Here is a 72089-nt window from a genome sequence, read left to right as displayed (position 1 = left end):
TTGCTGTTTGAAAGGATTCATTTTTGTCGATTGGTCTTGGTAGTGACAATGAACTATTGGTCTTGGACGTTGTCCCTTTTTATATGCTGACCAATATCGATGTGACCGTACGGCAACGTAAAGTGATTGGGAAGTCTCACTCGCTTCTGGTACACGATTTGATAGATTTTTTCCAGGGGTCGACTGACGATGTGGTGAGTGGGCAAACGTACAATCTTGTTCGGTTGGTGAGTGGTCACTTTAAAGTTTCCATCCTCTCCCGATTGCAAGGCTTCTTTTAATACCCCAAAGTTGACCACTCGACTGGTACGATAATTCAGAGTCAGTCCTTTCACTTTGCACTCCGTGTGCACTTCTCCTTGTTTGTCCCGGTATTGGTAGCCGTAATTTTTAGGACCGCCACTCGCGAAACTTAGAATCTTGTCGTCGGGTTGTTCGTCTGTGCAGGCTCCTAAACGGTTTTCTTCGATGTTAGGGTGTTGCTGACCCGGTCGATCGATGTAGATGCAACTGTCCGTCTCAAAGTACAGGACACGTTCCCCTAACAGTTCTAAAGCTTCGTACAATTTTAAGCGAGCATGAGCTGTCACGTAAGCCGCAATGATGACATTTCCAAAAGGGTCGTCTTGTACAAAGTCCAGATCTTCTTCGTAATTGACCAAGATCAAATTCTCTCGAACGACGTCCACGTGTTTCATGTATTTGGTTTTGTCGTGAATCATCTGGAAGTAGCGGGAAGGTTCTGTCAAATATTCCGTCTTGGGTAAACACGGTCGTTGTGCCATTTTACCCCACAAACAATTTAACATCACTGTGGCAAACGATCGCCTGCCTTCGTTTTTCTCGATGTGGTCTAAAGAGATGCCTTCTTATTCGTAGTATTTCTCTTTGAATTGTATTTGGTCTTCGGGAGTGTGACACCAGGAAGGATAGCCGCTGGCTTCTTGTTTCAGTTTCAAAAAGGCATCCACGTAGTCGGCGAAAATGCCTTTCTGACTGGGGTCACCCTTGTGGTATTGTTGTGTCTTGGGAAAGTGGCAAATTTCGTACACTTCTAACAGTTGGTATCCCATGTCCAGAGCTTTGAACAATTCTACGCTGACCCAGGTTCCCATCAAGGCACGTTCTTCCTGGGTGTGCTGACAAGGTTGGTCTTGGTTGCACGTTTCGGCACAAGTATGGTACAATGGAAACATCAGTTTGCCTCGACAATGGTGAGGTAAGACGGGATGGTATAGGTTCGTGGGAGGCAAAACTTTACACTTGATCAAGCCTTCGTATTGTCGAATGTTTTTCAGGTCGATGTATTCCGTTAACAATTGCGGGTGCAATACAGGAAAGCGACAATATTTGCACCCGTAGGGATACAGCGAACACACGTCCAAGTATTTGATTTCTTCTCCTTTCTCTTCGTCGGCTTGGTACAGCAAACAGGTGGCATTGGTCCTTCCTCCGTACAAACTATCCCTTGGGTTCAACGGGTCCATGAACTGGTAACTTTCCACGAGGCGTTTAAACTCGGGATCGGTTTTCATACGGTGATCGTACTCGTGTTCCCACATTTCCACCACTTGGTATCCTTCCTGTTCCAACTTTAGGCGCCGCTGACAAGTGTCCTGGTACAAGTCTTCCATGGTTCGTTGTAAAAACTGATTTTTAGTGCTACGATCAGGGTAACAGACGGGACATCCGTGAAATAAGCAACCGTTAAACTCGTACATGATCTTTGGGTTTTCTAAGTCCCAGCCATCTACCGAATACGTTGCGTTGGTCTTTTCACCCCCTCCGTTGCGGGCATGCTGAATCCATTTGTTTTCCTTGTCGCACAAGTAATGTAACCAACGTAGGGCTTTGACCGAGTATTGACGTTTGACAAAGTTGGTCGTTTGAGGGCTGATGACAGCCACGGTGTTTTCTGGCATGAATCGTTGTCGATACACTAAGGAACACGCTTTGGCAATGGTGCAAGCTTCTTTCAAAGGATCGACCCCTCCGTGTTCCATGAACAGTTCTCGAAAATATCCACGTCTGAACGACAATACTTTAGCATTTCTTCCTGAAAGTCGAAACGGTCCGAGGCGTGAGCCTGGTACCAAGCGTAGAAAGCTTCTCGTTGTTCGGTACGCATGTTGTCGGGGTCGTAATAGTGAGCCTCAGGTAAATGGGGTAGAATTAACAACCCTCAAGACCAGATGTGTTCAGCCCGTGTCATCGTGGTGGGACGAACCTATGCCAACAAGAACGACACGGTAGAATGGAAAGGAACCTGGAAAACTATTCAACGATCCGATCGAGCCAAACAACGAAATGAAGCAGAACTCCTGTTACAACAAGCCGGACTGTCCAAAGACACACCGTGTGGCATTCCTGAGATGCAAAAATTGCAAGATGCCCTAGCTCCACGATACACCTTGAAAGTGCACCCTCAAGAAGTGCGCGGACCTCTGTTGTTTCGAGGCCAAGACTTTAAGGACGGAAAATACATTCATGTCTATTATCACGATGAACATTTCGATACCATTACCGCCATCCCCGGATTCCTGGGATACAGATATTACTGTGAGAAATGTGACCGTGGTTATAATAATCGAGAGCAACACAAACATTGTGGATCGAAATGCCCAGGATGTTTGGCCTCTCCACCCTGTCTGAGCGAAGGGCAAAAACCATTGTACTGTCCTGCTTGTCTGCGCACGTTTGTCAGCCCTGCCTGTTACCAACAACATCTGCAGACGCAATGTTCACAGCAGAAATGTACTTGTCAACACCTGAGATTGTGCCCTACGTGTAGACAAGGCGTACGTACCTATAGTACCAAGGCACACGTATGTTTAGGAAAGAAAAAATGTCACATTTGTCACCACATCGTGGATTTGGAACACCAATGCTACGTGCAAAAATACCAACCCCAACCAGAGAAAGAGGATGGTCACAAGAAGAAAAGCAATTTCATCTTTTTCAATTTCGAATGCATGCAAGAAACTGGCATTCACATTCCTAATTTCTGCGTGGCTCATCGAGCGTGCGAGAAGTGCATTCAAGAGCCTATCTTCAGTCATTGCCCTCACTGCAGCAAGATTCCTGGAGGGCGTGAAAAAATCTTTCGGGGACCGAACACTCTAGCCGATTTCGTTCGACGACCGTATTTACCCAAGACGGAAGATTTGACAGAACCTTCCCGCTACTTCCAGATGATTCACGACAAAACCAAATACATGAAACACGTGGACGTCGTTCGAGAGAATTTGATCTTGGTCAATTACGAAGAAGATCTGGACTTTGTACAAGACGACCCTTTTGGAAATGTCATCATTGCGGCTTACGTGACAGCTCATGCTTGCTTAAAATTGTACGAAGCTTTAGAACTGTTAGGGGAACGTGTCCTGTACTTTGACACGGACAGTTGCATTTACATCCATCACCCAAGTCAACAGCACCCTAACATCGAAGGAGACCGTTTAGGAGCCTGGACAGACGAGCATCCCGACAACAAGATTTTAAGTTTCGTCAGTGGCGGTCCCAAAAATTACGGCTACGAATACCGTGACAAACAAGGAGAAGTGCACACGGAGTGCAAAGTGAAAGGACTGACTCTGAATTATCGTACCAGTCGAGTGGTCAACTTTGGGGTATTGAAAGAAGCCTTGCAATCGGGAGAGGATGGAAACTTTAAAGTGACCACTCACCAACCGAACAAGATTGTACGTTTACCCACTCACCACATCGTCAGTCGACCCTTGGAAAGAGTCTATCAAATCGTGTACCAGAAGCGAGTTCGACTTCCCAATCATTTCACCTTACCGTATGGACACGTCGGTATTGGTCTGTATATAAAAAAAGAGCCCTTGGCAAGATCGATAGTTCATTGGGACTACCAAGACCGAGCGAACAAGATGAATACTTTCAGAGAAACACAAAACAAGTTGTTTAGAAAGGCACAATTCAAGTGTGAGGCTTCTGAAGTGGAATGCTATTGCGATGTGTACGATGCTGTACGTTGTGACCTGAGCGATGCCGTAAAGCATCATGGGAACTTTGTTCTTACGACCCCTATCATGGAAAGGGATGCTGTGCGTGTCAAACCTGAAGGATGCGAAAGTGATGCCGCTCGTCCTCTTGGACATTTTACTGGGTTTCGTTTTAAAGGGGAATGTTCACCTTCACGTCTACCCCCCTACGGATGTCATCCAGCCCTGAGCAAACTCCTGCCCATGTCACTCAACCCTCATCGAAACGAACCTGTGAAAGACGAATATTCCTTCCCTGTGCTTTTGTCAGAATACTGCGACTTTGAAAATCGTCTTCAATCGTTCAAAGGAAAATGGCCTAAGTATCTGGGAGGACCGACCCCCGAAGAATTAGCCAGAGCCGGATTTTTCTACTTGGGCGAAGGAGATAAAGTCAAGTGCTTCAGTTGCGGTGTGTCACTTCACCACTGGGAACCGCAAGATTCGGCCTACGTAGAACATGCTCCATGGTCACCGAATTGTCATTACTTACCCTTAGTGGGACCGAGACATTGAAGTAACTTACCATAATCTGCTTATGGATACTTTACAAGAGAACATTCGCGCTTTGCCTGTGGAGTTGAGAGAAAGGATTTAAAGAGAGCTGGTCAAAATACAAGTGAAACGTAAAGAACAATTGCATCCGTTACGTCACCGGTGTTTGAACCACTGGTACCAGAATGCTATACAAGGACTGATTGAGTTGAAACTGTTCCATTGGATAGACATTGATCAACGACCTCCTGGTTATAAAAAGGAATGGTTTGGTATTGACGATTCTATCTACTACATTGTAAACGTACTGCATCGAATTCCAAAGGAAGAGTTAACGAATTACCAACATCTTTCACGCAATGTCAACTTGGTGAAAGAGGAAACTTCTGAACGAATTGTAATGTGTAGATTATTGGTGAAACGATTTAGATTCGACAATGAATTAAAACCATGTTTGTGCAAACAGTACATTTCTTGTGTCAGACCAAAGAGGATTTAGTATGACCTATTCATGGATACTTTGCTAGAGAACATTCGTGCTTTGCCTGTGGAGTTGAGAGAACGCATTTACCGAGAGCTGGTCAAAATACAAGTCAAACGTAAAGAACAATTGGATCCGTTACGTCACCAGATTTTTAAGCACTGGTACCTGAATGGTATAAGAGAACTGATTCGTCAGAAATTGTTTCAGTGGTCAGACCTTGTTCAATACTTCCAGGCCCCCGATGATCCACGTGTTGATTATTTTGGTTACTTCGAGATTCACCTAGTAAAACACATTGAGGAAGACAAGGTAAAGGATTACAGACATATTTTACATGGAATCTACTTAGCGGAAGAGGAAACTTCTAAACGAAGTCTTACGTTTCGGTTACAGTATGCAACATTTAAATTCCCTACTGGAGAACGAAGATGTCTGGCTAGAAAGTACGTGTATTGTTTCCGAAACAAAGAGACTATAAAAAGAGGCTGCCATGCCACGACTTTTATCGCATGTAATTGAACAGATTCCGTGGAAGGAACTCAAAGACCATATTCAAACCGTGGATCATTACCATCGATTATTACAAGAACTGTATCCATTCAATTTGGGTCGACAAGTGGTGTGTGTCTTATTGACTTGTTTTCTGGGATTTCGTTTACCAGGACATTCTTTGTGGACTCCTTACGATCAGTACTTACCACCTCAATGGCCTTAAATGGTCACGAGAAACTCCTTTTGCTCAAAGCCTTACGTTTTCATCTGGATACTTCTCGACCTCAACAGGAAAAAAAGATTCGTCAACTTTTAGCTACCCAAGACGTGTATGACGATGTGTATGTAGCTTGTGACTTACATCCCCATTGGACAGATGTCCGTGCCTGGAAAGAATGAGGTTTTGAGGCTTGGACCCAAGAAGTGGCCCAGTATGCACGAGAGTTGTTCAAGGAAAAAAGTTACTTTTCAACCCGTGTTAGTGACGGTGTCAGAAGAACCCGTCACCCAGGACGGGACTGTCGTGGACAGGCCTGAAAGACCCTTTCGGGAGGACACTTTTGTGACCTTACCCCCTACTATAGAACTGGTCAGAACATTACCCAAAACATGTGGTTGTACAGACACTTGTTTTTATTCTACGTTAACGGTTATCATGTGCTTTTTATCCTTGTACTTAAGCCTTTGGCTTTTATGTATTTTTGTCTTTCGTATTCATGTTTGAAAAAAAAACATTCAATAAACGTGTTCTGAAAAAGTATATAAACTCTTGTCTTGTTTGTTTTCGTGTCACAAGTGACATTTCTCACACTATGGCTACCTTTGCTGTCTCTGCTCCCTCTTCCTCTACTGTCAGAGTCATCGACGAACACTTAGATCGTGCCAGTTGGGAGGCTTTGTATCTTCGCCATCCTTTTAACATGCTCATTGCTGGACCTAGCGGTTCAGGCAAAACCGAATTCGTCAAACGTTTGATCGAACATAAACATCATTTGATCGATCGGCCACCTCAGCGGATCGTGTGGTGTTACAAAGAGTGGCAATCGGCGTACAGCCTCTTGCGAGAAAGTCAAGGCGATTCCATCGTGTTTGTGGAAGGCATTCCTAAAGAAGACGACAGCATCGTCTCTGACTCTCGTCAAACCCATTTGGTCATTTTCGACGACATGTTAGGAGAAGACGAAGAAGAAATTAAACTGTGGTTCACGCGCAAAGGGCATCACCGTAATGCCAGTGTCGTTTACATCACCCAAAATTTGTTTGAACAAAGTAAAGCCCATCGCACCATCAGTCTCAATGCGCATTACGTGGTCTTGTTTAAAAGCCCTCGAGATAAATCGCAAGTGCAAGTCTTAGCCAAACAGTTAGGAACGCCTTGGCTGACTCAGGCATGCGACGATGCCACTCAAACGCCACACGCCTATTTTCTCGTCGATTTGAAACCTACCACCCCCGAGGATTTGCGATTTCGTACCCACTTGTTTCACCACTGGTGCCAAGAGGGAGGGCCTGTCCTGTACACGTCTCCGTCCTCGACTTCATTTCACTCCCCATAAAAAATCTATAAAAACCTCAGACCCTTGTTGTCTGTCTCACACACAGTGTGAACATGACGTCCCTTCAGTCGCATCTTCCCGTCAAATTGATTCGTGCCTTGTATGGCATCAGTCGAGAAAACAATCCACAAACACGAGCTCGTTTCTTAGAAGCTAGTCTCAAAGAAGTCTTACGACGGTTCACGGTGACGGCACGTCAAATACTCCAAGGAATCATTCAGATTCCTCATCAAACCAAACGCTTTTTCGATCGAAACAAAGTCGTTTTGGTTAAACTGGCCGATCCCCGCATCGACACTCAAACCAAAAAACAAATCATTTTGAAACCTGGAGGGAGCGGTACTCTAGGAGGGGTCATCATTCGCTCACTCTTAAGATGGGATCCTAATGCCCCTAAAGTTATCCCCAAGAAAAAAATCCAACGAAGCCCCAAGAAGAAAAAGAAAAAGACCAGGTCCCCAAAGAGAAGAACTTCTCCAGTGGCGGGACCCTCCTCTGACCAGACACCACCCCGGAAAAAGAAAAGAAGCCCCAAGAAAAAGAAAAGTCCACAGAAGAAAACTAGACGCAAGAGAGGCACTTCGGCCAGGACGCAACTTTACACTCGCAAACCACGACCTGCCACGGCAGTGACACGGTCACCGGCAGCCTCACGTTCATCCACTTCTCCATTAATGACAGCATGAACTGAAGAGTACTTGGAGACGTTGATCACACCAAGAACATCTCCGTTGATGACCCCAAAAAGAACTTCCCCAGTGGCAGGACTCTCTAATTTAGCGGCAGTGGCTGCTGCTCACAAAGTACCTTCTCCCAAAATCAAAGTCCATGAAAGATCGGGCATGTTACAAGGTTTACTGGATTTGTCCAAGCAAGAACTGGCTCGATTTAGTCCGTTGCGTACCCCTGCACGACGTGTCATGCCTGTCCTCAAACTGATACGACGTAAAGACAATCAGTGGCGACGCGTTCCAGTATAAAAAAGGCGTGTGACCAAGTCGGGGGTATCAGTGATTTTTGGTGCTCCTGAAGACTCAAAGATGTCACCCTCCAGAAAACCCCAAGGAAAGAAAAGAAAAGGACTATCACCACGTTTAGTGAAACATGGGGACATGTTATCTGTCCTGTCCAAAGCTTCTTCATCTCTACGAAAAAAACTCATTCAATCAACCTCCAAAGAAGTCATCGATACCGTGTGCGAATGTTGTTTGAACGTTTTGAAAGGCACGATCCCTTTGTCCAAACACCAGAAACAATGCTTAAGCAAACATCGTCACGTTCTTCGCCAAATGGTTCAAAAGAAAATTCCCATTCGTCAAAAGAAGAAGATGTTAGTCCAACGTGGAGGCATTTTGCCTCTCTTGTTAGGCCCCATACTGAAAGGAGTCTTGGGAACCATGTTGTGAGGACTGGTGGGAGCAAGATAAAAAGGCCCTCGGAAGTCCCAAGATCTCAGAATCGACCCCTGACAACCCCATGGAAGGACGAAAACTAGCTTTAGTACCTTACAAACGATGGATGGAATACCATCGGTGGCAAGAACAACGCACCCTGCATTTACCTCCCAATCCCAATTTGAGCGAGATGTCCTAGTTACAACACGAATTGCAGTCCTTGATGGATCGCCAAGACTTGTCCGAAACAGAAAAATCGCAAAAGTACGGTCAACTCTTGCAACGACTGCAACTCTTTCACCAGAAAGCTTTAGACGAAACATCTCTACCCACTCTGAAAGATTTTAAGACCTTGATGAAAAGTCCAGCACCATCACCAGTACCAGTACCAGTCCCACCACTACCAGTGGCCAAGACAGAAAAAGGAAAAGAAGAAGAAGAAGAAGGGTTTCAAACTCCACCAGAAAAAGTACGCAAGTTAACAATACTACCTACCTCCAGAACTGGATGGATGAAAAAGATGATGGCCACCCCTTCTTCATCACAAGAGAAAAAGAAAGTGAAGACAGAAGTGAAGACAGAAGTGAAACAAGAACCGATATCCCCCACTCAGACATCCTCCTCTTCAACACCTATTGCCCGTCGCACACGCAAAGCATTGCAATCCAAGAAAGTACCCCAAGAGAAAAAGAGTAGCCTCTTCCAAGAGTGGGTGCCTTATTAACACACCAACCAACACAAAAAAATAAAAAATGGAAAAAGTCTTAGCCAGCATTTACTACGATCCCTCGCATCCTGCAGGTTACGCAGGAGTTCAAAAATTGTATCGTGCTGCCAAAACTCGACTGAAAAGTCTCCGTTTACCTCAAGTGCAACGTTGGTTACAAGAACAAGCTACCTACACTTTGCACAAACCCATTCGACGCAAGTTTGCCAGAAGTCGCACCCGAGTGGAAGGCATCGATCATCAATGGCAAGCCGATTTAGCCGATGTCTCTCATTTGGCCAGCTACAATCGTGGCTACAAATATTTGTTTTGTGTCATCGACGTCTTTTCCAAATTTGCCTGGGTCGTGCCCTTGACTTCCAAATCGAGCAGCGAGTTAGTGCGAGCCCTGCAACGGGTGCTGAAACAAAGCGGTAATCACCCTCTTCGATGGCAAACGGACAAAGGCACCGAATTTCTGAACCAAGCTTTCCAAAAAGAATTAAAGAAACGTGACATTCATTTTTTTACCACCGAGAATCCCGAAACCAAAGCCAGCATCGTGGAACGTTTTCAACGCACTTTGAAAGAACGCATGTGGAAATATTTTATGCATCACCACACTCTGAAGTACATCGACATCTTACCTCACCTGGTGCAAGCGTACAACCAATCTTTTCATCGAAGCATAGGACGTGCCCCGCAAGACGTGACTCCCGAGAACGAAGTGTTGGTGTTTGAGCGCCTGTTTGGTACGTCCCCGACGAGGGCTCTCCCCAAGAAAAGTGGAGAGTTGGTCGTAGGAGATTGGGTGCGCATTGGCAAAACCAAACGCACTTTCGACAAAGGTTACTTACCTAGCTGGACGACCGAATTGTTTCGTGTCACTGGACGAGTGCATGGCCGTCATCCTGCCGTCTATAAATTGGAAGACATGAACGGAGAAGTGCTCAAAGGAACGTTTTATTTGCCCGAGTTACAACGTGTGACCAAAAAGAAGACGACGTGTACGACATTGAAAGCATTCTCGAACGCAGATTCCGTAAAGTGGGCAAACGACGTGTCAAAGAAGTCAAAGTACGTTGGAAAGGATATCCACCCAGTTTCGATTCTTGGATCGACGCTTCGCAAGTCATCGACTATAAAAAGAAGTGACCACCATGCCCTTTCACACAGACGCAGCTACGTCGACCACTTCTCCTTCACCTAGTTCTTCTTTGCAAGATTTACAAAAACAACCCTTATGGGTGTGGTGTGGAGAACGTGTGCCTAAAACGCAAATCGTCTTTTTCTGCCAAATCATCGTGGTGTATTGTGTCATCGGGGCAGCCATTGCCAATTTGAGTTTGCAACAAGGAGACAAACAATTGTGGACCATTTTATTGAGCAGTTGCATCGGTTACCTACTTCCCAATCCCTCCCTGAAATTCTCCTCGAACGGGAACCACGGGAACTTTGTGTCCAGTGCCAGTGCCAGTCACCAGTCCAACCACAACCAGAACCCCATTTTGGGCGGAGACACGCCTCTGACGTCCAGTAACCCCTCGGAGAGCCACAGAACTCTGGAATTATGAGTCACCAAAACCAATTTTACTTAACCTTACCCAGTGACAGTTCCATGGAGGTGTTTTCCAACAACACGTTGTGCTGTTACACGGCCAAATTACCTCAGGCCATCCCATTAGATCACGAAGCCCATTGGGAAGTGGCTTTGGTAGAAATGATTCACCCAACACAAATCAAAAACATCACTGAAACTCAAAACACTTTTGACGTCGAAATTCTGGACCCAGCACTGCAGCAAAAGATGACGGGCAATCCTCAACATAACTCACATCTTGCAAAGGACCTATTACCCCGCAGCAGTGACTCTTCTTCTCCTCCTCTTTTCGTGTATCGCTTTAAAATTAGCCCAGGCCATTATTTTAGTGGTCAACATCTGGTGGAAGCCATCGCTGACAAATTCTATGCAACCTTTGACAAAGTTCTGACCAAAGACGGTAAACGTGTCACCATCGAGTACCACAAACTGTCTCACCGTCTACTCATCAAATTTGAAAGTGAGGAAAGAAGTATACGTATTAAATTTTGCCCTGAATTGTATGACATTCTGGGTGGAGACCTCAAAATGGTCACGGATACGAACACCAAAAAAATTAAAATGGCAGACATTGACAACAACATGCATTTTGCAAGGTATTTTCGTTACACGGTAGAACTGAACCAAGGACTGAATTTGATCTTCGTGTACTCCGATGTGGTGGAGTACAACGTGGTGGGACACACCTCCGTACCATTACTGCGTGTCACTCCTTTCAAAGTACATTCTGCCACGGCCACTGACGAGGAAGGTGGGAACACGTACCACGTCCACCGCGAATTTGTCCATCCTCATTATTTACCCGTCAGCAAGTCGTATTTGGACACGGTCAATATTGCTGTAAAAGGAGATCTGGGACAAAATATTCCATTCACCAAAGGAAAAGTCACGGTGAAACTCCATTTTCAAAAACGGTTTTCTCACGACTCGTAAGTCATGTATCCAGTGTACCGAGGGGTTGCTCGACAGCGAGGACACGGTTTAGGAGATATGTTAAAATCGGCCTTTCGTTCGGTGGCCTCGGTGTTGAAACCGATGGTGACACGCGGATTGCACGCTTTGAAAGATGCGGCACTGACGCAAGGCAAAGAATTTCTCCAAAATGTCATCATCGACAAACAAAACCCTAAAGAAGCCTTCATGAGGGCTGGCAAAAATGTCTTGCTGCAAACAGGTAAAGACCTTTTGGGCCGACGAGACACACCTATAAATGCCCTGCACGCTACCGAGTCAGGCATTCAGCAAGGACAAGGCAGAAAGAGACGACGAAGAAAACATCCTTTCACCAGACTTCAAGCGAGAAAGATCAAGAAAAGAAGAAGAACCGTTCGAGACTTAGACGTTTTCGATTATTGAGAAAGAACAGAACAAAATGATGCACCGAGAGTCTTGTGCCTGTTCCAAGACGGAACTGGATCTGTTTGCCATGCCCCCCACGATGATGACCATGCAAGAATCCCAATGGGTGGAATTTCACCCCGTCTCCTCACTGGCCGATTCTGCTCCCATCGAGTTTGAAATCAAAGGACAGCCCGATGATTACATCGATCTGAATAGCAGTTACTTGTACCTGAAAGTCAAAGTTCTAGATAAGGATAATGATACAGTAGGAGACAGTGAGATTATAGCTCCCGTCAACAATTTCATGCATTCCTTGTTCAGCTCAGTGGATTTGTACTTGAATAACAAACTAGTCAGCAGCAGCATGGATACATACCCTTACCGTGCCTACCTGGAAAATGTCTTGACGTACGGAATAGATGCCAAGAATACTCATCTCAATGCTTGTGTGCTGTGGGAACTTGACGAAGCGGGCAAGTTTAAGATAGGTGACGCAAATGACAATGACAGCTTTGGGGAAAGACGAAGCAGAATCAAAGATGGAAAGAGTTTAGAACTGATGGATCGTTTACATCTGGACATGTGGTTGCAAGAGAAATATTTGCTAAACGGGGTCAATGTCCGCTTGAGACTGAATCGCAGCAGTGCCGCTTTCCATTTGTTGGCTGATCCTACTGCTGGCAATCCCAAAAGCAGAATCGAAGAGGCCAAACTCTACGTACGACGCGTGGAAGTGTTACCTAAAGTGGGAAACGACATCAGTCAGACGTTGAGCAGAACGACCGCCAAATATCCCATACGACGTGTGGAAGTGAAAACGTTCACCATTCCTGCTAACCAGCATTCCATAATCGAAGATCATCTGTTTCAAGGACAGTTACCCGAACGTTTGATCCTTGGTATGGTCTCGAATGCAGCCTTCAACGGAGCCTTCGCTGAAAATCCTTTCTACTTTCAACACTACAAGGTGAAGAAAATCGAAGTCAGTCGCGATGGCAAGACCTTGTGTACCCGACCTTTCGAACCTGACTTTTCTCTCAATAAAATGAATTACTTGAGATCGTACTTGTCCCTGTACGAAGCCACGGGCCAGTTAGGAACCAACACCAGTCACGGCATTACGTACGAGGATTACACAGGCGGCTACGCTTTGTGGGCTTTTGATTTCACTCCAGACCAAGGCAGCGACGAGGGACATTTCCACCCTATAAAATCCGGCCAGATTCGTGTGGAACTTCAGTTTGCAAATCCTCTGCCAGAGACAGTGAACGTCTTCCTGTATGCAGAATTCGATAATACGATAGAAATCAACAGTTTGAGGGAAGTCATTCTAGATTATTAGAAGCCATGGAAGACTGTTCTCCCTCTTTACCTAGTGGAGAAACTTTGGAGATGGAATGTGAGGAAATCGTGGAAGGAGAAGAATCCCAGGACAAAGACGAAGAAGATATCATGATGAAGTCAAGATAGCCAGAACAAGAAGCCCATTTAGTCTCCTGTTTTGCCAAACACATGGTCGAAAAAATGACGGAATTGATCAAGAAAAATTGATATGGATGTCAAAACGCTCATCCCAGTCAAATTCAACACGATAAATGCCTGATGTTGAGTCAAGAAGAAAAATTGGACGTGTTGCATCAGTGGTATAAAGACTTGCGTGAACATTCTTGTCCACCATTAACCACTCAAGATATCCATCGTATCGAAGCTCTCCTGAATCAGAGTGAGGAGACGAAACGAAGAAACGGCTATTTGTCAGACATTTTCAAGCAAAAAGTCAGGATCGAATTGACAACGTATTATTATCTGTGAAGAAGAAGAAGAAAAAAACACACAGATCAATGGATACCTGGGAACTTTATTACCTTTTGAACCACAGTTCGTATACAGCTTCTTGGAATCCTGTCGTCTGTGCTAAAGATGAACTCCCTCATCGCAAACCTCAAGACCATCTAGCTTACGTGATCAACACGGACGACAGTCATCTCCCAGGAACCCACTGGGTAGCCGTTTACTTTCCTCAAGAAGGATGTGTGGAATATTTCGATTCGTACGGATTGCCCCCTTTGGAAGACGATATCATCGACTTTATGAGAAGAAATGCTCAAACCACCCGATTCAATAATGTGAAATTACAAGGCACAGATTCCTTGGTGTGTGGACAGTACTGTGTGTATTTTCTGCATCATCGCAGCCTGGGCTATTCCTTAGAACATTTAGTGACTCATTTTGATCCTCGTTCTTCTACTAGAAATGATGTGAAAGTAGATCGATGGTTTTGTGACCATTACGCTTATCTTTTGTCTCAAGCTAGGAAACGTAGTGTTCATCAATGGCCTAATGATTTCCAACAGTGGAAATCACATCGTTGTCAGCCCTGTTTAAAGTAGACTGTCAATTGAGAAAAATGTTTGTCATTTTTTTTTTGAAGAAAAAATGTTTGATGTTATCATGTTGGATTATTGTTAAAAATGTTAGAAATGTTGTTGTTTAGTGTTAAGTGATTTTTGAATAAAAAATGTTGTGTTTTGAAAAAAAAATGCCTTTGTCTTTTGTTTAGCTATAAGAATGTTGGATTGATGCTCTTTCATTTCTTACTATCCCTCTCATTACACTCATTGAACGTTGCGACTCGAAAACCGTGTGGGGGATGTTTTCCTTCACGTCCGCGCTTTGACTTTAAGAACCGGGGTTGTTTCCAGTCTAACCATCCATTGTCGACTCATCCTCCTACGAAGATGTGCTCCACACTAGCTAAGCTCAACGAAGCCTACGTGAATTTGCATAGGGTCAGACACAGTCTGATACCGAAGCCAGAAGAAATAGAGAATGTGAGAATGTTAAAAGTCACTGAAGACCTGATAGAAGAGCTCTTCAGAGAAGAAGTGAACAGGGAGAAAGGAGAATGGACATAGAAGTACAGACTTCAGAGACAGCAGCAACAGCAGCAACAGGAGCAACAACAACAACAACAGCGGCAGCAGCAGCAGCAACCTGAAGCTGACAGAGGCTTTGTCGATTGTCGTATCGACACCAAAGAGTTCTTCTTCTCTTTCCGAAGAAGCAGGCCTATCGCCAGAAAGTCTATCCTCAGAGGACATCGCATTCTTAGAAACTAAAAAGATTGCCATAGCAAACAAAACAAAAAAACAGCCCTTTTCAGGGCTACCCAATACTCTAGAAAGGAAATAACCATCAATTTGCCAATGTGTGTAGGTAGAGTAGTGTGAATATAAACACTAACTCTTTTTTAATAGTGCGAGTGTATGTAATTGTGTGTTTGTAACTGCTCACGTACGTAGGTGCGGATAGTAGATTAATATGATGTTTGGTTTTTTTTGGCTGTTTGAGGTGTGGGGAGAGTAGATTTGGGGGGTTGGATTGGATTGCTTTGCGTATGTGGATAGTCTATTGAAGTGATTAATGAAAAAAAATTTAGAATAGGAATGGGTAGCATAAAAAAGTGAGTGAGTGTTTCTTTTAGGTCCGCGCGTTGTTTGGTCATGATCTAGGTAAGATCAATTTTATGTTTTTAGGGGGATGTTTTCCTTCACGTCCGCGCTTTCACTATAAATTGAAACTCGCTGGACAGTCTAGCTACCCTTGTTGATTGATCAACAGTAAAAAATGAGCAGCAGACTGACTAAATTGATGGAACTTCAGACGCATCTGGAGTATGCCAGATACCTACTGAACGAGCTGACTGCGGAGGCCCTTGTGGAAGAAGTGAGAATAGAACAGGAGGAGGAGGAGAGAAAAATGAAAGAAGAGAATGAAAGAAAGAGAGAGATCAGGTGTCACCCTATAATGAACCCTGTGTGCAAGGTGACACCTGAGGCAAGGACATCTCGCCAACCTGTAGTTGAACCACAATCACAACGAAGACAAAGAAGACAGAGGGAAGAAGTGTTCACTATTCCGCAAACGGAGGAGTGGGATAGTGAAGCCACTTACCCCCCGTCTACTCTTCAAACGAGTCATGTGAATTGGACTAATGATTGGAGTAGACGTTGTGTCTGTGGTGCCAGACCCGGAAGGTGCCACCATTAACAAGGTGCCTCTGAAGTTAAAAAAACAAACAGCCCTTTTCAGGGCTACCCAAATACTCTAGAAAAGAAATAACTATCCATTTGCCAATGTGTGTAGGTAGAGTAGTGTGACTATAAACACTGACTCTTCTTTTCATAGTGTGAGGGTATGTGTTTGTGTGTTAGTGTTTGTGTTGTAACGGTTCACGTAAGTTTGTGTGAATAGTAGATTATGGGTTTCTTTATTGCTTCTTAGCGTATGTGGAGAGTATAGTTTGGGTTTTTATTATATGAAATGAGAAAGTAGGGGGATGTTTTCCTTCACGTCCGCGCGTTGTTTGGTCATGATCTAGGTCAGATAAATTTTATGTTTTAGGGGGATGTTTTCCTTCACGTACGCGCTTTAAGTATAAGAACCCACAGTATTCGTCGTTCAAACCATTCTACAGAGAAGATGGCTTCGAACCACCTAGATAAATTTCAAACATTGCAAGACGTCCTTGACAATTTGGGAATGATAGAACAAATGCTAGTACGACTCAATGAAGACCACTATTCTTATAGTCCGCATAGAGTAAAAATGGAAATTAACAATTTAAGAAAAGCAAAGGATATGATAAGTGGTGTGATGAAGGAAATAAAGGAGGAGAAGGAGGATGAAGAGGAAAGAATAAGAATACGAAAATGGAACGAAAAAATTGAAAAAGAAGAAGAAAATGAGAAGAGGAAGAAAGAAGAGGAGGAGGAAGAGAAGAAAGAAGAGGAGGAGAAAAAAAAGAAGAAAAAGAGTGTAGGTGAGAAAATAAGAAGTTGGTGGAGAAAAAGAAGATATTAGAAGCAGAAGAAAAACAAAAGGCCCTTTTCAGGGCCACCCATATTTCTCGAAAAGAGAATGACTTTTCAATTGCCTACCCCTTTTTTTAAATTTAAAGTTAAATTTAAATTTAAAAATTTTTTTAAAAAAAATCCCATGTTCAATTCCCCTTGTCCCTAAACAAGCCCAAACTCTATTCCCCATGTTAAATTCCCCTTGAGGCTAAAACGACCCAAGACTATTTCTCCATGTTAAATTCCCCTTGAGGCTAAAACGACCCACGATTTTTCTCCATGTTAAATTTCCATTGAGGCTAAAACGACCCAGGGGTCTCTGTAATGCTAATTCCCATTGAGGCTAAAGTGACCCTATTCACTACTTGTCAAACTGATCATTAGATTGTTGTACGTGTTGAATCTTGTCCATGACTTTGGAAGGGGTTAGTTCTGCGGGTCTGCTAAACTCGATCCAAACAGGGGATTTCAAGCTGTCGTGATCTATGGATAGTGTCAAGAAATCGTCTTCTTTGGGTTGACATTGTCGCTTTAGTGTGGTGAGCAAAGAATCCCACATCTCGGTGATAAACCCTTCTGCTTTCTCCGATGGTACGTCGGACTTGAAATCTTTAAACTTCACCGTGTAGGTGTAAGTCGTGGTTCTAAATTTTCTAGAGTGTCGCTTTTCCGCCTCTCGAATGTGATAGTACTTTTCAGGGTTAACTGGTGGACTTTGGTTTGGAGTGGGCTCTCTATGTCTGGTCGCAGACGTGGAAGGTGTTGGTTCAGGTTTGCTCATGTCTTCGTTTTGAGCGAACACTTCTTTTCGTGTGTGAGGCGATACGTCACTTCGCTGCCTCTTACGTTCTTCTTCTCTCTCACTGAAATCGTGCGATCGTTTCATCTCGATTGCTGATTCAGAAATGATTTAACCAAGTTCATTCTCTCCATATATACCCTCTCTACCTCTTGTTGTCACAATGACTTGGTATATTTCACAAGGGCAAGTGAAAGCCAAGCATATAGGAGCCCAACGACAGCGGTGCGTCTTAAACACCTCATGCATCTTGATGACCCTTCGATTCAAACCCTACCACGAAAGAAAAAAGTTGCAAGAAAAAAACCCAGACAGTTGGTGTCTTCAAGAGAGCTAGAGGCGCCGGCACTGTGTCGCTGGGACACGTACGTACTCCAGAAAACTACGCCACTCGACAACGTTGTCTCCTTCTCTCAGTCACTTCTACTTTGTCGCTGAATACATTCTACCAACCCTGTTTTAACACACGTTTCTTCATCTGATATTTTTTAAAAAATATACTAAACGCATTTTTAAAAGAACTACCCTTTCTCGACAGCAGTGACGGCGTCTCCTCCTGCTGTTACCACTGTTGCTGCACAAAGATGATCTTTCCTTAAGATCAAAATATGAGACAGAGCAAGTAAGTTGTGAAGTTGAGCGGAGGTGTCTAAACAACAACTGTCAAGCCCCTATGCTCCATTTCTGTTTGTGATAATAACTTGTGATACTTCACATTTTCTAAAGTGGAAATCTTTACAAACCGTACAAAAGTTATATGACTTTGGCTTCTGACAGTTGTACAGACTCTTCACTTTATAAGTGTCACGAGAAAATAGTGTATCCAAGTTTTACCATTTTCCAAAACACCCACACACTTGCAACGTGACCAGAATCTGTACTTCTTTATTTGTGGATATCCAACAGACCCGTCCCAGCATATATAGCTGGTTAAGAACTGTAGGAATATCACCTCATTTTTTTTTAGAAATATCAAAGCTTTTATGTGTATCTTCCCTGTTCCACCATTTATTAGTGCTTAGGTATATTCCCTAAAAACACAAACAATTTGGAACAAAATTAAATTTTGAATTAAGGTTTCTCTCTGTTTATACATTTTTTTTTCAAGTTGTTGGTACATGGCATATGACATCCAAATACTTTCTCAAACTGAGAGGCATTTCTACACGTCATTGCCTTTGTTAAATTCGGTTTTGTTGGTTAGTCATCGTTAATCTTTAATTCTATTTTTATGATGTATTTCTTTTTTGCTAGAAGATTTAATTTATTTATGTTGTTTAGTCTGTTGCTGCAAAAAAGAAAATGCATGTATCTATAGCAAAGTGTTTAAGTTTGTTCAGTTTTTTATTTCAAGCTCTACAAAAGGTACTACGTTTGTCTTGCAAGGGGATTGAAACTTTAAGTTACGCGGACGTGAAGGAAAACATACCTTTGTTACTACAATTTGCTGTCTTTGTGTTCGTTCTAATCATGCTTGCCTTATATCTTTTTGTTTTAGGATCATATTTCTTCTGATGTAAATACATACATCAATGGATAGACAGCTTGGGTTATCATCCTTGAGGCTCACTGTACTTTTAGTTTCTTTACTTCATACAAACCCCAAAATCACTAGCTTGAAGGGAAAAAAATAACAAAAAACTGACACCTGGTACTGTAACACATCTGTCTCTGTTGATGTGAGTGTGCTTGACAAAATGTTTGAGTAAGATTAAAAATGTTTGTCAGTTTCAAAACTCGAACCAGTACTGTGGCCGTTTAATATTTTCATGTGGCAAGAAGAAATGGTACAATACGCAACAAAGGGATTGTAAATTTACACTCCAATCTGTCTGCACTGCAATGGTAACAACGCTCTTGCGTTGACATTATTTTGCCACACTACCTAAGAAAAAACAATTCATCACTCATCATAAACGATTTCATTGGCTATACATATTTTCTTACCGCTTTCGCTTCGAATTGACTTCAGTACCTTTTCGCACAGTGACAAGATCGGACGTGTTTTTTTTTTTTTTTTTTTTTTATTCTGCGGCTGGTCGCTACACTACTTGCTCTGAATTTACAGCCAAACTCTGTGTTACGCATTGTAAGTGACTTCATTGGCCAACCGATATTTTACACTTCTGTCTCTATTCATGTGAGTGTGCTTGTCAAAATGTTTGAGTAAGATTAAAAATGTTTGTCAGTTTCAAAACGCGAACCAGTACTGTGGCCGTTTAGTATTTGATCTGGCAAGAAGAAATGGTACAATACGCAACAAAGGGTTTGTACGTTCACACTCTTCAATCTGTCTGCACTGCAATGGTAACAACGCTCTTGCGTTGGCATTATTTTGCCACACTACCTAAGAAAAAAACAATGCATCACTCATCATAAACGATTTCATTGGCTATACTTGGCCATAGATCACGACAGCTTGAAATCCCCTGTTTGGATCGAGTTTAGCAGACCCGCAGAACTAACCCCTTCCAAAGTCATGGACAAGATTCAACACGTACAACAATCTAATGATCAGTTTGACATCACCGATGGTAAAGCCACACTGAAAATGGCCCACGTCTCTCCTCCTCAAGGGACTGGACGCAAAAAGGTCTTATTGGTGGACGACCTTCGCAACACCGAAACAAGTCTCGTCCGAATTAACAACCCTCAAGACCAGATGTGTTTAGCCCGTGCCATCGTGGTGGGACGAACCTATGCCAACAAGAACGACACGGTAGAATGGAAAAGAACCTGGAAAACTATTCAACGATCCGATCGAGCCAAACAACGAAATGAAGCAGAACTCCTGTTACAACAAGCCGGACTGTCCAAAGACACACCCTGTGGCATTCCTGAGAAGCAAAAATTGCAAGATGCCCTAGCTCCACGATACACCTTGAAAGTGCACCCTCAAGAAGTGCGCGGACCTCTGTTGTTTCGAGGCCAAGACTTTAAGGACGGAAAATACATTCATGTCTATTATCACGATGAACATTTCGATACCATTACCGCCATCCCCGGATTCCTGGGATACAGATATTACTGTGAGAAATGTGACCGTGGTTATAATAATCGAGAGCAACACAAACATTGTGGATCGAAATGCCCAGGATGTTTGGCCTCTCCACCCTGTCTGAGCGAAGGGCAAAAACCATTGCATTGTCCTGCTTGTCTGCGCACGTTTGTCAGCCCTGCCTGTTACCAACAACATCTGAAGACGCAAGGTTCACAGCAGAAATGTGCTTGTCAGCTCCTGAGATTGTGCCCTACGTGTAGACAAGGCATACGTACCAATAGTACCAAGGCACACGTATGTTCAGGAAAAAAAAATGTCACATTTGTCATCACATCGTGGACTTGAAACACCAATGCTACGTGCAAAAGTACCAACCCCAACCAGAGAAAGAGGATGGTCACAAGAAGAAAAGCAATTTCATCTTTTTCGATTTCGAATGCATGCAAGAGACTGGCATTCACATTCCTAATTTATGCGTGGCTCATCGAGAGTGCGAGAAGTGCATTCAAGAGCCTATCTTCAGTCATTGCCCTCACTGCAGCAACATTCCTGGAGGACGTGAAAAAATCTTTCGGGGACCGAACACGCTAGCCGATTTCGCTCGATGGGTCTTAGACCCCATCGACAAGACGTGGAGCCAAGAGGACATCGAACGTTACGGAGATTGTCATCGTCATGCCACGGTGATGGCTCACAATTTCTCCGGATACGATGGACAGTTTTTTCTCAGATACTATACGGAACATGGCACCGAACGTCCTAAAGTGACTTTGAACGGAGCCAAAATCATTTTCATGCAAGTGAGACAAGTACAGTTTAAAGATTCGATGAGCTATTTGGCCATGCCTTTGAGTCGAATGCCTAAAACGTTTGGAATGACAGAAATGGCTAAAGGGTACTTTCCACACTTTTTCAATACGGAAGCCAATCAACACGCCGTTCTACCCCATTTGCCTGAGGCTCACTATTACGACCCCGACAACATGCGTACCGAACAACGAGAAGCTTTCTACGCTTGGTACCAGGCTCACGCCTCGGACCCTTTCGACTTTCAGGAAGAAATGCTAAAGTATTGTCGTTCAGACGTGGACATTTTAAGGCGTTGCTGTGGAAAATTTCGAGAACAGTTCATGGAACACGGAGGGGTCGATCCTTTGAAAGAAGCTTGCACCATTGCCAAAGCGTGTTCCTTAGTGTATCGACAACGATTCATGCCTGAAAACACCGTGGCTGTCATCAGCCCTCAAACGACCAACTTTGTCAAACGTCAATACTCGGTCAAAGCCTTACGTTGGTTACATTACTTTGTGCGACAAGGAAAACAAATGGATTCAGCATGCCCGCAACGGAGGGGGTGAAAAGACCATCGGAACGTATTCGGTAGATGGCTGAGACTTAGAAAACCCAAAGATCGTGTACGAGTTTAACGGTTGCTTATTTCACGGATGTCCCGTCTGTTACCCTGATCGTAGCACTAAAAATCAGTTTTTACAACGAACCATGGCAGACTTGTACCAGGACACTTGTCAGCGGCGCCTAAAGTTGGAACAGGAAGGATACCAAGTGGTGGAAATGTGGGAACACGAGTACGATCACCGTATGAAAACCGATCCCGAGTTTAAACGCCTCGTGGAAAGTTACCAGTTCATGGACCCGCTGAACCCGAGGGATAGTTTGTACGGAGGAAGGACCAATGCCACCTGTTTGCTGTACCAAGCCGACGAAGAGAAAGGAGAAGAAATCAAATACTTGGACGTGTGTTCGCTGTATCCCTACGTGTGCAAATATTGTCGCTTTCCTGTAGGGCACCCGCAATTGTTAACGGAACACATCGACCTGAAAAACATTCGACAATACGAAGGCTTGATCAAGTGTAAAGTTTTGCCTCCCACGAACCTATACCATCCCGTCTTACCTCACCATTGTCAAGGCAAACTGATGTTTCCCTTGTGCCGTACTTGTGCCGAAACGTGCAACCAAGACCAACCTTGTCAGCACACCCAGGAAGAACGTGCCTTGACGGGAACCTGGGTCAGCGTAGAATTGTTCAAAGCTCTGGACATGGGATACCAACTGTTAGAAGTGTACGAAATTTGCCACTTTCCCAAGACACAACAATACCACAAGGGTGACCCCAGTCAGAAAGGCATTTTCGCTGACTACGTGGATGCCTTTTTGAAACTGAAACAAGAAGCCAGCGGCTATCCTTCCTGGTGTCACACTCCCGAAGACCAAATACAATTCAAAGAGAAATACTATGAACAAGAAGGCATCTCTTTAGACCACATCGAGAAAAACGAAGGCAGGCGATCGTTTGCCAAAGTGATGTTAAATTGCTTGTGGGGTAAAATGGCACAACGACCGTGTTTACCCAAGACGGAATATTTGACAGAACCTTCCCGCTACTTCCAGATGATTCACGACAAAACCAAATACATGAAACACGTGGACATCGTTCGAGAGAATTTGATCTTGGTCAATTACGAAGAAGATCTGGACTTTGTACAAGACGACCCTTTTGGAAATGTCATCATTGCGGCTTACGTGACAGCTCATGCTCGCTTAAAATTGTACGAAGCTTTAGAACTGTTAGGGGAACGCGTCCTGTACTTTGAGACGGACAGTTGCATCTACATCGATCGACCGGGTCAGCAACACCCTAACATCGAAGAAAACCGTTTAGGAGCCTGCACAGACGAACACCCCGACGACAAGATTCTAAGTTTCGCGAGTGGCGGTCCTAAAAATTACGGCTACCAATACCGGGACAAACAAGGAGAAGTGCACACGGAGTGCAAAGTGAAAGGACTGACTCTGAATTATCGTACCAGTCGAGTGGTCAACTTTGGGGCATTGAAAGAAGCCTTGTAATCGGGAGAGGATGGAAACTTTAAAGTGACCACTCACCAACCGAACAAGATTATACGTTTGCCCACTCACCACATCGTCAGTCGACCCCTGGAAAAAATCTATCAAATCGTGTACCAGAAGCGAGTGAGACTTCCCAATCACTTTACGTTGCCGTACGGTCACATCGATATTGGTCAGCATATAAAAAGGGACAACGTCCAAGACCAATAGTTCATTGTCACTACCAAGACCAATCGACAAAAATGAATCCTTTCAAACAGCAAGTATAGAGCGTAAGACTCAAGTCCAACGAAAAACTCGGGTGTGATTCTATGCCTCGCGGTCACATCACCAATGCAATACCACATCTTAGTTGTTATGTACTAATGCCATGACAAACTACGTGCAACCAGTGAAACTTCCAGACCACAAAAGTTTACCTTATGGACATGCTGATATCACCCAGTATAAAAAGGGACGACTTCCAAGAACGACACTTCATTGCAAGGACAAGCGACGAGAAAGATGAATAACTCAACGCAGAAGAAAAAAGAGAAGGAACAAACATCATTGACCTCTTTCACCACCATACCGTCACAGCAAAGTGCGTTCAAGAAGGGAAAGGATTCAATAGACCTAAAGGAGTATTTTAGCATCCAAATGACCCAGACAGCGACCTCGAGAAAATTTAGAACGACAACTTACACCTACACGGTGAAATTTAAAGACTTCGCGTCTGACGTTCCAGCCGAGGAAATATCAGGTTTCATTACGGATCTACTTGACTCACTGTTAGAGGAACTCAAATGTCATTGCCAAGTCAAAGATGAAGGTCGTTTGAGCCTATCTATGTATCACGACAGTTTGAACTCGCCTGTATGTCTCGGATTTAGCACACCTGCATAAATAACTTCTTCCAAACTTTTGAGGGCTATTGAAGACGTGCGGTCGGTGAGAGAAAAATTTGACATCACCGATGGAAAAGTGACTATTCATATGGCATATGTTGTACCTCCATGGGAAGAAGACGATCACTGCTCTTGATCTGCTTGCCGATAAGTGTACCTAGCACGATGGACGTAACAGCAGATTTACGACTGACAGGGAATACGAGATCGGAAACATCTATGCTGGGACACAAGTGGTAGCTGACCAGATTTTAAACAACGTGTGTAACGGATAGAGAGACAAACACGAACTTTCTCTTATTTGATTGTTTGTTACTTGTTTTGTTTTAACTTTTTATTATAAACGAACATTTAATGTAAATTCGTTGCATATGAAGTGATTTTAGAAAGGAGTGAACGTTAATTTTAAACATTAGTTTACTAGAGTCAATAACTAAACAACTCGCAAATATGTTTCTTTTATGTTCAAATGTTTATGTATTTAATGGATAGTGCTTAGACCAAAGCACAGGCCAGAGAGCCCATGTATATATGTACTTGAATAAATGTTTTGAACCCATACAACAGATTTTTCTTTATCGAGTCTCTATTCTATCTGTGAGTCTTTCTTTAGAATATTTCTGACCTCTTTTCTGTGTGTTTGAATGTGTATTTGTTTGTTTCTGTATGTCTATGTTTGTCCCTATCAACCCTTTGTCCCTACAAATACATTTCACCCTATAAAAGGTTTTGACCCTATAAACCTATGACGTTACCAATGTTTAATTCCCACTGATCCCCAGGTGACATTCCCATGTTCAATTTCCATGTTCAATTCCCCGTGTCGCTAGAGTGACCCAGGGTTTTTCTCCATGTTAAATTTCCCTTGTCGCTAGAGTGGCCCAAGGGGTTCTGTAATGCTAATTCCCATTGTCGCTAGGGTGGCCCCATATACTACTGATACATCTTCTGCTGCCGAGATAGACTGCATACTACTTTGCCAGGGCCACGTAAAAATAAACTTTTGAATATAGACATTAAAACAAGAAGAACGAAAAATCTTCACCAGAAAACTCACAATCATTAAAAACGTTTGTTTAAACATGATATGGTCTGAAGTCTGATATATGCAAACACACTTAGATTTCTGCTTACCCCACCTCAGCAATATTAATCGCCTATGAAACGTGTTAACAAGAAAATAAGATGTCTTCATTTTCGTACAAATAAAGTCTTTATTTTAAGTACACGATTTGAAGCATGAAACGTGCAGACAAATCTTGTAAAATGCAGTTGTACCAAAATTATTTTTAGATTTATGAACTCTTGTAGATCGATGTAGTATACACGGAAATATTGCACACGTGATGTGGAAACATTTTGTATCATCACTTGTGGCTTCAGCACTCATGACAATACAATGTTTCCACTCTACTCGTGAAACACTTACGTATATCCTCTCAAAAAACGTAGATACCAACTATATATTAGGCTATTCCTACACGAAGATTTGCCTTTCCTCTGTCAAAATTTAAATTCGATAACTGCAGATAATTTTTTCATTGCATGGGCTTTTGTCATTATTCTCCACCTTTTCGCGACATGATGCTGATCTCCATTACGGTGAAGCACGTATTTAAAGCAGTTTGCCCCACTAACATACTGGTTGAGTTGAAAACTCAGTTTAGGTCTCTAACATCACTCTCGATTTTGATATAAGAATTACGTTGCCAGTGCTTTGTTTAACCCATAGATCCAATGATTAGTGACACAACATTGAAGGCATTTATATAAATATGCTCAGTACATGGCATTAAGAATTGTGGAGAGAGAGAGAGAGAGAGAGAGAGAGAGAGAGAGAAACATGTACACAATGATTCCTATTTCTTATTTCCGGTCATTGTTTTAGTATCAGTCTGCAGATTATGTATTTAATATTGTGCTTGGATTGAGTCTGAAAGGAATATTTATTTATATTAATTATTGGCGTTACTCATATGAAGGTCAAGACTATATAAACAGTTTCGGACAGTATTGAATTTTGTTATTGCTTTAGTCAATTAAGGATTTATATTTTAAATGGATATATGAGCTGACAAATTCCGGATAATTGGATACGGATAATAGAAGTACGGATAATTGCTATTAAAATGTCAACATTCAATTTGCAATAATAGTATCGTTCACCCTTCCGCGACAAAAAAAGTAGAAACGTTATATCCACGGGTTGATCCATCGGATTGAGGGGTTGGGGAAACTGGTGCTCCCACCATCAAATAAAAACATGAACGCGAAATAACCTAACTGTTTTTGAGAGTTCGTTTACTTAACGTATTGATGATTAAAATTATAAATTGGAAACGCTTAAAATGCAGGAGCTTTAGGGCCCTTTTCCTCATGGCCTCCACATGAGGTTAAATCCCACAGATGTTTCACTTGCTTGAGTTTGCCTCGCCCCTATCTTAAGCCCTTCCCTCCACCCCGACTCCACCTCATCCCAATGAAAGCGATATTCCTGGATCTGTCATGTGTATCGTCAAGATTAGTATTCAAGAAAGTGTGTTCAAAATGACTCATATTCACAGTGTATAATACTTATTCCGCTGTAAACTGTGCAAACTCAGACCTGCATTTTGATAATCAGGGCCAACGCCTTTCAGGGCATCTCCTAACGCTAACGTGTTATGCAACGGATATAAAATACTGTCTGTATCAAAGAAAGTTAAGATAAGAATGTGGTCTTCTATCAGTTATCTTATAAAAATGAAAGAATGATTGGGAAAGAGAAATAGGAAAAGTGACAGAAATGTTCCAGATGTTAAATCTTATTCATTTGTTTAATTAAAAAATATTCATTTTACGTTTACATCAATTAATAGAACAATCAGGTCGTTTGAGACAACTATTTTATGTCTGCACTATTAATGCCTCTTCGGACCGTTTTGTAATGTACGCGAACATTAAGATTCCTGCGGACAATAAGATCGACGCAGACATCAGAGTCGATGCGGACAATGAGGTCCATGCGGACTTTAATGGTAATGTGGACAATAAAATCAGAGCGGACAATACGACTGACGCTGACGTTAAGGTCGTTGCGGACAATAAGATCACGAAGAATCATGCAAGCGTCACTATAGCGTCTTTTGCACAGAGCAGCAAACAATATATACCCTTGAGCAATAACGTTGATCGTATTTTAATACGGTATGGGGAAGGAAATTATTGCAGTTTCATTCTCGGTTTGGTGTGATTGTGTGTGTGAGTGTGTGTGATTTGAATTTTTTTTTAACGTAGCTTTAACAGTTTTTCAATCATGTCGCTACGATGTCTGCAGTATGGCAGTTTATAGTCATGTCTAGCACTGGGGCCTCATGTCGCAAACATGTAGCATGATGTCCTACCTAGTTACATTATCCTCACCAGGCCGACCAGTCCTAACACTAACCTCGTAATGCAGAGCGCCTAGCGAGGCAGCTGTTAGTACCATTGTTACGTCTTTGGTATGACTCGGCCGTGGATCGAACCCACGACCTCCCGCATCCGAGGCGGATACTCTAACCACTAGGTCACCGGAGTGGCGTTGGTTGTTTGAAATCGAGCTTAAAGGTTTATATATAACAATTCCTACCAATGAAAAACAAATGAAGACATTAATGAGATTAAGAAGAGAATAATGAGTCATTTTCTTTCATGACAGGCAGAGTAATATAGAATATATGACAAAACGAACAAACGACATTTACCTAATTCATGTATTATTAAAATTCGAAATTTAAAAATGTACAACCCAGCCAAAAATATACAAGGTCATTATTATAAAATGCGAGAAGCAAATGTAAATGGTAAATGCATAAGCATACTTATTCTGCTAATTACTGTTTCTCTCAAATGTGAACAATATTTAGATTAGAACGACATACAGTTGGTGATCATTCTATAAATATACCTTTATAACATTGTGTGCAGTTTAAAGGTTCTTCAGATAATGATGAATTGAGCAAAAATTTGCAAAGTTTAGCTAGCAGAGGGAATCCGACCAGCGGACCAAAAATTGTCAGTAAAGATTAATACAATTTGTGAACTTATGCTTTTTACATCAATGCTTTTATTTCATGTTAAATTAATAATAATAATATGACTTTTCAACTGATCACATTTTAATATATTTAACTATACCGAGATTTATCTTTCACCATGTCAGCGTTATTTATTGTGTCATCTGAGGGTTGTCCCACATCTTATAATAGTTAAGATCATTTCAAATTCTCTAATTCTAGGAGAGCAGTACGTGTCAGCTATAAGGGGTTTGCTATGTGCACTCAATGGACAAAGAAGATAACTGTTTGGTTGGTCCGTCTAATGAACACGCTAAAAGCTCTTTTTAAAGTTACATTCATCAATATTATAATTTACACATAACAACTGCATTTCGCTTCAAAGTGTCACCCTAGTAAAACTCATAAAACGTCAAGTATATTGTCACTTTGTGACTTGTTTTCTATTCGATCTAATATTAATGCACTCTGTACTTTTGATTAATTTATCCTCTTTTGTATTCTTCTTTGTTTGTGTAAAAATATAATTGGCAATTCTCCTATGTGCATTTTTCCTTGTAGTCATTCAGCCCAGAGGCGTAGCTGGGGGGGGGGGGGGCAGGGGGTACATATGTCCCCGGGCGCCAAGGTACAGGGGCGCCAAAATGAGGCTTACAACGTTACATTATACTAAGTAAACAAGGGTAATATTCAAAAATGTGATTAAACGGGGAGGGGGCTGGGGCGCCAATTTTATAGTTCGTCCCCGAGCGCAAAATATCATAGCTACGCCTCTGATTCAGTCATTCTTATGGTTCCTTTCTCACTATTCTTACGACTTCTTTTTATATTCATTTCTTGGTCATTGTTTCTAAAGAAATTTCACATAAAGTAAATGTTGACTGGTGTCATCGCAAATTGAATTAAATAAGTTATTTAGATGGAGAATTTAGTTGATACTTCATTTGCTACAAATAATTGCTGATGAATAATTCTTGAAAAAATACGCTTTTGGCATTTTTTTACTCTTTTTGTGAATATTGCTGCATCAGTACTTCTATCCATTTCATGGTTGTCCCAAAATTATTCTCTTTCTCTAAATGATGGTCGCTTTTAACAACTAACAATACAATTGCTGTCAGTGACTGATATACTTTTTGATGAGGTACTGAAGATATTATAGACGGCCATAAAATGGCTAGATCATTTATATTATCATTACAAAATCTAATATATCATTTAATATTATTGAGTAATGTATGGTTTGCTAACGAAGTGCGTTTTACAAATGCATGGTAGTCAATATGATACAAAGGTATGGCAGTCTATATGACACAAATGCATGGCAGTTAATATGATACAAATGTATGGCAGTCAATAATACAAATTCATGGCAGTCAATATGATAGAAACACATGGCAGTCAATATAATACAAATGCATGGCAGTCAGTATGATACAAATGCATGGCAGTCAGTATGATACAAAGCATTGAGAGTCAATATGATATAAAGTTCTTGCAAATATGTTTCCATTCAATGTTTTTGGCATAAGTTTGCAACTTGGATTTCCCGAGGAGTTATATCGTACATCAGAAGTATGATGTAAACATATTTCAGACATTATTTATTCTATTGATATAACATGAAAAATATGTTACCTCCTTTACCTTAAATTGTTTATGTGAGTTGCAAAAAACAATTAATTACATTTCTTTGCAAATGAGTACTCTTTTGTGCCTATCTCTTATTTATTTGCACATTTATTTATTTATTTTTGTTCTGTAAATGCAACTGCCACACAGTGCATTGAGGCTTGTTAATCTATAACAAAAGAACCAGAACTAAGTTGATACATATTACGAGGATCCAAATACCTTTTCATGAACATTGATATTTTTACCTTTCTAATCTGCCTAATATTTCATTCCGATTACACACACACACACACACACACACACATATATATATATATATATACAGTTAATACACACAATAGGAGTACGTGTCTATTTATAAACCTACATACATACATACATACATACATACATACATACATACATACATACATACATACATACATACACACACAGAGACATACATACATACATACATACATGCATACAGACAGACAAAACAAGGATGGATAAACTTTTTTGCCGTTTGGGATGGATAAAGTTATTTTTGTAATGGCTTCTTTTCGAAAAATGTGCCAATGGGCTCTTCATAGCTTTTTCTATTATCATACTGAAGAATACATTTGAATTTTCCTAGAAGCTTCTGGAAAGGTTGCTTTTAACTGAGTGTTTAAAGGTCTCTGGCTCTACTCTGATAGTTTTCTTTTTACATCAGATTTACATTACATGATTAAAAGTAGTTATACTCGTACAAAAAGATCAAAAAATTATCAAATGTAATGAAGAAATAATAATTTAATTACTTGAAATAGAATTATACAACACTTTTATTTCCCCTTATGAAAGAATCCCCACCTATAGAGGACGCCAACCGGAAATGACGTATATTTATCCCGCAAGACTATGTACATGCTTCTTGATGTCGAAAAATAAAACACTATAAACTTTGCATAGGGAACATTTAGAAAGAAAAAAAACTATTGAAAAATAATTTACTGTTCAGCCATATATCGATATGCGTGCACGACACACTAGATTGTTTTGCTTTCAAAACTATTCCATTGTTTCAATTTTTTCTTCTTCAAAATACCCGTTAATACAGGTAAAAATAAATCAATGCTGGCTTCCCTGTGTCGGCCGACTCTTGTAAAAAAACAAATAGAAACGGATACACTTTAAAGAATCCAAACGTACCAATGTTGGCTTCCTTATGTCAGCCGACTTCATGAAAAAAAAAGCGACAAACTTAACAAATCCAAAATAAGTTTCCGGGGTTGGCTTCCTTTGTAATAAAATAACCTTTGTATCTGATATCCTGTCGGTACGTTTAATCAATGAATATATTGCTCGCTGCCCACTGTGTTTAGTCATCAACCGCGCTCCTATTTGTTTGCCATATGTAATCATAATTGATACAATTGTTCATTGATGAATGTAGGGTAAAAGTATACACAGCAATAACTTGCTTTAATAAGATTTTTGTAACCCGGACTAGCGAAAAGATTATCATTTGCACTCACAGTGAATGTATTTTCAAATAATGATTTTTATTTGCGAGTGACAGTCATATAGTTCACCTTGATACAATACAATCTTGGTCATTTTTGCACCGAATAACGTATCATGCATAATCGACAAGTGCATTCAAGTCATCGGGTGATATTCCCGTCTCATTTACAATTTTGTTATCTGACATAAGCGATACACTCTACAGTAAGAATACATACGCCAGCCGGCATCTGCTACATATACCGAGTTTGTGCATGATGAAAAAAAGAAGGAATAAGTGATAACAATGCAAGGTTAGTGTCTTTCATTTTATTTTCAAACAAGTCTTTTATTTATCTATTGTATCGCACCGTTCAGAGGGAGCTGGGTCGCGGGCTCAAATTCAACACAAAATTATTTTGTTTCTTAAGCCTTGGGACATATGCCCTGATGAAAAATGTTTCACCATAAGTTCTAGGACAGAAAAAAAATATTTTATTGTATGCCGATATATATATAGAGAATGTTTAATTCGTTCTCTACGGATATTCGATTCCAGGTCAGCGAGTAAACACACACACACACACACACACACACACACATAAATATGTGTGTGTGTGTGTATGTGTGTGTGACTGTATCTACAGACTTGTACACCTGTAAATGATAAACGTGCCAAAGTAATACCTTGTATTTATTTTTTTTAAATTCTTTTGAGTTTGTATCGGTTATAATAATGGTAAATAAAGAGTTTGATCAAAGTCTACACTCTACACGTTTTAAAAGAATTATGATTATTTTAAACATTAATATTTTACATCTGCAGTAGCATCACTGTACTGTAATCCTTTATTTCATATATTTTACTTACGCCTTTCTTTATCCTTCTTCTCATATGCACCATAGGGGCCCTGAGTGGCCGAGTGGTCTAAAGCGCTCTCCGTTACGGATCACTGCCATCTTACCTCTGCGTGGGTTCGTGACTCGGATTCAGCGAATGTGGGTATGTGAGAAAGCTTGCCAGTAGCTTCTTGTGGGTCGGTGGTTCTTTCCGGGGTTTTCCTGGGTTCTTCCTCCACCATTAATATTGGCCACCATGTATAGCTATCGTGAGCTGAAAAATGGCGTTAAACCCTACAACAACAACAACTGCAACAACATATGCAACAGAGAGCTTCCTACATGACTTAGGAGGATTTAGGACTTTCCCATCCCCCACCCTTTTCAATTCCACAGGTTTAGTCTATTTTTTGGTGGTAAACAGGGTATTTCGGAAAAAGAAAAAACTATTTCGTCCCACCATCACTCATTTGTTTACATCCATATGCAACCCAGTGCACCATATTTGCTGTACAAAAGCGCGATCGTAAGATATATGACATAGACATTTACTTGGGGAAATTAAACACTTGAACGGCTAGGTTGAAGAGAAGGGATAAATATACATCATATTCGTTTTTGGCACGCGGAAAATTACCGATTGTTTACGGAGATTGCCACAAAACATTTTCAGTTAAAAAAGTGGATTTTTAAGTCTAATTAAAACTTGTTATGGTGTGCATAAATTCCAAATGCGTTGTTTTTTAATGACTATAATAATATCACACGTGTGTACAATATAGGTGGGCAGTGACCTTTAATGAAGGCCATTCTGTCGGATGGTGCGTGGAAAATTACAGCCTAACTCGAGCTACTGACCTTTTCAAGTATGCAGGGCGAATCGACAATACAACTGTTAGATTTCTGTATCGTAATTGGCTTAGATGGCAAACAATGATAAAATAGAACAAATAAAATCATATGCCAATTATATTATACCAACCCAAACAGACTGTACATATATAAAGGAATTTCTTTGCCTGTTAATAGTTTACTGTTTTTAGGATGAAAAAGCTTCCATCATATTTGCGACATCTCTTTTTACGACAAATATATCACATGTCATACATATTTACAAAGAGGAGGAGCGAAAAGAAAAAATAATTCTTTTATTCACGTTTTGTAAGCAAGCATTTGTTTGTTATAAATTTGCGTTGCAAGTACCAACACTGTGATTACACAACATTTGGATTGGTAGAATCAGTCTATCAGAAGCAATTTAAAACCTTGTTATGGTATCAGGTGAGATAACTGTTATACGTCCAGCTATTTTACTGGTTGTCTTGTCGTCTTGGAACGCGTGTGAACCATTTTCACCCATTTGATATATAACATGGCCGTTACTTGTCATTTTCCCTTTATTTTCCGTATTTTCAATGGAAACATCAAGTTCATAACTAATATTTCCTTGTCTTGTATGTATCATTGTAAAGTTTGAGTTGTCGTCAGCGCCGTTTTCATTGATCTCAGTAATGGTATGATTCATTTGATGACTCAACGGTGGTCTCCATTCTGGATGCTCGTGTGAACCCTTTTCGTGTAGTTCATGGATGGACACGCTGCTCTTTCTAACTAATGACCCAATATGGACATCATGCATGGCAACGCTGTTTCTTCTACTTTCTGCGGCAATTTCTGGGTGTTCATATGGCCCCTTGTCATTTAATTCTTGGATTGTCATAGCCATATTTGTATACCCTGAAAAACAGACACGGTTGTAGTTATTGATTTTTTTCTTCGATAATAATAATAATAATAATAATAATAATAACAATTATTATTATTATTATTATTATTATTATTATTATTATTATTATTCAGACAGCTGGTGCATTAGTACATTCAAGATTACTGGAATATCAACACCTACAACGCTGGATCTTATTTCGAATACCACTGAAATGTAGTTGAAACTGTATTTATTAGGACTGGTTATATTTGGACTATTTCTGATTTAATTCACAATGTCGAAAGACAGTTTTTAAATTCACTTTGTATTCTGAGGAAACAAACTATGTGTTGAATTTCATAACAATTCTTGATTTTCGCTCTTTTCTATTAATTTAAGACCACAGAGTCATAATAAGTGAATGTTATGATATTAATCTAAATATTTTGCAAAAACATTATGTGTCATTTTAGGAATCATACCACTATATTATGTATCACCTTTGTCATATCTTTATCAATACATGTAAAAATGTGCCACGAAACTTCTCACAGTTTGTTCACGTGTAGGCATGCTTTTTGTATTGTTTTATTGTCATGTAAAAGCTGTATCTATCCACTGTCTGCAATGCTACTAAACGGGCAGTTTTATCCGTGCTTTCGTTTCATTAAGTGTCTAATTGAAGTATATTTTGTGCTACTCTAATTTCGTTTCTTTAAGTCCATTTTGTCCTGCACTTAAGTCCATTTCTTGCTGCACTTAAGTCCTTTTTGTGATTTTGTGTTGCACGAATTATGTCTCGTTATGTCCTGAACTTACTGTATCTGACTTCCTGATATACTGGTGTACACTTATTTCAAGGCTTAATACAACTATCGGTAAATACATTCAAAAATTACATTGTATGTGACGCTATTTATTTTGTTTTTCCTGCGTTGAGTAATATACGAATTTGTGCCCCAGTAGGAAGTAGTTTCGTGTTGTTATCAACTATGATTTTTTCATTGAATCGAGCATGAAACACGTTCATAGTTGTATACTTATTTCAGCCTGTCAGCTGTATATACGTTAGTACAACACTCCTTTCATTGTCTTTCATGGTGATGCCAATCTTGCTGGCGGCAGTTATCACTGATCCCACTCCATTATGTAGAATCCCATTTCATACGAATATGAATAATACATTTTATACTCTATTCTCTTCAGACAGCATGAGAACAGACACGTAATATTGTACACTTGCATTTTTCCCGATTATTTTCCTTCTCGTAAATAATTGTCCCTTCGTTAGACTTACCTCCTTTTCGCTTTGTGACAAATATTTATTTAATAGAAAAAATAGTTGCAGACTGACAGCTTCCCGTTAAGGTATGCTGGATTTCTGTATTTTTTATCGCAGTAATAAATTCATGATAGTAAAGAAAGAGTCATCCGTTGATTGTAATGTAAAGAATGAAGCCGTATGCACAACAATTCATTACAGTGTGTATATTTAAATGTAATGAACGAGGCAATACGCACATCAATTGATTACAATATATTGTAATTTAATGAACGAGGCAATACGCTAAGGAATTGATTACAGTATATTGCTATGTAATGAATCAGGCAATACGCAAAGCAATCGAGTACAGTATATTGTAATGTAATGAATGAGGATTTATGCACAGATATTGATTACAATATATCGTAATGGAATGAATGAGGCATTATGCGAAGAGATTGATTACAATGCTATATACATGAACAAAAGCTAGATTAAAAAGTGTTTCGAGCCGCGTAATAATGTACGGATGGTGGAATCTAAGCGAAAACCGCGTGTACAAAAATATGGACAATCTCCCTCTCTGTCTGTCTCTGTCTCTCTCTCTCTCTCTCTCTCTCTCTCTCTATATATATATATATATATATATATATATATATATAATTTAAGTAAAACTGTGCATAAACAATTGAGGAATGGGACGAGAAAAATATTTTGAAGCAAACACTAACAGTCTAGTATTCGTTCAATTTGAAAAGAAGCATCTTTATTGAATATATTAATGTATCCAAAACAAATAACATAACTTTTAACTATTTAAGTCTAGTTAACTCGTACTAAGTCCAAAGAAAGTTGGATGTTGTTGACACAATGATAAAATATAAAGTCGGATGTTGTTGACACAAGGGATACAGTATGAAGTTACATTTATTTAGCTGACAAGGTAGAGCTGACCTGTTGAAGCATCCAGGTGTATCATGGCATGTCTTTATGAGACAAGGAAAATGTTTTTGACTTACCCTGGAAGACCTCCATTGGCGTACTCTCAAGTATCTGTATTATCTTCTCGACATGACCGTGTCCGTAGGACTCAACTGGGTAGCCAGGCTCTTTGTGTCTCGGGATGTCCAAGCCTACAAAAGGACAAGAGAACATATAATGTTTAATATAATATTTTTGAGTACGTGTTAAGCGGAACCTTTCGGGAATCCCGTAAACTTTAAAAACGTCATGGACCTTAATTTTTAAAGCCAAACGTTGTAGTCAAGAAAAAGACTGGCGTTAAGCGCTAAAGAGTCCTCACCTAGTTAGGCTGGCAATGGGAATCACTCATCACTCTTTGTTTTCCACCTAATGTCATGATTTCTAGATTAATTTTCTGTTCCAGCCATGTTTGCTCACGAAGAAAATGTCTGACTGGGAATCAAGAAATAAAAATTACAACTTCGACATGTAGATGACTAGTGTGCAAGAGAGTTATTTTATGATGAAAAGGTATTCTATTATTTTCGCAAAACTATGTAAAACATTCCGCCATGGAAATTTGGTCTTATCTTCAGCAAGGAGGCTACCATTTTGTTATATAATATTAAGGCTGAATTTATTTAAGATAGATAATAATAATATTATTATTATAAATAATAATAATAATAATAATAATGATAATGATAATAATTTTGACTAAAACACTATAGCCAAAAGGAAAAGCTGAATGACGTTGTCCTCTTCTGTATTGTTTGGTAGTACATTTCTTGATGCATGCACATAGTACAGTGCTTGAATATAGACACAACAACATCCAATAAACAAGCCTAAAATATAATGTGCATGTTACATACGCGCTTATAAGTTCGGTCCAAGGCAAACTGTGTATGCGCAGAGCAATAATGTTCCTAGAGATATGATTATGTGCGGTCTGTTAGGAATAATCAGTAAGACACACACACACACACACACACACACACACACACACACACATATATATATATATATATATATATATATATATATATATATATATATATATATATATATATATATATTCAAACGGTATATTGTTTTCATTATAGATGTTTTTTTTATCTTATAGATGTTGTCTAATGTTGTAAAGCGCTTAACGCTTCTAAAGATTAGGCGCTATACAAAGTCCTCATTATTATTATTATATAGTAATGGCAGTGTATAAACGTGGTCACTTTGTCCTAGTTTAGCTTTGAAGATGAAAGATTGAGACGACGGTAATTCTGCAAGGAACAAAAACATGATTTAATCTATCTTTACAATGGGTGTATCTCTTTCACGGCAGAGAAATTAGTTTTGAAGTTACCTAAAGACAGTGAGGCAAAAGTCTCAGCGATGAAGGTGACGCTGAGTTTTACATAGTCATAAAACAGTGACAAATGTTTGTGTTAAAAAAATGATAATCGAAAGTTTCAAAACTTATCTACTTTTTACTATAACCCATTTCGACAAAAGGCTAGATATATATGAGGTTATCGACATTACACTTCATAAACTGTATCTTATTTTAATGTTTGATATGTGACCAGATTACAATCACGTATTAGAAAGGCAGGCAAAACGTAACGTGCATCGGTATTTAGTTTTGGACTTTGTTTTCTTCCTAACTGTTTCGCCATTTTCAGCGGACATACCATCCTTGGGTATGAAGACAAAAAAGCAAGATCTTAAACTCATTTCATTTGATTCTTGTGTGTTTCTTTTTGTTTTACTTTTATTTGTAAAAAAAATCGTGTTATATTTTCAGTATTGCCTGTGAAATCTCTGAATTTAGTTTGCTGATTTGAAGTTCTTGTTCACTAAAGCTATCAAAAATAGATGTTGCTCCGTTCCTTTTTAATTTGACAACATTGAAACCCCTTTTGAGGGCCTCACCTTTGAGTTCAATATCCTCTGGTACCCTTAGGATCTTCATCCATCGCATGATTCCTATCGAAATAGCACTCCAAAAGCCAGTCCAGCATATAATGACGACCATACCAGCCAACTGCCAACCAAGGAACTGAAATCGAAAGGCATATAGAAAATCAGTGAATCTATCAGTGTTTTAACTATTCACATTGTCGAGAAGACGAACATCCAACTAATACAGAATCATAATATGGGAAACTCTTTTGGCGATTCTATCCACACCATTGCATTTCATTACGCTTTCATATCCGAATAAATATACTTTTAATTGCTTCAATATACAAATAAATTTTCCATTTCATTTTACTTGTTTGTTGTGCTTGCACAGCAAAAAAGACTTTTAAACTTTGTACGGTCATGATTAAATAGCTACTCCTACTTTAAGCAAATCTTATTGCTCGCTTTACTATTTCATAAAACCATCTTTACAAGCACATTGTTCACGTACAGTTCAGATTCAGTCAGATGTTAACAATGCATTTGTTTTAAAAGGAGACGTAGCTCTGATGCCAATATATCTTTGAGGAAAAGAATAGTCAGAAATAATATATTACCCTTTTATGCAAAAATTACGATAAATAAATAAATAAATAAATAAACAAACTCACCAGTCCTGACTTCCGATTCCATTGAAGTAGGAGGCCTTTATTCCTGTCCAATAGACCGACAGCAATCACGCCCAATGTTCCCCCACCTAAATTCACTGAATTTGTAAAAAGCTAATACTTAGCATGGACATTATCTTCCAGGCGAATAAATTGTGCAGTTAAAGTCTGTAATAAATTATCTCGAGCATTTAGGTAAGACGTAATTGTGATTTTACATATGTGTTAACAAAGAATTCCAAGAAGAAAACAAATATGATATCAATTGCTTCCCTTGCCATAATCCCAAAAACCTACATTTGGGGGGTATGATGGGAAAGTCACCGTCACGTAATATTATGAATATGATCATTAGTCCACAAAACGAGTGAACCAATCAAGTACGTCCAAAGAATGCATCATCGGTCTGAAATCACAAGACAAAGGTTTTGGCTAAAAACAGCTTACTGAGACCCGAATATGATGACGATAATTATCAATTCTAAAAAGAAATGCACTACAAAAGTTTCATTAAAAATAAATGCAACCATTCAAAGAATATGTGATCTCGACCCTATGTTATCCATACTAAATTGAACAATTACACGAAAAACTCAGGTCAAAATTTGATCATACCGCGTCTGTACAAAATGAATTCAACGTAATAGAAAATATTTTATAAAGGGAGAAGACATTTTTTTAAAACTGAAACTTAACTTAATAAAGCTAATATTCCTCATGACGACTTTTAAGTCTGCCTTCGTGTATGTTGGAATATATATATATATATATATATATATATATATATATATATATATATATATATATATATATATATATTCTTACTGGCCACTGCATCAACTGGGTCATCTACACGGACTGTACGAACGAGCCAGCACCAGAAGTGATATAAAATGCCTGCTGTGATACCCAGTATGCATGAACCCCATGGATAAAGAACATTACACCCGGCACAAGATGCAACCTATAAAGAAAACAATCAGTGTTAAATTTACTTTCCTTTTACAGCCTTGAGCGAATAATATATGGCTTTTTGTTAAAATTTTCTTTGGTTCATGCCTTCCAAAACGCACATGCATATCAACCTTTCAACCAGTCACACACACACACACATACATACATACATACATACATACATACACACACATACAAAACATAAACATACATAAATACTGTTATGTATATTTAATGTAATTGTTTGTCCGTTAGTTTAAAAAGAATTGTTCCATTACATGCATGCTATTGTAATGTAACATTGTTAACTTGGCTTGACCTTATCCAGATTTCAGTTCACTTCTGTTTGACCTCATTTACTTTATTAATTTGTTTTATTTCATTGATATAAACAACTAATAATAGCTTCATTATCCACTATGGAAAATGAAACATTGTGTCTACTTGCTGACCGTGTTCCAAAATCAATGAGAGTTTTGGTAAACAACCTCATTTTTATTTATTTTTTATCTTTCTCAGAGTAAGAAACATTAAGTTGAGTCAAGGTTATACCTGAACTAAGTGATATTTTATCATGTGCCAATTGTTAACAAACTTATATTTTTTCCAGAAGAATGACTCTAATCCGGGAATCTGTTTGCATTTTAATAAGTCGTATAACTGGTGTTTTGATAAAGGTTTGTCAGTTGGGCTTAAATTGGTTGACACGTTAAGTTGTAATATGTTGTGACCAGTTTGGGCTGAATTTTAATTTGTTCTAATTACTGAATTCAAGTGATTCTTTTCTCTGGAAATGGAGAAGTGCCCTAACAAAATTCTTGGATAAAGACATTCATTGAAAATTATACTGAATTCAAAATTGGAATAATATTTTCCGTGATTCAACAAGAGACTGTTGACAAGTCTGCACGTCGTCGCCTTCAATTTCGGATTTCATCGGGATCAGAACTCAATTTCATTCAGGACATTTTATCACTAGGACTTGTGTTTTAATTCTTGGATAATTTTTGGACTTAATTCTTAATACCGTAAGTTCTTTTTCTCTTTTTTCACTTCGTATTCTAGGGAAGCACATTATTTGTTAAACTTTACAAAGCTTGTTGTTTGCACACTTTTCTGTTACTTATTTTTAGAGCACAGACTCGTAACAATACATACATACATACATACATACATACATACATACATACATACATACATACATACATATATATTGAGACAGATACGGTATACTCGAAGGGAGATTGACGGAGCATAAAACAGAGAGAGAGAGAGAGAGAGAGAGAGAGAGAGAGAGAGAGAGAGAGAGAGAGAGAATTGAAATGATATTTGTATAGATGGATGGATAGATGCATGAAAAGAATGTATTTGAATAGAATGGGAGATGAAGAAGAAGAATTAAATTGAAAGACAAAATGTGTTATTATTGTATGTACTGACCATAACAATATGCACGAACAAATAAACATAAAGAGAATCTGGGTGGCAGACAAGTTTTGAATCTTACCATTCCGGTAATTGCGCCGTTACTGGCGACAGTAATACACCAGGCACCAGATCCAAACCTTGGAATACGGTAGACGAAAGTCGCAGTAAAGGAGGCGAAGGTTGCAGTGATCATGGTGTTGACGATGGCAAGACTAATGGCTTCGCCGTCACCCGCTTGACTAAGGGACATCTGGGAAGCACCGTTAAATGTCAGGAAGCCGAAAAACAAAATAAAACCACCAAGAGTTGAAAGCTGCAAAACAAATGGTACGTTCGTTGCAAGAAATGAGTATATCTTTCTTGGCATGTACATAAGTAGCAAGTAAGTGTGGTATATAATGGTAAATAAAACTGATTCAGAATGTATAGCTGAAAACAATGATGCATCCATGCCTGTGAATAACAATATGCTTAGTCCATTCGGGCCCTTTTTGCAAAACATTGTTAATAAGTATTGTGAATTTACCGCTTATCGAACCACGAGTCATAAATGTGCAAATTGAGTGAACTTACCGGATTAGAGCAAATTGCGAACTTACCAGACTATAATAAACTGAGAACTTACCGGAATAGAGTGCCCTCTGATAAAGACTGCGGCTCCAGTCTCTGGGTCAAATCTGCCAATTCGCGGTCCAAGTATTGCCGCCCCAAAAAAGGCAGCCGTGCCTCCTACCGTATGCACCACTCCACTTCCGGAAAAATCCTGGTAAGTGTATGAAGTAACTATAAGACTGATTACATCCGTGCTCATGTCTGATTAAAACTCTTGGCAATTATAATGTGCTTATAATATTAAAGGAATGCAACCCATGTTCTGCAGTTTAAGACACGTTTCAGGCATAGCTTTATGAGATATTGGAGAACGGCAGAGTTTTATACTGAAATATAATTTGTTTATTTTCGTATAATTAGAACAATATTTCAACTTTAACGTTATTAATATTGAATCTTTTAAATTACGATAAAAATAAAATACAAAATACAAAATAAACAAATACAAACACATTAAGAAATTAACAACTCATGATCAGCGGAATCATTACGACTGTTACGACCATTTTTACTGATACTTCTTGTCTTAAAGAGAATTCCCCCTCCCCTTCTGCTCCTGGAGCAAGTCATATGACTAACCCGGTATCCAACACGCCCAATATCGCCTCCATAATCTAATCCCTGGACAAGGAATCCATTTGGTGACCAAGTCCAGTGAGTCACCAGTGGGTAGATAAAACCTGAAGAGAAGACGGATACAAAATGCTTCATTCAGTTTAGACTGGAATACGTTTAGTAATAACATTGACGACTATGCTGCTTTGCAATAAAATAGTATATATTGCCGAAGAGTACCTACCAAACAAACGAAACGTTATGTGAACAGACGATACAATACGGCACGACTCAGTTTTTTGAAATAAGGTCGAAGATAAAATATGTAAAAATTCTAATTAGCAACTGCAGTTGCACACATATGAACACTGGATTCTGTATTTTTTTCCACAGTATATCAATTTTCGTGGATTTTGTGGTTGCTTGCTACAAACAACTAGATACATATAAACGAATTATTCTGTGCAAAAAATAGTAATCATAGTACATACACGAAAGTCATTTCTCGCAAAACCATGAAAACAGATACCCTTGAAAATAATTAAAGAAACAGTAAAAAAAAGCAAATCATAACTTTATTAAATAACATTTAGAACGAGCAAAGCAACGGATTTTTACAGGATTGAAAAAATAATAATCATTGTTTCATGAAAACAAAAAATATATAACAATGTCTGAAAATTGTTGGTTAAACAAAATCAGGTATGATTAGTATTTGATAATCAAAATTCGGGTGCAACATCTATTACCAAATAGCAAGTCTGCCAACACACACACATTCAGGTCAGAATGAATAAATTAAAGAACAAAACAAAACAAAGCAAATTTCTTACTTCTTTAATTAGAATATGTTGCTTAATGATTTTACGCTCTGATGTCTGTTGGACATTTTACCATTTTTTCAGTCAACCCCTCCCCTAGCAATGTTGCCTGTATCAATCCGCGCAAAGAATATTGTAATGGAAATATAAATCTCTTCATTTTCTTATGAAAAAATTAATTATTTTGACAAAGTAAATTATCTGAAGCATTATATTTACAATCTAAATTTACGAAATAGTCGGTGTTGTTTTCTTGTAAAATTTCGGAACTTCTTTTTATCGATGTAGTAATGCAGCTGTTGATGGCATTGACACAGAGTGGAGCAAAAGCAATGCAAATCAAATGTTTATATGTGTGTGTGTATGTGTATGTGTGTGTCTGTGTGTGTGTTTGTACAAGAAGGAAACATATGTCTTTTCAGCATATTGTACGCACATCAAGATAGTGAAATATCACGAGATCGACATCATACGAACATGAAGGTAAGGAAACGTACTTGAGATCGACACTACCAGCACATCAAAATATTCAAATGTCAACGAGATCGACATTAAACAAACCACAAGATACAAAGATGTCAGTCAGATCGACATTATAGGTCCTTGAAGATACATAAATGTCAGTCAGATCGACATTATACGTAAATGAAGATACGGATGTGTCAATGAGATCGACGATTTACGTACATGAAGATACGGAAATGTCAGTGAGATTGACATATGTAAATGAAGATACGGGAATTTCAGTGAGATCGACATTATACGTACATGAAGATACGTTAAATGTACATCAAGACAGTGGAAGATACGGAAAAGTTGTAGTTTCTCAACTCTTACTGCGTGTCAGTTTCAACAGTCAGTGATTAAAACGAGATTTTCTCAGAAGTATCTGTCATAAAGTTTACAAAGCAAATAGTTGTTATTGTTTTTCCGTTAACCCAGTGGCCCCGATATTACTAGTAATTATATATTAAAGCTAATTTTACTTCATGTTTCTAAAGGAATATGTTAATTATATAACATGTTATAGGAAGCAGCATCTGTATCTCAAGTCTATGCTAAGGATTGTACAAGTCATTTTCCTTTACATTTTTAGAACTTTTCCTTTTATTTTGCACCATGTAGCCATTATTTTGCTGAGGTGAAATTGAACGCTAATACACGATAAAGCATATCAAATGTCTATTCATGTGCAATTTAAAAGAAATATTAGACTATTTAGGATAAATATTACGGTTATTATGTTAAATATCAGCACAAACTAGAGATGCATTGTTAACTATTCCTTAATCTAAATATTGACTGAAAGTATGCTGGTCTATCAACGCTAAAGTTTATCCGTGATATTGTAAAGCCAATGGTCAGCACTAAAAGCTAAATTCTCCTGGGCTATACATGCATACAGTTGGAGTCAACACAGAGATAAATGACGGGTTAATTTACATCAGGGTTTCAAGAAACATTCATCATAAACTGTTTCCAGACCGTGCATGATAGTGAACGTTTGCAACGACAAAAGGAATTGGAGTCAACCATGTTACTTTCGTTTCATTGGAATTGGTACATATTGTAACGTACATAGCAGGTCAGTTTTGTTCAGTTTCACTCCTCGGTGCTATTAGCAGATATCCAACCCGCATAAGGTATTTGTTAAACTTTTTCTTGTAACTATATTGCTGGTTCAAGATTTCATACTAGAATACAGCTGTATGTTGGTGTTATTAAACTTCTTTGGTTATTTGGAATGAGATAATGACAACATATTCGAGATGGTGGAATCCAAAACTCCCGAGGAAACCACCAACTGCAGAACGAATATTGATCCTAAAAGCCCGAGGGACAAAGCGAGCTGCGATATTTATGAATGAGAGGTTAGAATGAAGTCGGTAGTTCGGGTAAATTGTCATTTTTTTCAACATAGACTTAACAACGGCACTTTTGAAAAATGATGGGAATTTCGCGGTTGAGAGAGAAATATTGATAACATCGGTTAGTGAAGGCAATATTTAATCTAAGCACTCAAGCAACATTGATTTCGGAATCGGATCGAGTTCACATGACTTTGGAACGCTCTGCGTCACAATATTATATACAAATCCACTGGGACAGATTCAAATGCTGTTAAAAGTTTGCCTGTATATTCTACATCAGAACTGTATGGTGATGATGCATCTATTGAAATTGCTTCGTCAAGCTTATCTCTGATAGACCGAATTTTGTAACGGAAAAAATGTGCAAACATGTCCAGAATGTAGACCGGAGAGTAAAGCGTTGGAAGTGGTGTACATGTATTTCTTGACATTAGCTTGTTCGTAATCTCGAAGGGCTCTTTGGAAGTGGAACCTTCAGTGGGCTGGATACTATAGTAGGCTGAATTTGCTGTTTGCGAAATTCTTTTAAGCAGCTTCTTAGATCTTACAGCGTTCTCTCGAAGCTGGTTCCTAAGACTAATGTACCATGGAGCACTTTTGAATCTACTTGGCTTCTGGGGTATGTTTATCAGGCAATAAACGCAAACACTTGTCAAGGTTTGTTGCAGCAGGAGGTAACAAATATATTAGGTATGCTTGGATGTCATGCTTTAGTTGGTTATATTTATTTATTTTATAATTTTTGGCATAAAAAAACAGTATTTGTGTATCCCGTAACACAAATTGCATTTCATTTCACGAAGACACCTAGTTATTGCAATAATCATATTTGTGATTTAGTTTCTTACCAGTCATGATGAAGCTGAAGATAAAATAAGGCATAAATTCACACCGCTCGGCCATGGCTCCAGACACAATAGTGGCTGCAGTGGCAGTAAACGCAAACTGAAAAAAGAAGAATCCATAACGACTGGCAGGAAGGTCAGTGATCGCGAAGTACGTATAGCCAATGAATTGATTTCCATCTCCATAGGCCAGAGCAAAGCCAAAGAGCCAGAAGGAAACTCCACAAATGACTGAAAATAAAAATGAATTTTTTTAAATTTCTATATCTATCCACGCAACTAAATACGTGGGTTTTGGTCCAGATTGGAAGAAAGATAAGATATAAAAACTATATCCGCTTTTTATATATTTTATACATACATTGCGAATGGAAATGAAACTAAATTGCGATTTACACACGATCGATATATCTAAGAACGTTTTGGACTTTTAGAGGGAATGTGGTTTACTTATATATATATATATAACACTTTCTGACTCTATATTTTAAAGGTTTTCAATTTTGTTTCCTTTGTCTTTTACTTTAAATAATTTGTACAGCATTGTTACATTTCACATTTTATATTTTTTTCCTCTAAGTAGTATGTATTTACGTTTATTGGAAAGATTAGTCTTCCTTGTTTTTTGGGTGCAATTTTTATTGTTATATTTCCAAAATCATTACCGTATACCCAGTATTGTCCTGTCGTGACGTTAATCCCCTTCTATCCATACATATATGCAAATATAAACGAGCGGACGTCAGCGAAAACACAGTGTTAAGAGTCAAGGGCATGCGATACGGAAAAACGGATGACATGCTCACCGAGCGCTACACCAGCGACATAAGATTAAATAAGTGTACAAAATGAATAGACTGCAGACCCAAGTATATAATTAATATAAAGATTGATTCTTTATTTTGCTATATGGTTATTGGTATGGTACAAAAAGTTTGTTCATCTTTGGTGTGAAGAAAATGTTTAACAAAGACATAAATTGCCTCCGCGTCATCGAGTGGTCTAAAGCCCCTAGTGGCCGAGTGGTCTAAACCCCGGGAGGTCAAATGGTCTAAAGCGCTTGCCTTTACCGATCACTGTTGTCTCACCTCTGTCCGAGGGGGTCCGGAAAGCCGAGTGGTCTAAAGTACTCACCTGTACCGATCACTGCCATCTCACTTCTGTCCGCAAGTGTTTGAGTCTCGGGTTCAACCAATAGGGGTATGTGGGAATGCCTGCCAGAAGCTTCCCGTCGATTGGTTGTTCTTACCGGGGATTTCCAGAGTTTTTCCTCCATAAGTTATATTGTCTGCCATGCATATCCTATCTGGCGCTGAGTAATGATATTAAACCCCCAATAACAAGCACAACAACAAGATTGTAGTCAACCTGCACCAGTCAGCGGTACACAGTTTTCGGAAACACCGTTAATTAAATATATTTATGAAATTGTTTAAGTAATGCTTTAACTCATCCAAATCATATCATATTAGATAACGATGAAAAAATCGGATATCGATGAATGTTGTTTGCAAACTGATATTAAGTAATGATCCGAATTTGGGTATAACGTCTATTAATGTACAAGACTGCCTGTTTACCTAGGTCACACTATCCACGTCTGAATGCAGCAATACACAAAACAAGGAACCAAAATCCTTACACGTATACTCACAATCATTAAAATATGTTGTTAAAAGATGGTTTGAAATATGTGAGATACATGGCTCTGTGATTCTTCCATCGTACTCTCACAGCAATAATCTACACTGTATCAATCTCCGCAATAAAATCTCTTCATGTTTTCATGAAAATTATCATTAATTTGACAAATTGCACTATTTGATGCATCTTAGGTATAATATACATGTGCAAATGGTCGAAGTCCTTCAGTTATCGTATTAGGCAACTTCTTTTATCGGTCATGCAGTGGTAATCACAGACAGCAAGATACGCACAAATAAATGGTTTTTGCATTTAAAAATTGATAAAGAGAAACAATTTTGTTTATGTAGAGGAGAGATTTTGCTTGTGAAGTGGAAATATTTATTATTGTCGTATATAAAAGTATTATTCAAAAAAGCTCAGATATTCTCTCTCTTTTCTCTCTCCTCTCTCTCTTATATATATATATATATATATATATATATATATATATATATATATATATATATATATATATATATATATATATATATGTATGTATCACAAATATAGCATTAATTTTTGTTTCTACTTTTACAACCGACCGCAAAACAAATTAATTGTAATACCAATTGTTTGATCTAATCAAAAGCATGCACTTACACGAATCGCAAACGTTCTTGATTAGAATGTTGGTGACGTTCTTGCTTCTGACTGAGCCTGCCTCCAGAAGTGCAAAACCAGATTGCATGACTGAAAGAAGAATTAAAGAATTTAGTAGTTATTATTCTACTTTGAAAGAGATAATTTCACATTTCAATTGAATAATCCAGTCGGCTGGCACAAGATGTTTTTTGTTGTTTTTGAGGAAGATGTTTGTTTCATGGCTAGTTGAATCGTGTTTAGAAGCACATCAGCAAATAATAATCAGTTTAGTGCCATGGCAACGTGAGAAGAGTGCCATTTCCAGCGACACACTTTAGTATTACTACTATGTGACCTTAAAGTAAGTAAAAGAAAAGGCAATGACAAGAAGTTTCGTAAAATGTAACAAATAATTTATTTTTCTGTTACAACAAAAGAAGAGGAATTTCCGGTATTGTGAATTAAATCCAAACTTAACCTAAGAGTTCTATCACAAGTCCAAAATATAGAGTATTCCGAGTGATCCTGAATGTGCTAACGTACTACGAGTTTTGATGTGAAGTATCACATCTTCATTGTCCTAAACGTCCTTGATTGAATTCACAATAGTCACTACATGTTACTTTTCTCCACACAGTCACTTTGTAATTCAAATAAATAATTTAAATGAGTGCTTCCTCTCAAACTCAATTAGATTCAAGATGAAATTATATGTAAGCTGCTATCAAAACACCCCAACGACTATATTGTGACTTAATTCGCAATATCGATACGTGACAAATTTAAATTTCACAACTTACCTCCACGTGACAAATTTTTCACCACACCACCACATTGAGTTGTATGGCATTTCTCACCCTGTTGACGTAATCAAACAATCGAAAGATTATTCCGAACTGTATACAAAGTTCATTATATATGACGAATTTAAACAGATTATTTTTGCTTGGGGTCCCGCTCATCGCTTGCTGCCTTGGGCCCCGTACATCCTAGGGCCGGGCCTGTATAACAATCAACACTCAACAATGACTGATGTAGGAAGAAATAGGAATAGGCAGTGCCATTCTCAGTGACACACCACAGCAGCTGACCCGTACGGGTGTGGCCAAGAAAACCGACCTGTATCACGTTAACTATTTGGCATGATATCCATTGAATCACTGCGTTTCCCAATTAAACCAGAGAGGTAAACGGGCACAGATGTTGCAAGTATTGTTTACGCATGTGACTGAACAATGGATCGAACACGGGACAGCAAGAGAGATTAAATGATTGATAGTTTGCTCGATTAATTAATTAAGGTTTTTAAAGGAAACTGCTTCACAGCCATTCATTTGCAAGAACATCTTCATTTAGAGCAGATGTATTCGTTTGCTTCAAACTGATTTCCTGTAAAACGACAGTGGGTGGAGAATTTTCTTCATAGTTATTTTCCGAAATTCCTAAAAGCTTTGTAAGTTAATGTGATAAAATCAAATTTATTAAGATCGACAATCTTGTATTTATATACCCGAAAGAGTAGCCGAAGCAGTTCCATTTTTGCTGAGAAACCAATCGATTTTTGATTTAGGTGTACTTCCTAAATCAATCCAGATTTTTGTGCTCTAAATATTTTTGCACTTTCGTTAGTAATTTTTGTGATTTTGTTCTTCATAAAATAAATATCTTGCTGATCATGTAAACTTTTTTATCAAATGGAACCATTGGTAGGAAATCATCCTTGGTAGGAAATCATCCTTGGTAGGAAATAATGCTTGGTAGGAAATCATCCTTGGCAGGAAATCATCTTTGGTAGGAAATCATCCTTGGCAGGAAATCATCCTTGGTAGGAAATACTGCTTGGTAGGAAATCATCCTTGGTAGGAAACCATCCTTGGTAGGAAATCATGCTTGGTAGGAAATCATCCTTGGTAGGAAATCATGCTAGCATCTGTTGCAACTGAAACAGTTTCGGTAGCTGGATTGAACATTCCTTTACTCATTCCAGACAGTATCAAATCAAGCTCTAAGACTCATTTTTCAGAATAAAGACTGTGGTTAGTGAAAACATGTTTCATTGGTTGATATCTGAATGCTCCTATTTTAAGTAATATTGTCCTTTAGGGAAGGAATTCACATTGTGTACTTGTGATAAACTTCTTGTGCAATGGATTCGTTAATAATAGTGCCAGCTGCAAATTTTTGCTCAGTTTATGTCTACGATTATCAACCTATATCAATTAACTATTTAAGTAATATGGTTGTGAATTTAAAAACTAACGAAGTTTACAATGATAAAGAGAAGAATGATCAGTTAGTATTTAGGATTTTTAATTAAATTCTAAATTGTTTTCTAAAACAACACGAACTTTAGAGCCTCAATATTACTATGTGGGACATTACCAACCCACGATCACAACTTTTTCTAAATTTTAAATTCATGTCGACAACTTCGAATGACTGAGACGGTTTATTAAAGCGGATAAGTGGTTGACATATGAAACAATATGTGACAAAAATGGGCATCATGTGTGTGTGTGTGTGTGTGAATAGGATTTTTAACGTAGTTTTAACAAGTTTTCAGTCATATCGCTACGATGTCTGCAGTGTGGCAGTTTATAGTCATGTCTAGCACTGGGGTATCATGCCGCAGACATGTAGCATTATGTCCCACCCAGTCACATTATCTTGACACCTGGCTGACCAGTCCTAATACTAACCTCTCAATGCTGAGCGCCTAGCGAGGCAGTTGTTAGTACCATTTTTGTAAGTCTTTGGTTTGACTCGGCCGGGGTTCGATCCCACGACTTCCCGCTTCCGAGGCGGACGCTCTAACCATTATGCCAACAAAGCGGTATAAAATGGGCATTAAGACATCTGTTGGTCAGATGGGAATTAATGCGGCTTTTTGTCATTTCGGCCTTAAGACAGCTATTTGTCAATGGGCATTAACACGGTTGTTGGTCAAATGGGCATTAAGACAGCTTTTGGCAAAATGGGCATTATGACAGCTATTGGTCATATGGGCATTAACACGGCTATTGGTCAAATGAGCATTAACAGTAGTATGTGGGGGATGTTTAGGGTCTATGGAAATCGGAGTCAAAAAGATCGTGGGGCTGTTTAGGTTCTATCAGAAATTTAACATGGGGCAAAACCATGGGGTTGTATAGGGTCAACGGAAGTCCTAGTCAAAAAGGTTTCCCGGCACTATGGGGACTATGGGAATTTAACATGGTTGGGCATGTATAAGGACAATGGGAATTTAACATGGGAATGGCTCGTAGGAAATTGGACATGGGTGATGTCATGGTGTTTATAGAGTTAAAACTATTTATAGGGTGAAATTAATTTATAAAGACACGTGTTGATAGGGACAAACATAGACATACAGAAACAAACAAATATACTGTAACCTCATGGGCCTGGAAAATTACTCAGGATTTTAGCTTACTTTTCCAGACCTTGAAGCTACAAGGGTTCGTCTGACTTTAGCAATAGAGATAAAAACAACAATAAAGAAAGATTAATAATCCAGGACACATTTACTCAATCATTTCTCATCTGTGAAAAGGAACGTCACCCTTTTTACCAGTTTACAGATTCAAGTTTAACTTATAGAAATATACCAGTAGATAGAACCATAGTGGATACATCTCGATTAGCTAAAAAACAATTCATAATTTACTAAAACTAAGCCTGAGTGTTAAAAAAATATAATGTGGGCAAATTATGTTGTTTGAAATAAGTTTTGAATTTCAGAATCAAAGTTTGAGTTCCGAAATTCGTGTGTAAAAAATTCGTCTGTTTATGAGACCTTGTAGTTTAAAGTCTAAGTTCCAAATTATTCTTCAAAATTTCATACATTAAATTTTCCTTTTCAAAAATTACCTCTCATTTTTCATGATTTAATCAATCTTTATTCTAGATCTTAATCTTCACCAGCCCTTTCCCCATATGTCTGCTGCCTTATCTTCCTACCCCTATCTGTCTCCGACTTGAAACAGCGACGCTCTTTATATACAAGTTTGGCACCTGTAAGCATTGTGGTAAACAAAGCATGGATTGGTGGGTATTGCAATTGATCGGCCAATCGAAATCGACCATGCTGACGGAACATGACCTCACGACAGTAATACACACAACTCGGTGTTTTAATTCTTCTAATTTAACGTAATATTAGACAATATGATTAGTGGTGAAAAACCTAACCAAATATATTATTCTCATCTTCGAATGCTTGTGCAGATAATTTATATTTAAAATCTTGTATTTTTGTACAAAATACGCGAACGGGTAACGAGCATTGCGCTGTACGAGGGGACATCTCAAAATGGCCAGGTTCGACTACAACAACGTGTTGTGACTAAATTCAGCTGATTCGAAGATACATGAAGTAGCGGCATAGCAAGACCCCCACCTTCTAAGAATTGGTCCCCAATTCAACGATCACAAGAAAGCAAGTTTTTGGACAAGTTAGTCTCCAAATACACGTTACCCAAATGTTCATTTTGCAAACAATAACGAGATTTCGTTCACTATCAGTTAAATCGGGTTTTAAATCTAATGATGTTTAATTTATATATTACATTACGCAATGCTTTACAGCTTAACATTGAGCAAACAAAATACAATGTGTGAAAACGCTGTTGAATATTTCGTGCCTTGTGCATGACAATAATTTCTCTCTCTCTCTCTCCAATTTCTATATGACATATCCAAACATTGATTTCAAATGCGATAAGTTAAAAGAACTTTGATTTGAATGTAACATAAATTTGGATGACATTCATATTTATGTTCAATGTGCATTTACATTACATCTACATTTATTATAACAAATGGAAAATATCTGTTCATAAAACAATACACAATTATATATTGCATATTATCACTTATAGTATATTCTACACATGTAATTTGTTTAATGAAATACCTGTATCAACAATAATATGAAATGTATTTATATACATATTTTGGGACACAGTTTATTTTTGTTTATACTGAAATCATTCAATATATGCTTTACATATGTTATAGATACAATATTTCATGCTTATCTGCATGAAAAATCTCAATAACACATATAAAATTTAAATATTGTCATTATGTAATAATAAATGCCAATATTATAACTTAATAAATAAGAGTTCTATGTAAAGTTACACTGATTCCAGAAGTTCATAGTTCTTGAATCACTTGTATCCCCTTGAAGTTACACAATCCATGAATCCACTGCTGTCCTTCCGAGAAGTTATGAATGTCAATTTTAGAAAATTCATATCCCAGGAAGAAGAGGTTCTTGATGAATGTCCACACTAGGCAGTTCAGAGAGAACTTCAAGACAGGAACCAGTTTTCATGTTTTCAACTGTTGTCATACATCAGTTTTCATTATAATATCTGTTTTCATGCCATCATTTTCAAAGCAATATTCACTTCATAGGAAACATTATACTTCAATGATTAATTCATAATCAGTTTCAAATACTTTTCTCCAAATCCTTTCTTTTTAAACAATTCAGATGATTTTTTAAAATATATAATTGTTTGGTAAACCATTGAGGTAAGTTTGCACCTTCCTATAGCCTTAATTTGTCATGGTGGACCACTTTCGGTTTTTGTTTAGGCCCTCATTTTATTCATTACAATACATGATTAACTTTATTCAGGATTTGATATGGACCTTTCCATGGTCTTTGTAATTTTTGACTTAACCCAATTTTTCCAAATGAAAAAAATCGTCATACCAAACAGCATCACCTTCTTTATATTTATTACAATTTATTTTTGTGTCATAGTTTCTTTTCATACATTTGCTAGACAAATTCATTCTTTTTCTTACAAACTCGTGTACTTTCTTAATTTTATATTCAAGATTATTTGCATACTCTGTTTTGTATCTTTGTTCATTATCATTCTCATTTATTTCAGGTTTTCCTAGTACAATGTCAATTGAAAGGACTATTTCTCTACCAAATGTCATCATGCTGGGAGTTATTCCAGTTGATTCGTGTACTGCTGATCTGTACACCATCATGACCAAAGGTAAGATTTAATCCCAGTTATCTTGATGTGAGGACACAAATGCTGAAAGCATGTTATAAATGGTGCTGTTAGCTCTCTCTATCATGCCATCACTTTGGGGTCTGGCAATAGAAATTCGTGTTTTCTCAATTCCTAATATTGTACAGATCTCGTTGAAAAGTTCTGACTCAAAATATGTTCCTTGATCTGTGTGAATAAGAAGAGGTATTCCAAATCTTGTGATAAAATTATCAATCAGTTCTTTTGCTGTAGTTTTAGCATCAACCTTTTCTACTGGGTATGCCTCTGTCCATTTGGTGAAATATTCACCAATTACCATTATGTATTTATATCCCTGCTTGGTCCTGGGAAATGGACCTATAAAGTCAATAGTCACCCTTTCCACTGGAGCACATACATTGTAGGTTTTCATGGGTGCTTTTGGGTTCCTAAGGGAAGATTTGCTACTGACACACACATCACATTTCTTGCACCAATTTACAACGTCTTTATTCAGCCCATACCAAAAGAATCTCTGTCGCACTTTTTGTAGAGTCTTTGCAACTCCTAAGTGTGAAGCTTTGACACTGTTATGTAACTGGGTAAGTATACATCTTTTTAAGCATTCGGGGACAATAATTTGCATAGTGACTGTCATTCCATTATCACTTTCCCATTTCCTATACAAAATCTCATCTTCTACTACAAAGGAATCAACCTGTTTCCAGTAGTATTTTATTTCAGGACAGTAATGTGAAATATCAGACCATTTATATTTCTTTTCACGTGTCACCATCCACTTCACCACTTTCAGAACTGTATCATCATTTTGTAAATGGGGTAATTTGGACATATCCAAGTTGTCTCTATTATGTTTTGACTGATAAGTGATATTATTCTATGTACTAATGCTACTGTCAGGAGATGGGAGTTTCTTCCTAACCTCTTTTGTAACATAACAGAGTTTGTCATTTATACCCTTCAAGTGTTTACAGTTTTCACTCAACACTCGTGGTGTTTCACCATGTGGAATCTTTGACAGATTTCTCACTAGAGTATTGTCATTAAAAGTGTATCCAATTACCACATAACATATAGTCAGAATGAAGCAAATAGCAGATATTGGTTCTATAGGGACTAGGCATAATACAAATGTTGTGATGAGTGATATGAAAATATCACTTTTATATAACTCTTTATTTGTCTCTTTGTTCTTTGAGTTTACATGGGATGGAATAGACACGGAACCTGTTTGATTTGGGAACTTAGAGAAGCTACCAGTTCTTTCTCTGATTCGCTTTCAGCATAATTTTCAACTCTTTCACATTAGGTACAGTTCATTTTGACACATGGACGTCTTGATAAAGCATTCGCATTAGAATGCAATCTACCAGCTCTGTGTATAATCTCAAAATCATAGGTAGCCAGAAAAGTCAACCACCTAGCTAATTGACCTACCATTTTAAAATTTATCAGCTATTTCAGACCGCCATGATCAGTCCTCACTGTGAACTTCTTTCCATAAAGATATTGATGAAAATGTTTAACCGCATTTACCACTGCAAGAAGTTCTCGCCTTGTGACACAATATTTTCTTTCCGATTTGAGAAACAATTACTAAAGTAGCTAATTAATTTTTCTTTTCCATTTTGGATTTGGGAGAGTACTGCTCCTTGACCCACATTTGAGGCATCACAATCTAAACTAAATATATCATTTTCAGTACGGAATGCCAAAATTGGTGCATTTATAAGGGCACGTTTTGTATCCTTGAAGGACTGCTCACATTTCTCAGTTCATACAAATTGTCTAGCCTTTTCAGACAATTCATGTATAGGTTTGGCCAAAGTAGCAAACGATACACATATGATCTGTAGTAAATTGCCAAAGAAATGAAGCTTCTATCTTCTTTTACCATTTTTGGGGTTGTCCAGTCTTATACCGCTATGATTTTATCTGTAATTGTGCCCAGGCCAGCTTCGCTTATAGTATGACATAAAAATGTGACCTTTTTTTAAACAAGTTGCATTTCTTTGGATTCAATTTCAATTTAGCGTTTTTCAGTCTTTGAAAAACTGTCTCCAAATTAGTGAAGTGTTTTCCAAAGGTTTTTGAATAGCAGATGGTATCATCAAGGTACAAAATGGCCATTTTCCAAAAGAGACCTGAAAATGCCATCTGGACAGGACGAGTAAAAGTCACAGATGCATTGCAGAGTCCAAATGCTAATCTGCACCATTGCCATTGTTCCCCTCCTGGTATGGAGAATACAGTTTTATGTCTATCTTTTTCATCAATTTCTACTTGCCAATAGTAGCCTGATTTCATATCCAGACAGGACCAGTATTTTGATCCTGCTAAAGCATCTGTTGTAGGTAATGGTTGAGAATCTTTGACAGTAACATCATTCAATCCTCGAAAATCACAACAGAACCTTACAGAACCATCAGATTTAGTCACCATTACAATGGGAGCATTCCATGGGCTTTGTGGACATTTCCCTATAATTCCATCTTCTGCCATCTTTTTAATTTCGTTCTCTGCAACTTGTCTTTTAGCAAGTGGTATTCTGTAACGATACATTTTAACAGAGTTTGCATCTCTTGTATCAATTTGATGTTTTATCAAGGTTGAATGACCTATATCAATTGATGATGCAGAAAAGATACTCTGATGTTTCATCAAAAATTGTTTTAACTGTTCCGTTTGTTCTTTATGCAGATTTTCAGAAGACCTTACAGACATATCTGCTAAATGTTCTGATAATTGTTGAACACTACCCTTGTTTTTGTTTGTTTCACCAGCAGGTTTACTGTGTACAACTTGCACTGGTTGTAATTCTGCAGTAACATTATTTTTATACAATGAACCGGTTTTTCTCCTAATTTTGCTATTCTGAGAGGAATGTATCCATTTTTAGGATGTACTAAAATTTTGCTACTAGTAGACCAGTTTTCTCCACAAATTTTGAGAATGGATCAGTTAAGCCCGTTGCATCCTTATTAAACAGGTCAATTGGTCTGCCATTTACAATTACTGCTTATTCAGGCAATATCACAACATTTTCAGTTAAAGCAGTTCTACAGCACACAGTTATCTTTTAATCTGATTTGATATAGCATGGTAATTTTTCTCCTTTTACATTTAAATAACCTTTACTAATAATAGGGTCACTCTGTTGTTTCTTTAAGAAATCAATACCAAGTATGCCATCTTGATGCATGTCTGCTAACAATACTTCATGTGTGAAAGTATGAGTCCCTAACATAATTTCTACCTCTGCTTTACCATCAAAAGGTTGGCTTTCTCCAGTTACAGTTAAAAGCATACTTTTGACTGGGGTCACCTCTGGTTGTGAGTTTTCTGACCAAGATTTTACTACTTTACTACTTAGAATTGTAACATTTGCTCCAGCGTCACACAACAAAGAAATGCAATTTCCATTTACTTTAACATTTACAAAATATCCTGTATCAGTCCCCAGATTGTTGAGTTTGATCAATTTGGACCTTTCTTTCTTTACAGTCCTGTCCCCTAGCTTGACCCATTTCTGTTTCCCTGATCTCTGGTCTGTCTGTCAGTATTATCCCTTTTGTTTCTAAAACTATGATTTGGCTGGTACTTTTGATTTTGATTTCTATCTCTCTGTTCAAGAATTTGTTTTCTGTTAGTACTGTTTGAAAAGTTTTGAAACCATTTTCCATTGTAATCTCTTTGGCAAACATTTCTTCTGACATTGTCATTCTTATCTACCTGTTTTTTGTTCCAGTTTTTGTATTTGTTTTGTTTCTGACTGCAATTTTCCTACTTTGTCAGACAAATGTTCTAGCCTTTGTACAATGGTATCTAGCTTGCCCTCATTAGGTACAGTTTCTATTTCAGACAGGGAGTTCACAATTTTCTGTCTCTGTTTATCAACTAGTTTGTGAGCTTCCATTTTAACAGTTATTACTTCAGCCTCATTTAGTGTTTTAATACCAAATTCTCTTAGTCTTAGTCTGCTTTCAGAGTCCAACAAGGCATCACTAAAGTAGGCCATGGCTAAAAGGATTTCACCAGGTGCATCATGATATGCCTGTCAGGTTAGTTTCTTGATGTTTTGCGCTAATTCGAAAATTGATTCTCCCTTTTCTCGAACTCTAGATTTAAGTTGAGTCCTGTACATTGCAGCTTTATTTAAAGTTCCAAATCTGGATTTTAACACTTTTACCAGATTGTAGTAGTCTTTCCTTTGTTCTGGTTCAACTTCATTCAGAAAAGAGCGAGCAGTACCAGGGACACTGCTAGCTAAATACAATGACTTTGAATGATAATCCCAGTCATTAAGTTCTGCAATATTATTGAACTGAGATAAATATTCATCTATGTCAGTCTGACCGCCATATAGCTGAGGTTTAATTCTAGACTGTTTATTGTTTCCCATTGTCTTATAAGTATGTGTGTGTTCTCTACTGCTTCTGATTAAACTGTTTCTTTGAAGGCTGGGGTTTTCTATTCCTCTAGTTCTGGAATTTTCATTTCTAATGTAATTTCTTTCTGTAGATGATGCAGTTGTGACTCAAAATCTTCAAATTTAGATTTCATGTGATCTGCTAGGGTGAGTACTGTATCTTTGTTGCTAAACTTGTGATTTGTTTTTCTAAATTACTCTCCAGTTTACCATAGAGACTTGAATCCCTTGATCTTATTCCATCACTGTTATCATCAATTTCAGTTGTCACACTTTCATTTTCATTTCCTGCTTCATATTTCATACACATGTCTTCCAAACGTAATAAACGTGCATTTTGCTCCATTTCCAAAGCTGATCAGTCACTTTTTAAAACAAAATTGATTTCATAAATTTTTATCTACTATTGCTGCAGTTAGATTTATATTTCATTGTTTTGTTTTTATTTACAGGATGATCAACTCTACCAGATTTTCAAGACAGAAGATAAGATTTTATTAATACAATTTAAGAACTGTGTTATATTGTTATTCTCTTTTCTTTGATTAAATCATTATGATCCCACTTCTGACACCAAATATGTAACCTCATGGGTATGGAAAATTACTCAGGATATTAGCTTTCTTTTTCAGATCTTGAAGCTACAAGATCTTTTAGCAAAAGAGATAAAAACAACAATAAAGAAAGACTAAAAATCCAGGACAGATTTATTCAATCATTTCTTATTTGTAAAACAGAATTACGCCCGTTTTACCAGTTTACAGATTCAAGTTTTACTTATAGAAATATACCACAGTGGATATATATCGATTAGCTATAACTAGTTCATAATTTACTAAAACTAAGCCTGAGTGTTAAAAATATATAATGTGGGCAAATTATGTTGTTTGAAATCAGTTTTCAATTTCGGAATCTAAATTTGGGTTCCGAAATTCGTGTGTAGAAAATTTGTCTGCTTATGAGAACTTGTAGTTTAAAGTCTAAGTTCCAAATTATTCTTCAAAATTTCATCCATTAAATTTTCCTTTTCAAAAATTACCTCTCATTTTTCCTGATTTAATCAGTCTTTATTTTAGATCTTAATCTTCACCAGCCCTTTCCCCTATCTATCTGTTGCCATATCTTCCGACCCCTATCTGTATCCGACTTGGAACAGCGACGCTCTTTATATACAAGTTTGGCATCTGTAAGCATTCTGGTAAACAAAGCTTGGATTGGTGGGTATTGCAATCGATCGGCCAATCAATTCGACCATGATGACGGAACATGACCTCAAGACAGTAATACACACAACTCGGTGTTTTAATTCTTCTAATTTAAAATAATATTAGACAATCTGATCAGTGGTGAAAAACCTAACCAAATATATTATTCTCATCTTCGAATGTTTGTGCAGGTAATTTAATTTTAAAATCTTGTGTTGTTGTACAAAATACGCGAACGGCTAACGAGCATTGCTATGTACGAGGGGACAACTCAAAATGGCCAGGTTCGACTACATCAACGTGTTTTGACTAAAATCAGCTGATTGGAAGATACATAAAGTAGCGGCATAGCAATACATTCCAACAAAGAAGATGGAAACACACAAAAAAGAGGACATACATGTTCGAAGGAAAGACTCACAGATAAAATAGAGACTCGAACAAGAAAAGTCTGTTATACGGGTACAAAATATTTATTCAAGGTTCTCTGTCCTGTGCTTTGGTCTAAGCACTATCTATTCAATATATAAACATTTGGACATGAAACAAACCTTTTTGTGAGTTATTCAGTTAAAGTTCACGCCTGATGGGGAACATCTACGCTGGCACACAAGTGGTAGCTGACCAGGTTTTAAACAACGTGTGTGTCGGATATAGAGAGAAACCAGGTCTTTGTCTTATTTGATTTTTTTTTACTTGTTTTGTTTTAGCTTTTTCTAATAAATGAATATTTAATGTAAATACGTTATATATAAAGTGATTTTTAGAAAGGCATGAACTTTAATTTTAAAAAGTAGTCTTCTAGACGCAAAAACTAAATAACTCGTAAATAGGTTTGTTTAATGTCGAAATGTTTATGTATTAAATGGATAGTGCTTAAACCAAAGCCCAGGCCAGAGAGCACATGTATATACTTGAATAAATGTTTTGTACCGATATAATAGACTTTTTTTCGAGTCTCTATTGTATCTGTGTCTTTCTTTATAGCATTTCTGTCCTCTTTTCTGTGTGTTTCGATCTTCATTGTTTGAAGGTGCATTTGTTTGTTTCTATATGTCTATGTTTGTTCATATCAACATTTGTCACTATAATTGCATTTCACCCTATAAATAAGTTTTGACCCTATAAAGACCGTGACGTCATCTATATTCAATCCCCCAGTTGCCATTCCCATGTTAAATTCTCATTGTCCCTATTTATGCCCACCCATGTTAAATACCCATAGACCAAATAGTGCCGGGACACCTTTTTGACTGGGACTTCCTCTGACCCTATACAACACCAAGGATAAATTTCTCATAGATCCTAAACAGCCCCACGACCTTTCTGACTGGGATTTCCATGGACCCTAAATAGCCCCATATACTACTATTAACACGGCTATTGGTCAAATGGGCATTAAGACAGCTATTGGTCAGTGTGCATTATGACAGCTATTGGTCAAATGGACATTAACACAGCTATTGGTCAATTGGGTATTAACACGGCTTTTGGTCACAGCTATCCTCTTATTAATTCGACATAAACAAATTGATATGTCGACTTAGATTTTACTAAGGTTGACTTATTTCTCGTCTTAAGACAACTTATTTCACAACTTGTATATAATTTATCAGTCTATCTGAATAAATTAGGCGTCTTAATTGTAATGTATAAGTGACATATGGTTGGCAGAAATCTGCACCATAGTTTGTTTCAACAGCATTTTTAACATATTGGTTATATCAAGGATACACTAAAACAAACCAACAAGGGCTTGCGTGGTTTGATATCAAACTTGCGAACGTTAGATTACAAGTCCTACACGCCACCAACGGAACTTCATCAGTTCCAAAAAAATGAAAATGACTGATGTAAAGACAACGTTTGAACGCTTGCGCCTGTTATTAATGTTTGTATATATTTAAGGTGCTCAAGGTCCATGAGGCCGGGTGCTACTTTTTGGGAGTTATGTTATGTATATCTATATTGTGTGTTATCATTTGCTCTTTGACTGTAGATTCTATTCTTCGAAGAGCTGTTTACATGTTTTAAAATCATTCTTAATAATGAGCCTGTTTACGGTTTTGGAGTAAGTTTCTTATCATATGATTGAGCATTGCAACATATATCAGAAGGGGATGTGTTGTAACATGTCACGTGGTGATGAAGAGTGGACTATGTCAAGTAAGGATGAATTAGCACTTTGATTTGAAATAGATTAGTGACGATGTATATAAAGAATGAAGGGAACAATATTCGTTTCCTATTTGCTAGTATTGTTCTTGTTTTGATATCAGTCATATGTATTTATTGTTACGCTTACGTTTAATTTGAGAGGAACAATTTATTTACATTATTTACTGAAAAATGCCTTTGTGATGCATTTAGGACTGTTGGCACTTAACTTTATTCAAGGATGCTGGTATTCAGCACATTCAGGGTTTCAAATGTATATGGAACACTATTGAATTGGACTTGTGATAGAACTTTAAGGATTACTTTAGCTCTTGTTAACAATACTAGTTCCTCCTAAAGTTTCATTTTTATGACTTGGAAAATCTAATTAATTGTTACGTTTTACAAAACCTGTTGGTTTGTGCCTCTTTCTGTTATTTTGTTTAAGACCATAGAGTCATAACGGTTGTGTATTTTTGTCAATGCACTGCATATGCATAAGTCATTAAAATACATATATTAATTGTTGTAGACAAACATACTTATTTTAATGCATGCAGTCACTAATTTCTTGATCCTGTTGTTAGAAGATATATCTTATCGAAGAATAAATGCCTAACTTACAAAATAAAAATATCTATCTCGATAGTAACGTTGTCTAAATCTTGTTTCCATACTTTCGATTCGGCTCAATTTGATTTGATCTGGTCTGTGTCTGTAATAGATAATACCGGCAATTTTAGTTAAACATCTAGGTGGCCAACGGACTATCGCAAGTGTTGTTATCTATTACTTGACTGACAAGCTTTAAGTCATCTTCGCTAGCCAAAATTCCGATGTTTTAAATCTATCTAGAATTTGGCGGATCGATCAGATATTTCAGTACTTAGGGTCTGAGAATTTCATTTGAGGTGGCAGCAAGACGCCGATTCCGATCAAAATCACGATGTTCAAATTTTGACTCTGGTCCTACTTGATAGAGACCAGGGAGCACACACCTGGAATGGACTTATAAAGAAAAACAATTTTCCACTGCCGGTCCGTGTTTGTACAAATACTTCCTTAACCTCAGATACACCTGTAACGGCTTCTCTCTGGTATGTTGTCATACTGTCGATGTTAGATTTACAAAGTATCCTCGTGAACTCAATTGGCTCCGCCATTTATGGCCCATGTGCAATGAACCGCTCTTACACGCTAACGGTTAGTTGGCATCGCATACTAAGGGAGACAACTCATGACATCCAAGAGATGTCGTTAGGACTAAGCTGTGAAATATCTGATCGAGACGCCAAATATAGATAGGGCCAATATATCGGAACCTTGTGAAGATGTCTTTAGGCACAGATTCTAAATTTAGGTTTCAATCCATTGTGGTAATTGTTATTTTTGAAAGGAAATCATTACTAGGTTAAATTTAATTGAAGATAATAGCACTATTTTTTTTCCATTACGTATAATCTTACGGATAAGAGTAGACTACATTTTATTTTTTGCCTGTTCACAATCGTATCATTGCGCAAGCTTTCTCGGGACGTTTCTACTGTAATTACCTCGATAGGCTCTACTAAGTTATTTGACCGCTCGTGTTTACATTTAATTTAAAGCTTTCTACGATGAAAACCAACATTTACCTATTGTCTTTATGTAAGAAAAGTTTCAACGCAAGCTTTTCTCTATTTATAGTTGCAACACTTGAATGAAACCTATTTTTCTGATTGTTAGGAATACTAAAGTATACAATTTTTCATTATGCATAAATGTTGTATAGGAAAATCCCACTCTCTGGATCAGACTATGTTACATTAAACACTCCTCCAAACATCGTGACTGACTCAAAATTATTTCGGTCATATTCAGTGCTCCTGTCCTTTACCAACACATATAAAGGATTCTAAAAATCTACTTTAATATCCTGTCATATTAGTTGATGAACATTTGAGGGATGATTGTAATTCACTTAAACAAGCCTGTAAATTTTCATTGAATTCTTAATTACTTACATATTGATGTTTACAACTATGTAATAATTCATTAACAATTGTGTTAGTTTTCTAAGGTGTAGGATACATCATGATGGGTGGATTGACGATAGGGTTGTGGTTAGTGCCAGATATCAGCAATATTATCATTGGTCATGATTATATTTAGATTATATTTGAAAAAATATCCAAATTAAATAACAATGTTACAAACATTCGTCGTTCATTTCTATTTTCAGTTACTGTAACGAAAGCTTAATACAAACAATAATTTAAATTTAACATATAGTGCAACGTATATTCGAACCTTTCCCAAACTCATGGAGATACTACTACTACTGCTGCTGCTGCTACTACTACTACTACTACTTCTGCTACTACTACTACTACTACTACTACTACTAATAATAATAATAATAATAATATACTTACAAAGAAGGCACAATCCCATTATGATCAGAAGGAACTGGTCCATATTGTGCTCCAATACGCCCACCGATGTTAAAAGGTCTTCATACTCCACAATTGTATTATTTATTGATGCATTAGATTTGTCGCCCATTTATGTTCACTTGGAATTGCACAAACAAATGAGAAATTTAAGGTTTCCCTTTGTTTAAAAAAAAATGAATACAAACTCACTTCCACTGATTTCTTTAAAAAGAGTATCCTTTTTCTTACCCTGGCTTCTTGGCATACACAGTCAAACATCTGTTATTAATTAATGCAGTTAGTGCATTATTTTACTAAAGATCGTTTTATCCGCCACATTTTAAACTTGAATTGAAACTGAGCCAGAGATCGTATACGAAATGATAATTTCAACTAACGATTTAAAACTAAGAATAAAACTATGAATGGAAAACCTCCAGGAAATATTGCACAAAATGAAAACAATCCTCAGAAAATCATGGCAAATCAATTATTTTTAGAGCTTCTTATTCTGCACGGCGTCTACACCCACAAACTGCCAGTATGTTAAGACCATATTCTTTATTTAAAAAAATTCTCTCCACAAACAAGCAAACCAGCCATTTAAACCATAGGTCCTACCCCCTAGCCAAAAGAGCATAAAACTGATGAATCACGTCGACAAACAGCAGATAACCACGCCCAACGCTTCGCATGCTGCTCGGAGTATACACCCTCAAACTGCCAGTCTGTTATGACCATATTCTTCAAACTTCTTTCCAGTAACAACCAAAAACAAGCCACTTAAGCAATAGGTCCTACCCCCTGGCCGAAAGAGCATACAACTGACGAATCACATCGGCAAACAGCAGATAACCACGCCCCATAGATTACGGCGACAATTTACACGCCATAATTCTCACACGTGGATATCCGTTCGCGCTGGCATATAATGAAAAGTGGGATTGTGTGCTAGACTTCTGCGTGTTTGTGTGTTGTGCCCATCACTTCACAGAATACGTTTGCGCTAATAACATAATGTCTGTACATGAACTGATTCTTATTTTACTGACACTTTCCTTTTCAACGAAACTGTCGTACAAACAGTTCACTAAATGCTCTAGTAATAAGGTTGTACAATTAACATGAACTTTAAGACTGCTTCACACTTTACGAGGTATGGTCAGGTTTAAACACTCGTGTAATAAATACATATGCATACTAATTATCTAATCATCTAAATGACCATCGTTTTGATCGGCTTGAGTAAAACTTATCGCACCGTGCATTTTAACCAATGTATAAATAACATAATTTATGGTCTAGTCAGAACAAAAGAATTTTGTTCGCATTCAGCTACAAGTTTCCACTGCAAACATCGCTTATCGAACTTGAATTTGTGTTAGCGGCCCAACAAAATGAAATAAAATGCATTGCAGACAAATTACTTTTTCGTGCTTATGTTTTTACTTTCAATGGTCACCAACACAAAGTTCGTTGCGTGCTTCACGCTGGGATGGTTTATTACCGAAGGGCAAGTTCTGGTCCAATCGGGTTCCAACCGCATCTGTTTTTCAATGCAATACTATTGAACCCGAAGAAGGACATGGTGTTGATACAGCGTTAACACGTCTCTCGGTGTACAATTACATAGATAGTAGGGTGATACAGGGCTATACATATTTACCTGTGTATCTATTTCATCGTTGGTGAAATGAAAACAACCCGTACATGAGCTCGGATTTTCCAACTACAGCTGCTCAGCTGAAAAGAGGATGATTCGTGAGAATATAAACACTTTAATTTACAATGCAACAACAACAACACCTACAAAAGGTCTATTGTATTGATACAAACTTTCAGGACAGTTACTTACGTAATCATACGCATCCTTCCTGTTATCGTCAAAATATGGGACTCCAGCACGCAGTTGAATGATACATCAAAAAATAGAGGACTTTAGTATTAAGGTTAATGACGCATCTAAAGAAAGTACATATAACTCTCCTATACAGATGAATGGTACATCTAAATAAGGTACATATAACTCTCCTATACAGATGAATGGTGCATCTAAATGAGGTACATATAAATCTCCTATACAGATGAATGGTGCATCTAAATAAGGTACATATAACTATCCTATACAGATGAATGGTGCATCTAAATAAGGTACATATAACCCTCTTATACAGATGAATGGTGCATCTAAGTAAGGTACATATAACCCTCCTATACAGATGAATGGTGCATCTAAATAAGGTACATATAACTCCCCTATACAGATGAATGGTGCATCTAAATAAGCGATATATAACTCCCCTATACAGATAAATAGTGCATCTAAATAAGCTATATATAACTCTCCTATACAGATAAATAGTGCATCTAAATAAGGTACATATAACCCTCCTACACAAATGAATGGTGCATCTAAATAAGGTACATATAACTCTCCTATACAGATGTATGGTGTAGTGTATCTAAATAAGGTACATATAACTCTCCTATACAAATGAATGGTCCATCTAAATAAGGTACATATAACCCTCATATATAGATGAATAGTGCATCTAAATAAGGTACATATAACTCTCCTATACAGATGAATGGTCCATCTAAATAAGGTACATATAACCCTCATATATAGATGAATAGTGCATCTAAATAAGGTACATATAACTCTCCTATACAAATGAATGGTCCATCTAAATAAGGTACATATAACCCTCATATATAGATGAATAGTGCATCTAAATAAGGTACATATAACTCTCCTATACAGATGAATGGTCCATCTAAATAAGGTACATATAACTCTCCTATACAGATGAATGGTCCATCTAAATAAGGTACATATAACCCTCATATATAGATGAATAGTGCATCTAAATAAGGTACATATAACTCTCCTATACAGATGAATGGTCCATCTAAATAAGGTACATATAACCCTCATATATAGATGAATAGTGCATCTAAATAAGGTACATATAACCCTCATATATAGATGAATAGTGCATCTAAATAAGGTACATATAACCCTCATATATAGATGAATAGTGCATCTAAATAAGGTACATATAACTCTCCTATACAGATGAATGGTCCATCTAAATAAGGTACATATAACCCACATATATAGATGAATAGTGCATCTAAATAAGGTACATATAACTCTCCTATACAAATGAATGGTCCATCTAAATAAGGTACATATAACCCTCATATATAGATGAATAGTGCATCTAAATAAGGTACATATAACTCTCCTATACAGATGAATGGTCCATCTAAATAAGGTACATATAACCCTCATATATAGATGAATAGTGCATCTAAATAAGGTACATATAACCCTCATATATAGATGAATAGTGCATCTAAATAAGGTACATATAACCCTCATATATAGATGAATAGTGCATCTAAATAAGGTACATATAACTCTCCTATACAAATGAATGGTCCATCTAAATAAGGTACATATAACCCTCATATATAGATGAATAGTGCATCTAAATAAGGTACATATAACCCACATATATAGATGAATAGTGCATCTAAATAAGGTACATATAACTCTCCTATACAAATGAATGGTCCATCTAAATAAGGTACATATAACCCTCATATATAGATGAATAGTGCATCTAAATAAGGTACATATAACTCTCATATATAGATGAATAGTGCATCTAAATAAGGTACATATAACCCTCATATATAGATGAATAGTGCATCTAAATAAGGTACATATAACCCACATATATAGATGAATAGTGCATCTAAATAAGGTACATATAACTCTCCTATACAAATGAATGGTCCATCTAAATAAGGTACATATAACCCTCATATATAGATGAATAGTGCATCTAAATAAGGTACATATAACTCTCCTATACAGATGAATGGTCCATCTAAATAAGGTACATATAACCCTCATATATAGATGAATAGTGCATCTAAATAAGGTACATATAACCCTCATATATAGATGAATAGTGCATCTAAATAAGGTACATATAACCCTCATATATAGATGAATAGTGCATCTAAATAAGGTACATATAACTCTCCTATACAGATGAATGGTCCATCTAAATAAGGTACATATAACCCACATATACAGATGAATAGTGCATCTAAATAAGGTACATATAACTCTCCTATACAAATGAATGGTCCATCTAAATAAGGTACATATAACCCTCATATATAGATGAATAGTGCATCTAAATAAGGTACATATAACTCTCCTATACAGATGAATGGTCCATCTAAATAAGGTACATATAACCCTCATATATAGATGAATAGTGCATCTAAATAAGGTACATATAACTCTCCTATACAAATGAATGGTCCATCTAAATAAGGTATATATAACCCTCCTATACAAATGAATGGTGCATCTAAATAATGTATATCTAATGCTCGTATACAGATGAATGATGAATAAAGAATAAAAATTAAAGTCAAAACACTTATGTATACTTAATTTCAATTGTTTGTCTGTTAGCTTTAAAATGTTTTATTTCATTACATGATACTGTAATGTAACATTGCTCGCTGGACTTTGACCTTGTCCAAAATTGAATTCATTTCTGCTTGATCTGATTGACTTTTTTGATTTTTTAAAATTACATTCATGTAATCAACTAAAAATAGCTTCATTATACTCTATGTGCATGAGCTAATTAACTGAATTATTTTTCAGCTAAACAAGAAGTAGTAAATATGGTAATCAGGGTCAGGGTTTTTAGATTCCTATGTGAATTTAATAGGTTATTGTGTTGTAAGTAAACAATGCTCATTAAGATCATTTTAGAAGTTTTTTTCCCAATTAGATAATGGTTGTTTTTAGAAAGTGCTAATGTGACCTGAGGTCAAGCAGAGAACTGTTTTATCTTGTGATTGTGAAGATCTTACCCGTCGTGATTAAACATCTAGCCCTTTAGGTTTTATTATGTTGTGACCTCTTTAGGCTGAAATTTATTTTCATCAAATTATTGAATTCAAGTGATTATTTTCTCTGGAAATATAAAAGTTCTCTGACAAAATTCTTAGATAAAGACTCTCCTTGGAATTTATACTGAATTCAAACCTGGAATAATATTTCTGTGATTCAACAAGAAACTGTTGACACACCAGTATTTCGCTGACCATAACAGACACGTTATCGCCTTCAATTTTGGATTTCATCGGGACTTGAACTAGATTTCATTCAGGACCTTTTATTACTAGGACTTGTGGTTTTAATTCTTGGATTGCAATTAGGATTTAATTCGCATTGCCCTAAGTTTTTTCTCTCATTTTTTAAGTTTATTTTCTTGGGAAGAAACATATTTGTTAAATTTTACAAAGCTTGTTGTCTTCACTCTTTTCTTTTACTTATTTTAAGAGCATAGATTTGTAACAACCCAAAATCGAAACCGAGACCTAATAACAGTTTAACTCATTCTGAGGGAGAAAAAATTCAAAACTGCAAACTGATAAAGTAAAAAAAAAAAACGGCAATGAAACTTTCAAACTTTGAATTTTAAGCAGACATACAATTAGAGAACGCGGAATGAAAAATATCTCATTGCGGAGTTTTGACGTACTAAAATGAGAAGTAGAAAATTCAGAAAGGAATTAATTGTCTTATTTTAAATTTCTTGTGTATGTTGTATTAGTGCTATTACCAATCTTAGCACCGCTATAATGAAAAGGTTTATACAGCACTGTATTCATATATTAACTAATAATGGACATACACACCTTATATCGTATCAAAATGATTGTAGGACTAAATAAATGATCATGGTATGGTATATATCGATGTGTAAATTTTAATAATTACTCACAAAATAAATAAAATCCGAAGGACTTTATATTAACTTTGTGAGTGATTAGGTAAAATTTACAAATCGATAAATGTCAAACCATAATTAAGGAAATCGTTATAAGTCCAATTTTCGTTCTGTCATCGTATCAGCAGATTTCATTTAAAAAAAGCGTTCACTTTTATGTCGCTCGAAGTTTACTTATATTAGCCACTTCTCTACTATATAATTCATATCCCCAGCTTCGTTAGCCAAAAGCATTTGATTTGTATGTAGTAATATAGGGCAGAGTGTCAGACTGGGTCATGCCAGTTATCTAATCATCTTGTTATGATCATTTTTTTATTATTTCAAAGAAAATTATCAATGTTGTTTAAACCAGGCTATTCTATTTTTACATTACGCTTGCATATGACAGGTGTTTTTTTATATAGCATTTGTTGTCCTTGTTTTCTGTGCATTTCGATCTTTCAAAGGCCAACTCGCGTCCATTTTTAGTGAGATCCTTCGCTCGACAAATTACCCTGACCTTTAATATCATTGCAAGAACATGGTATCGAAGCGAAATGCAATAAATTCTGAAGGTTGGCTTGTAAAGTCTTCCATATGCCTTCTACGGCAAAAGGGGGCGAGTGTTGGAGTACATGCAGGTCTGTTCAGTTACCTTGTTTTAATCTATAATGGACGATTTCAATCTGGGTATTTTCAATTTTGATCGGAAATCACCGGAGTGGGTGGGTGGGTGGGAGCTTGTTATAGCTATTATTATGGTCTAAAGCATTTATATAGATACAACATCACATAAAAAGACTTGAAAACAGGAAACAAAAAGTAGTCCGCAGAATTTATCGATGTGTAAAAATAAAATCCGACCATTAACACGTCACGCAGCCATGGAAGAGATCATTAGTTTTCCAATGTATCGACGTCTCATTTACGTCATAATGATTATTGATACGATAGCAGGAGTTGGAACATGGCAAATTTCACTAGATGTATAATACATACAATGGAAAAAAGCATTACACTACCAGAAAATACTACATTAACATTTCTAAGTCAACAAAAACCATATAATCAACTGGAAAGCAAAGGCATGGGGAAAAAGAGAAGTGACGACTTAGTGACACAGAACACTCTGGAAACAAGAAACTATCAAATCAAAGAAAATCATTCCTAAAATTTTGCAATGGTTTAAAATATATTCAAAATAAAAAGTATAATATTCAGAGATTTCATTTGCATCCGGCGAACCGCAATACCGAGAGATTTCAGAAAGTGCCCATAGCCGGGTGTGGGGTGGCCCGAAGGCCACCAATTTGAACTTGCTTTCTTTCAAATTTAACGGATCATATTGTTGTGCATATTTAATTTGCATTGTTTGTTACTTTTGTTATTCATTCATTACTTTGGATAATTGTATTTTTGACTTAACCTTAGTCAGTATCAAGTTCATTTTCTACCTGACCTGAATCATTGATTTTGGTCCTGTACACAACATGTTTATCTCAATATAAGATGAGAACATTGGAATATCTCCATGAAATGCATGATTTACGTATTGTTATAATTGGTGAAACAGACCTTCAGATTATAACTAAGAATTCGTATTATAAACATTTGGGACCATCTAGAATGAAATTTTCCATAAGGTAATAGTTTTGTTTAGGAAACGCTGATTGTGACCTGAGGTCAGGTAGAAGACTCTATAATCTTGT

The 72089-nt window shown here is 37.6% G+C and overlaps 1 protein-coding gene across 1 annotated transcript; it reads right to left on the bottom strand.

Moving 5' to 3' along the window:
- Window positions 1-27291: 27291 nt before the first annotated feature.
- Window positions 27292-65248, bottom strand: LOC149785010 (putative ammonium transporter 1). Its single transcript, XM_089978703.1, has 11 exons — window positions 64562-65248; window positions 48349-48438; window positions 46066-46293; window positions 42550-42650; window positions 41984-42121; window positions 41438-41671; window positions 39802-39940; window positions 38980-39074; window positions 38336-38462; window positions 36460-36573; window positions 27292-34205 (listed from the first exon to the last, which is right to left on the bottom strand). The coding sequence occupies exons 1-11, from the start codon at window positions 64689-64691 to the stop codon at window positions 33727-33729; spliced, it is 1875 nt and encodes a 624-aa protein (XP_089834829.1). The 5' UTR covers window positions 64692-65248; the 3' UTR covers window positions 27292-33726.
- Window positions 65249-72089: the final 6841 nt, after the last annotated feature.

This window comes from Sinohyriopsis cumingii, chromosome 13 (assembly GCF_028554795.1).
Source record: "Sinohyriopsis cumingii isolate HCF-2022 chromosome 13, ASM2855479v2, whole genome shotgun sequence".
Classification (NCBI taxonomy): Eukaryota; Metazoa; Mollusca; class Bivalvia; order Unionida; family Unionidae; genus Sinohyriopsis; species Sinohyriopsis cumingii.
The sequence above is the reverse complement of the archived record's forward strand: the minus strand, read 5'-3'. Positions and strand labels throughout refer to the sequence as shown.

Coding starts and splice junctions, on each gene's coding strand:
- LOC149785010 (XM_089978703.1), bottom strand. CDS start 64,691: ATGGGCGACAAATCTAATGCATCAATAAATAATACAATTGTGGAGTAT. Junction 42,122..42,549: donor TTGGGCGTGTTGGATACCGG/GTTAGTCATATG, acceptor TACACTTACCAG/GATTTTTCCGGAAGTGGAGT. Junction 34,206..36,459: donor GCCAATGGAGGTCTTCCAGG/GTAAGTCAAAAA, acceptor TCTGTTTTTCAG/GGTATACAAATATGGCTATG.